The sequence below is a fragment of the Vigna unguiculata genome, chromosome 3, assembly GCF_004118075.2.
Source record: "Vigna unguiculata cultivar IT97K-499-35 chromosome 3, ASM411807v1, whole genome shotgun sequence".
NCBI classification, from domain to species: domain Eukaryota; kingdom Viridiplantae; phylum Streptophyta; class Magnoliopsida; order Fabales; family Fabaceae; genus Vigna; species Vigna unguiculata.
This window is the reverse complement of record NC_040281.1, coordinates 64,118,367-64,187,234: the sequence shown is the minus strand read 5'-3', so window position 1 is coordinate 64,187,234 and position 68,868 is coordinate 64,118,367. Positions and strand designations below refer to the sequence as shown.

Genomic DNA, 68,868 nt, shown 5'->3' with positions numbered 1-68,868 from the left:
AATTCCAAGAGATTCAACACATTTACCTCATCAACAACGCCAGTAGGGAATTTCCAGACTCCAGTTCCTTGAAAATGTCCAGTCTTTTCTTGAACCACTAGGACCTAAGATCATGAATAGTTCGGAAATGAAACATTTAACTAAATGCCAATAGATTTGATTTCAACTCAAGCATTAGGGTATGGAGATAGGATTTAGCACATCCAACATCCTGATCATGTGGTTGCACTACTTTGTGATCACGGAAATACCTCTTGTTTTTCATTTACAACAAATGATCCGACACCCACGCGATGTGTGGCATTTGCTGGAATAGTATCTGGAGAATCAGGAATCCAATATACAAGCATTAAATATTTTCGTTCTGCATGGTGATACCAAAATCCTTCCTGCACAGAAAGTGTGCCACATTAATACAAAAAAGTTGGTGAATAATATTGAATTCATTTTTTCATCAACTATTAACCAAACCTCAGAAGTGTAACAATCATTAACGAGATAAGAAAAAGAGATACCTGAACTAGAGCTTCAACTAGACTGGCCAGATAAATAGGCAATTTTATCCAAACACCCTTCTTGCCCTACAAGAAAGTGTCAAGTCAATGACTCAAATAAATAAAGATGGTGAAAGATTCTAGATTCCCAGTAGAAGTAGTCAAGATAAACTGTATACCCGATACTAACCAATATTTTTCATATTCTGAATCGTCCCTATTGTGAGTTTGAGTCAATCAAGTTGCACATTATGACAAATACATTTAGTTTTATGAAAATTGAAGCTAATTTCAAACACAATGGACTTTATGAAAACTTCATTGCTTATGGATAAAGTCAATTAAGGCCGACGCAGATTGAAATGAAGGTTGTTTATGCAGATAACTTCATTGTTGTATAGAGAGGGTCAGCAGAAGTAATGATATTTTTGGGTGAATTCAAGTATTACCAGAATGAAAGAGAATATACACATGCATAATCAACGACAGTTAATGAAAAAGAAGAAACTAGTCTATATGAGCAATGAAAGATAAGAAGGCCAGTGATGCAATCACCTAGAACTCAATTTTAGTGCTTGTTTTGTTTCCCTCTTTGCATACAACTGGAGTACATATAATACGTATATATACATGCAATTTTTAAAATGGAAAAAGCCTTGTGCCTGGTTTGCAGATGTCCCAGTATGTATCCGACCAATGAATAAAATCAGCAGGAAGATATCGTTAACTATGAAGAACCCGTATGAGAGACTACCAGCTGTTTCCAGTGTGAAATTGAAGCTCTGAGGATAGACAAAAAGGTTGCAGAATCCATAGGCTTGTCCATTTCCACAATAACACCATCATACTCATCATTGGTCCATGTTAGCAGTTCAATCTTTGGAACTTGATCTTCTGCAGTCATCTGTGCTTCTGTAAGGGATGAATCTATCGAGGTTGACATGGATGGAACAGGAACAAGGGTTGCCGCTCTCTGATGTTAACTGCCAAGGGAATAAAACTATTAAGCTTGAATTCCCTATAAAAAGGGAACACCACCCAGAGTGAAAACAAAGGGTCAGTCTCCGCAGCCCATTTTCCTGATTGAACGGAAAACATTGAAACCAATTTTCAGTAGTCTGTCACACTTATATAGAAGCATGAATTATTTGTTTCAACTTTCAACTCAATTTCAAAAAGACCAAGGTTTTAGAAAACGGTTTACCACCCAAATGCTACACATTAGAAAAAATGTCAAGGGTTTTTCAATATCTGCAACATCAATTTTGGCTACATTAACTGGTATTGTTCTCGAGTTCCCAGACTGCAATTTAAAACTTTGGGAAGACTATAAAGATGCTTCTATCAATAATTAAAAAAGAGGGTTTTCTTTTTTACTTGACAAGGGATGTGACAAATAAACTGATTGACATGTGGGTTCTTGTTGTGGAAAGACACAGACCCGAAAAAGGGGTTAAAATGACTGTTAACTAAAGTAGGTAAAATTGCGAAACAAAAGTGAAGACTTGCACAAAGGGCAGAACAGAAGTGTTGATATAAAGCTGAGAAAGGCTGAAAACAATAAAAAATTGATCGGAAAAGCAAAAGAATTTGCATTTGATTTCGTGCTCGACGTGACAGGGTATAGAAGGAACATCAACAATGAAGAAATGATTCAACAAGTACACTTATACGAGAAACCCAACAGACAAAAGAAATTCAGAAATGCAAATAGTTTGAGGTTGTTTTGTTAATACCGTTGAATGTTCGGTCAGAGGAGATTGTTTTGGCTTGCCCTGCTATGCTAACAATCCATGTCAATAACCTGAATGAGTCTCAATTAGACTAACCAAAAATGTGAAAGTATGAGATATGATTAAGAGAAAGCCCACACCCACCACGCAATTTTTGAATTGAAAACACAACACACGTGCTGCAAATATATTCCTGGTTTACTTTACTTCCTTCTCTCATCGAAACACATTTTTTAATATATTTGTGATTTTACCATAGTAGGTTACATTATTTTCGAGTGACGGAAGTGATAATTGAATATTAGTATTTAAATTAAAATTCTTTTAAAACTTAATTCCAAAATATATTGATTTTTTAAATTTATAAATCATTTTTCAGATTTTTTTTATTTAAAAATTAAACTATAAAATTTAAAATAATTATAATTTATTTTCTCAACTTCTAAATTTCTTTTAATAAGCATACAAATAAAAATCAACTCATGTGTAATCACATATTTAAAACAAGTTATATCATAAAATAGATACCATTGTAAAATTAAATTATGACAATTCTTGATATCTTTCTTTAAGATTTATATACCTCGCATATCTTTATTCATGTGTAGGCACAAACTTTAAACAATCTTTTTTTAAAAAATTTGGTGTATGTTTGGAATTTTATTGCACAAGGTTGGTCTTTTTGAATGCAACGCAAACATAAAAGCATGTATGTTTTTCCTTTGATTGTAACAGCCGTTTAAGATATTTTTACATTCCATGAAACATAAATGTTATTTACCAAATAAATGGGTTTAGTTTTCAAGAGATTGTAACTCATGTTTCAGCTCTCGAATGGCAAAACGAATACACACTTACATACCTCCCAAGTCTTGACTCATGTACTTACTATTGAAAGAATGTTGAAATTCTAATGATGAAAAAAAATAATAGAAAAAAATTATAAATATAGAAGATGGAATATTTGTCGCCAAGATTGAAGTTAATTGTTATTGTATAGCGTTTGTAAGTACTATTCATGTTCAAAAGATATTATCAATCTTTAATTCTCAAATAAATGTAAAATAAATGTTAGCCCACTAAGAAATTTACATATTATTGACAAACGTAATCAGTCAATAATAGCAAAAATTTGTTGGTAAATCATGTTTATCAACGAATTCCTTACAATTAAAAATTTGTCAGTAAAGTGATTATCGATAAACTTTGCTAATAGATAAAGAAATTTGTATGTAATTACATACGACCATGAATTTGTCTATAAGTACTCGTCGCTAAATATTTGTTGGTAATTACCGACAAATTTAAGTTGTTGGTGAAATATACAACTAAGTCTTTTTCTTCCTTTTCTCTTTCCTTTATTTTGTCATCCTCTTCCTCCTATCCTCCTCGCCATCGTTGTGCCACCACCGTCACCACCACCAACTCCAACTCATCCTCTTATTTGTCTTCCTTTTTTATCTTTTTCTTCTTCCACTTCCTCCTCCTCCACCTCTTTCTTTAACTTTGGCAACCACCATCACTATCGTCCTCTACCTCTATGTCATTATTGGATCACTAACATTCATCCACATCATTGTCACACCTCCTCGTCACTGGCATGCCTCCTCGTCACCGGCACGACTCTATGTCAACGCCCACCCTTTGCAGTGTCACCACTGGGTCATCGTCGAGTCACTTCCACCTCCTCTGTCTCATCTTCCTCTTTTTGTTCTCTTTTCATTCTCTTCTCTTGTTCCATTGTTCTCCTTTCTTCTTCTCTTGTTCTCTTTTTCTTCTCACCGATATTCCCTTTATATACAAAAAAAAAAAAATTATTTGATTGAGCAAAAAAATTGTCACCCAAACTTGTGACAAATTTACCAACAAAATAAGACTCTTTGTAGTTGTAATGATAATTTACCAACAAATATATACATCGGTAATAAGAATTGAAATTTATCAACAAACTATGCAAACATCTTTAATTGTTAGTAATTGTAGTGATAAATTATTGACAAAAATATAATTTATCGACGGATAATGTCAATGGCTTTAACCGTTAGTAACTATAATGATAAGTTACCAACAAAAATATTAGTTGGTAAATTAATTTGTGAAATTTATTGAAAAAAGTTGTCAATACATTTAAGTTTACCAGCATATTGATTATCGTCGATAATAATCCATCGGTAATTAAGGAAATTCTTAAGTGTGTAGTGTAAATTTCTAAGTGTTTAAAGTGTGTTCATATTCCATTCATCATTTATGTAACAATCCTTTTCAAGAAGTTGTTATTTTAAATACTTTATTTCTTTGTTTCCCCTTCATATTATATCAAAGATCTCAAATCTAAATATTATTCTCTTAAACCAAACATAAAAGTTGGAAAGATATTTTATTAACAATGTGTTTACTTTGATGGGTTTCCTGTTCACGAGCGAGGAGGAGTGAGTAGGAAGCTTGTTTGGCTCGACCAATTTGAAGGGAAATGCGAGTGTTGATTTGCGAGTAACACTCACCAAAATTCCTTCATACAAATGAGAATATTTTAAAAGAAAACCACGGAGGCCTGAACGAAATACTAGATATGCCCCTGTGATTTTAATGGACTATTCACGAGCGAAGTGATGGAGGAATTGGTAAGGAGAAAACAAACAAACATGAAGGTTGAGAATCAATTATGAGAACGAGATAATTGATTCTCTCACGTTTAATTGTTCAAAAATACAATAGGATAATTAATTATTCTCTTTCCTAACTGAAGCATAATCGACTTTGGGAGAAAAGACGAGTTGTGAAAAAAAATTGAACCTCTGTCACACGAAAATCGATTCTCTTATATTATAACATATATGAGGATCAATTTTGTCTCATCTAAAACACCAAGAATCGATTTTCTTCTCGTCCTCTATACCCAATAATCAATACTCTTCTCATATATAAGCTGAATCAATTCTCCTCACTCATGTTATAAATGAGAGTCGATTTTCAGGTGGGTTGTTCTTCTTGATAGTGGTTTGCACACGTTAATTCTCTTTGTTAATAAATAACTTTCCATACCAAGTTTAGTTGTTTACGAAAACAAAATCAAATGTCTAATCGTCATGTATGAGGCTTATAAAACTAAAAAAAAATATGGAATATGAAAAAAAAAAATCATCGAGTTGAGGTTTGTTGCCATAGCTCAAGTATAATCTTGTGTTGACTGTACCTTGCATGTTAACACATGGATTTCTTCCATTGCAAATGAGCCAAAATGCGCAATCCACACAAAATTCTAAATAATTTTCTTATTATTGTGAGAAGATTAGTAATAATTAGAAGAAAAAACTATCCGCTTATAATAATGTTAAAAATAATAATATTAAAAATTATACTAATATTATTATTAATTATTATAATGATAGTATTAATATTCATAATAATACTTTTAAATATTTATTGACATCTAATTATTACTTAACAAAATTTAATTATCTTTATTTCTACAAATCCCTTTTATTTTAAATAATTAATCATTTTTATTTTTTTTACTTTAAATAACAACTCACATTTCATTTTAATTAATTAACATTAATTATATTTAATTTAATTTTGTATGATCAAAGACAATATGATACTCTTTTATTTTTATCAATTAAAATATTTTTTAATTTATCAAACCTATGACATTACTAACCGACTTTATAAACTTTATCTCAAATTCCTTTGGTTCTAAGTCTTTTCCTTATTTGAATATAAATTTAGGGAAGTAAAATTAAGAGAAAAAATGAGGTGAAATTGTGGTTGTTTGAATTAATGGAGATATGATGAGAAACAAAGAGATTTGACGTGAGTTTATAAAAGTTAGAAAATTATGTGTTAAAATTAGTAAATTAAAAAATCATTTTAATTAATAAAAATACAAAATTATTATTATATATTCATTATTATTATTATGGGTTAAATATGTTTTTTCTCTTTCAACTTTTAATTAAAATTAGAATTTCTGAGAATTTTGAACCAATTTGATTTCTTAACTCTGTAAATATGTGTATTTAGTCATTTTAACCAAATTTTATTAAATTTTTCAACTAATATTAAAGTGAACATGTGTCAAACGAGGTAAACAAATTAAAATACTATGAAATATGTTTGAAATGTCAAATCCTCAAATAAACTTAACAAAATTTGGTTTAAAAGACTAAATCCACGTATTTATAAATATAAAAAATTAAATTGATTCAAGATTTTTAAGAGGGACCAATTCCAATTTTAAATAAAAATTAAAGAATAAAAAACATATTTAACCATATTATTATTTATTTTTAAAATTAAATTTATTTAAAGATAAAATTATTACACTTTACAAATGTCTTCTATATCAAAAAGAAAAAGTTAAAATAAAATAATTTTTTTCATTTCCACATTTATTTTCTCATTTTATTTACTCTTCAAAGTGTACATTGAGTGTATTTCACTCCATATAAATCATTAATTCAAATAATTCTACATTCACTTTCTCTTCTATCAAATTTACTCTTTCAAATCCACCTACAAAGCGTAACACACAGGTAACTGAGAAAGTATTGCCTTCATAAATCTATTAACTCTTCTCTACCTGTGCATGTTTCCTAAGAAAGCTATTATTAAACCATTGACCTTTAATGACTTTCCAGAAAACGAACACAGTGTGAAACATTTGTCATCATAACAAATAAAAAAACAGAGGAGGAAATATATTTTAATGACAAAGTAATGATAATAATTATATGAAATTATTTTTGAAAATGAAAAAGTTAAGTACTCATTAATTTTAATAATAAATATATTTTAATGTTAATTTTTCGAAACCATCAACAAAACCAGTTCACTTTTTACTTAGAACAAACATTACATTAATGCGATGTGGAGGGAAACAAAACCTACGGGTGTCGGTCTCGTCACTGTCTCCAATCCGAAAGGACCGTTCCTTATAACGGGATGTCTTATTGTCTGTGACCGGCTATTGCCTATTGCCGCGTTCCTCGTTTGCATCGCCTTCAACGACACGTTGTTCCAAACTCAGCACTATAAATCTCGACACTTGCCAAGTACTCCAACGCTATCTCTCAACCCAACCCTTTCATTCTCATTTTCATTTTTCAATCACTTCACTGTCACCATGGAAAATGGAGGCTTTCATGGCTACCGCAAGCTCCCCAACACCACCAACTCTGCTGGTAAACCATTCAAATATTTATGTGGAATAACACTACCAATATTTTTATTCTCTCTCTCTCTCTATTGCAGTCATTTTCATCTTTCTTTTCATTTCTAATCAATTTTTTAACTTCATATATGTATATGTGACTCCAGCAGTAGTATATATTAATATACTTCTGAAATATATCTATGTATATTTAATCTGCAGTAGCTGTCTTGGTGATTCTTCCATGCATGTAACCTATTTCTCTTTTCAGTCTTCACCTAATTTTCTTGCCAAATCCACTGACCCGTGATGCCATTTAGTGGATTCAGTTCTTTCATTAATTTCCAGCATTTAATTTCCTGATCTCTTTCTTTTTCGCAAAATCTGCGTATCCTATATATAGATATATGTGTGTGTGTGTGTCACTTTGAACTTAGAAGCTGCGCGGTTGATTTTTATTTTTATTTTTTTCTTCATCGGTTTCCCTAATCTGAGTGCGCGCCTGCGAGTGGTTTGGTTTCTGTAAAGCAACAAGGTGAAATGAAGATGATGACAATAGTGGGTTATGGCTTTACATTTTAGAATAGAACAAGTGGCACGCATGCATGCATGCAGTTTCTGACTTGCTTGTTACAAGTGGCATTCATGCATTCTGCAGTATCATATATCAGAATACAAGGATCTGTCTCTCACCACAACTCTTCTTTTTTACCCTCCTTCCCGGCCAAGACAATGCTGTGTTCGCCGGACAAATATATCTACATACATTATGCAGATTCCAATCCAACCATAAATATTTTTGAACAAGCCCTAACCCTTCTGTTTTTTGTTTTTTTTTTATAAATACATTATTTTGAACACTATAGTTTTCTCTCTAATGGTGTGAATGAACTGTTTTGATTTTTCTCCTTGAAAGAAAAGTTTGAAAGAAAAAACGAGTGTGGACCATCCTGGTGCGTTGCATGCAGATGCAGCCAGCCCCTTGTCTTTGAAATGCGTTTCACACTGACGAATGCATGAAAACAAAAATAAAGCCGTGAAAAAGAGGACCGTTTATTTGAATCCTCTGTCCCCTTTAATATTAATCTTATGACTTGAGAGCTGTTTTTTGTCCTTTTCCCCATATTCCTCTTCTCAAGAAAGCACAGTTTGAAGCTCTCAAGTGAGTCTCTCACTCCTTTTACTCCTTTTCGGTTTTCGGTCATATCACCTTCGTTAAAACCTGACGTGTATCCCCTAACTTTTTCTATCCACCACCGATTCATTTTCAGGTAGTTTTTTCGGTAACATAAAATGAACCAAAAACTATTATATATGCATAACCTTAACCTTCACGTATTCACAGGGTTGAAGCCGTCAGTGCCAGACATGAACGTGAGGCAGCAGGCATCAGGAGAGAACAGCAGCAACAACAACAACCACTCTGCTGATGAGACCAACGAATGCACCGTGAGGGAGCAAGACCGTTTCATGCCAATCGCAAATGTGATTAGGATCATGCGGAAGATTCTCCCCCCACATGCCAAGATCTCTGATGATGCCAAAGAGACAATTCAAGAGTGTGTGTCTGAGTACATCAGCTTCATCACCGGAGAGGCAAACGAGCGTTGCCAGAGGGAACAGCGCAAGACCATAACTGCTGAGGATGTGCTTTGGGCCATGAGCAAGCTTGGATTTGATGACTACATGGAACCACTGACCATGTACCTTCACAGGTATCGTGAGCTTGAGGGTGACCGAACCTCCATGAGAGGTGAATCGCTGGGGAAGAGGACCATTGAATACGCCCCTATGGGTGTTGGGGTTCCCACTGCTTTTGTGCCTCCACAGTTTCACCCCAATGGATACTATGGTGCTGCAATGGGGACTTACGTTGCGCCACCCAACGCTGCGTCCTCTCATCACCATGGAATGCCAAGTACTGAACCGAATTCTCGCTCCATGTGAATTAATGATGGTGACGAGTGTTGAGTAGTTCTGAGTATGAGTCAAGAGAAGAAGAAGAAGATGAAGACAACGACTTTAATTAACTAGCTTAACTCTCGGTAATTAAAGTACCGTTGGTAGTAAACTTTTATAATGGATGGGATTAAGGAGTTGTGATATTCCTAATCCTAATTATGTCTATGTTAATCTATGCAATAACTTCTCTTGTGTGTTGGATATTCTGATGTTTTTTAATGTGGTTTGTCTGTTGTTCCCTTAAAGTTGCCACTGTTTCAGCCACTAAAAATGAGATACTTGTTAGATAGTACTGTCATTAACGTATAACATGAATAAATAAATAAATAAATAAAACGATTTTTGAAAAAGAAAAAGCTCCCAGCGAGGATCGAACTCGCGACCTTTCGCTTACGAAGCGAACGCACTACCACTATGCTATGGAAGCATTGAACGAGGTGGTTTTGGAAAAGCTTTTAGAAATTCGATAACTATTTTCTATAAAAGATTGTTAAGTTAGAAAACATAAAATATGAGTGGGGGCATTGATTTTGGGTTGAAATAATTAATGTGAGTAATGTGTGAGATGGTTGAGTAGCGTGTGGTGTGACATTACTATTGTGTCAGGTGGTTGATGAGATTGAGCAGTGAGTTGACTTAGGAAATGAAATAAATTCTTGAAATTCGTTGGAGTCTCTTCTTTTGTAGCTAATTAATTAATTAATTAATGCGTGGAACCGAAGCAGCAGTTTAATGTCACTGATCTTGCAGTCAAACAGTACACAACATTTCTCTTCCCATTCTCTTAACGTGCAGCAGGGGAATTGCATCTTCCATTTACTGCATCTGCATGCATATAACTTTCAACCACACTTCTCCTGCATCCAATTTCATTCGCTAACATGCTTCATAACATTTAAGCTTTGGGGACATGGAGAAGATATGCATGCTCAAAAATACACAAACTCATGAAAAAAATTGTTTCAAAACATGAATCACCAAGGTTGGAATCTTTATCATGTTAAAATGGATCGATTGCATTCATATTCAAGAGTTTGGAAGACTTAAAACAAATTTAAAAAATGAAATCTTTTATTTTAAATTTATTTTTTAAGTTTTTTTATACAAAATTATTTATTAAATTATTATAATTAATTTTATTTAATATTTATTTTTCAATAGATAAAATAGATAATAAGGTTAATTTATTGGGTTAAATATGTTTTTGGTCTCTCAAGTTTCAGTGAATTTTGAAATTAGTCTTTCTTCAAAACTTTGTACCATTTAGTACTTCATCTTTAGAAATGCGTAGATTTAATCATTTTTATCAAATTTTATTAAATTTTTTTGACATTTTAAACACATTTTATGATAATATTTGAGTTAACATTGAAGCAAAAATGTATCAAACAATGTAAATAACTCAAATACTATCATGAAATTCGCTTCAAACGTCAGATAAACTAAACAAAATTTTGTTAAAAGGACTAAATTCATATATTTTTAAAGATGAAGGACTAAATTAGTCGAAAGTTTTGATGAGGAACTAATTCAAAATTTCGCTTAAACTTGAGGGACCAGAAACATATTTAACCCTAATTTATTTAATCTTTCTTATGACATGGTTAAGGATGACAACAGGTCGGATTAGACACGGATAGTGCTTACCCACAACAAAAAATTTGTCCGCTACCTATCCCGGCACCCGTGCGGGTACTGTTTAAAAAATATCCGCGAATATTTTAAAATCCGCGGATACTCGTGGATACCCATAAATATTTAAAAAATATATTTTATAAATATTTAACATTAAATTTAAATAAAATTACAAAAAAAATGTAAAACAAAATATAAATTAAATTAAATTTTAATTAAATTTAATTTAATCTAATAAAATATAAATTAAATTTTAATTATAATTCAATTTAACCTAATAAAATATAATTTTAATTTTTTACGGGTAACAGGTATCTGCGGGTATGGATAGTATGATATCCGCACCCGACCCGTTTATAAGCGGGTATTAAAATATCTACTACCCGCAGACAACAAATACCTGCGGGTACCAACTATTTGTCACGAATTTTATCGACGGGCACCCACGAGCATGAATATTTTTGCCATCCCTAGACATGACTGACCCACCTGTATTTTCTAATTCATTTTTCGTATAAATTTCTATGAATTTATTCATAGGTCATTTTTGTGATGCAATTAAAACCTCAATTTTTCTCTTTTTTTGAATTTTTGAATAGCGGGATTAAAATTTTCTAATTGATATGTTTATATATTTTTATATGAAATAAAATATTATAATATAAAAAACTAGTAAAGATAAGTATATAAAATAAATGTGTTAAAATAATAAAGTCTGGTTCTGGTTGTGAGAGAAGTAAAATCAATAGTAGATTTGTTGAATCTTAAAATTTAAAGTGTTTTACTTTTTTAAAGTCTCAACTTTTTCACAACCATGTAGAGTTTATTTTAAGATTAATCATTAATAAAAATAATTTTAAAAAAATATTACTGTTCTTCTCAACTTGATAATATTTTTTTTTCTTAAACTTAAATTATCTTTTTACAAAAATATCAAACTTTGAATTATACTCCGATTGATCTATTATCCACAAGAAGACTAAACCCTAATTCAATTAATAATTTTATAAAAATTTTACGGTTCTTCATCCAGATATATAAAAAAAACTTTAGAAACTTGTAAATAAAAATACCGAAATATTAATAATAGTTATATTAATAATAAAATATTTTTTTGAGATTTTCTTTTAAGCATAATTTTATAATCAATTTAATAAAAAATATATTAGTAAAAAAATAATCAAAAATGTTGTTTAAACATAATTTTATAATTAATTTAAGGGTTAAATATGTTTTTGGTTCCTCAAGTTTCAGTGAATTTTGAAATTAGTCCCTCTTCGAAACTTTGTATCAATTTAGTCCTTCATCTTTAGAAATGCATGGATTTAGTCATTCTTACCAAATTTTATTAAGTTTATTTGACACTTTAAACACATTTTATGATAATATTTGAGTTAACATTGAAGCAAAAATGTATCAAACTGTGTAAATAACTCAAATACTATCATGAAATGCGCTTCAAATGTCAGATAAACTTAACAAAATTTTGTTAAAATGACTAAATTCATACCGTTTTAAAAATGAAGGACTAAATTGGTCAAAAGTTTGGATAAGGGACTAATTCCAAATTTCGCTTAAAAACAATATATTGGTCAAAAGTTTGGATAAGGGACCATAGTTTACTTTGTACTGTTAGTCTAAAAACTTCTTTTATCTTCAACAGTTATTTCAAAAACTTCTCTTTTATACATATTTTATTTTTTTAATTTTACATCTAACAACTATTTTAAAAATTCATTATATATTCTTTGTTGAACTAAATTGAACCAAACCGAATCAAATTGAACCGAACCGAATCGATCCAGACCGAATTAAACCGCATCGAACCGAATGGAACCGAATTGAACCAAATCGAACCAGGCTGAACCGAATCGAACCAGACCGGGTCGAGCCGAACTGCACTGAACCAAACCGAACCATAATGAAACGAACTAACCCACACTAAACCGAACCAAAGTAAACCGAACCAAATCGAATTGAACTGAACCGAACTGGATCAAACTGAATCAGACCAAACCGGATTGGACCGAACCGAACCGAACTGCACTAAACCGAACAGAACCAGACTGGAGCAAACTGAACCGCACTGAACTGAACCGAAACGAATTGAACAGAACCAAACTACACTAGACTGAACCGACAGAACCGCATTGAACTAAACCTAACCGAACCAAATCAAACTGAACTAGACCAGATCAAACTAAACCGCATTAAATTGAACCAAACCCACTAAACCAAACCGAACCACACTAAACCGAACCTAACCACACTGAACTGAACCGAACCAGATTGAATCAAACAAAATTGAATCGAACCGAATCGAACCAAATTGAACCGAATTGAACCAAACTGAACATAAATACTTTACTTTTGCTGAATTTCAAAACACCTTCAAAAAAATAGGAGAAAATCTAAGGAAAAATTTTACACTTTCATAATTAATTAACATAGAACAAAGGAAATTCGTTTTGTAATGTGCGTAAAAAATGTCCCTCTTAAATAATTGAAACATAATATTTTTCCCCAAATTAAATATAGCAAGTGTATAAACAATAACATAAACAAACTGTATACTTTCAATAAAAACAAGACAAACTTAAAAATGTTTGTATTCACCTCTCACGGAAATAACTATTTTGTCACAGTGGAGAACATAGAGTTCCGAAATTGGTAAAAGCCTAAATATTTAAGAAAAATATTATAAGATAATGAAAAAATAATAATTTTTTTACTTTAATATTTAATTTTTATTATAAATAATTTAGTTTTTTTTTTACTTTAATATAATACAGATAATCATAGTTAAGTTTAGTTAGACTAATTTTTTTCATCTATAACAATATATAAAGAGGATATTTTCTTTTGTGTCCATATTTCGTTATTCTAATTTTACCTTTAATTATTATTTTTAAAACTAATTATTTTATAAATAGTTTACTTTTAACTGTTAGCCTAAAAACCTCTTCTGTCTTCAATAGTTGTTTTAAGAACTTCTCTTATGTACATATTTTATTTTTCTAATTTTATATTTAACAACTATTTTAAGAATTCATTATATATTCTTTATTGAACTGAACCGAACCGAACAACTTTGATCCAAACCGAACTGGACTAAACCGAATTGAACCGAACCGAACCGAATTGAACCGAGCTGAACTAAACCTAATCGAACCGAATTGAACAGAACTGAACTGAAATACTCTTTAGTTTTGCTGAATTTTATAACACCTTCAGAAAAGGAGGAGGAAATTTAAGGGAAATTTTTACACTTTCATAATTAATTAATATAGAGCAAAAGAAGAGTCGCTTTTGTAATGTGCGTAAAAATGTCTCACCCAAAAGTTTTTTAAACACCAACACCACAATCGTGAGTTTCCTCTTAAACAATTGAAACATAATGTTTTTCCTCAAATTAGATATAACAAGTGTATAAACAATAACATAAACAAATTGTATACTTTCAATAAAAAAACATTCAAATGACAAGCTTAAATTGGTTTGTATTCACCTTTCACACAAATAACTATTTTGTCAAAGTGGAGAACATAGAGTTCCGAAATTGGTAAAAGCCTAAATATTTAAGAAAAATATTATAAGACGATGAAAAAAAGTGAAATGGAAGTAGTGAAACAACGAGTATAAGAAAATGATAAAAATGTAAAAGACATGTAAGAGAATGATAAAATGTTAGTTAGAGTTAAGGTTCAAACAAAAACATGTCACTTGGGTGGGGTGTGAGGTGTTAGAATTGCAGGGAAGGTGGTAAGGTGGGATGACGAGAACAATGCAACATGACCTTATATAGTAGTGACAGAGATGAGAAACTCACGGTCATTGTCTCAATGGTGGTGATTGAATTAAAGAATGGAGTGTGCGCGGTGTTTATGATAAGAGACCATTGAATAAAAATGAGAAAATAAAATACATAATTCAATTAGTTAACAGTTAACCAATAGAAGTTCAGTTTTTTAAAAATAAATGATAAAACAATACTGTTTAATTTTATTATTTTTTTACTTTGATATTTAATTTTTATTATAAATAGTTTACTTTTTTTACTTTAATATTTATTTTTTTATAACTTATATTTTTTTATTTCACATATTTCCACAATTCAAATTGATATTGATTTAAAAGTATGAAAAAAAAATTCAAACACATGCATCAATTTTTTTTCTATTAAATTATAATTTTTGTAAATTAAAGTATGATTTGTGCCTTATATATTTAAATCTGTCAAGAAAATAATTTATATACACTGAAAAAAAATCTAAATATTACATTATTTTAAGGGAACATTGTGTATACATGGAGAAATATAATTAGTTTTGACCGACTTTTGTGTCCCATTCAATATATGAAGAAGATTGTCTTTTTTGTGTCCACTCTTTGTTTTCTAATTTTATCCTTAATTATTATTTGAAAATTTAATTATTTTATAATTAGTTTATCTTTAACCATTTTTTAAATCTCTTTTATTTTGACCGTTATTCGAAAAAACTTATTTTTAACAATTATTCTATTTAATAACTATTTTAAAATTTATTATGTGTATTTCAAAAGTAAATATCATTGATATTAACTCAAATTCTTATAAAAATAAAAAAATGCGAATACACAGGTGCTGCGGTTGCACATGTATTTTTGCTAGTTGTATACAAAATATATTATCTTTACTATCCTTACATTTATTTATATTTAAATATTACATATTTTATATGAAAATTATAGTATGGAATATGGATAAATAAAATTATGTTATGTGTAAAATTTATTTTTAAAATAGTAATGGACCAATGGTTTTAATAGTATATATATATATATATATATATTAAATAAAAAATTTATGTAATGTAATTTATACATTTTAATAAACTTAAAATTATAAATGTTGAGGTATTTAAAGTAGTTGAATCACTATATTAATAATTAAACGAATTGATTCTATTGTTGTTTTGAAATTAATAAATAAAATTATGTTATGTATATAAAATTTTAAAAAATAAGAAATGTATAAAACATCACAAATCCACAGTTGGTATTCCACATAAATAGTAAATATATGCAAGAACACGGTGCAAATAAATAAAATTAAATTCTTACACCACTAACTCATTAACATTCTACTTTAATCATCGGGTGATTGATTGGATTTTCCAAGAAAATTTATTTAAACCCATATCAAATACTAAAATAGACTTGCTTGTTGTACTAATTATAAAAACTTTAACTCATGGTCAAGGGTAATGCCATTAAAGCACTTGTTTTAAGCTTCAAAGATAAGAAGGTTCCAATATTTTTTTATTAAATTAATTATAAAATTATATTTTAAAAAAGTTGAGTTTTATGTAAAAAAATAATTCAAGTTTATAAAAAATAAATTTATTATCGAGTTTAGAAGAGTAGTATTTTTTAAATTATTTTTTTAATGATTAATCTTAAAATAAATAACTTTGCAAGTTTGTAAAAAAGAGTTGAAACTTAAAAACGAACAAAAGACTTTAGACTTCAAGATACTGCAAATCTACTACTACTATTACTAATACCGAGTTTATTTTCTTGACAACCAAAACATATTTTATTGTTTTAATTCATTCGTTTTATATATTTATCTTTAGTAGTGTTTTATATGTTATCATTTTTTATTTCATATAAAAATATATAAATATGCCAACTAGAACATTTGAATCAGTGTATTCAAAAATTCAAAAGAAAGGAAGAATTGAGACTTTAATTGCATAACAAAAATAAACTATGAACAAAAAAGAGAAAATGTTTTGTGTATTACAGTGTGTAGATATTTCATTTTTGAAATAAAAATGCTAAAATCTTGAAAAATCTTTAAAACATGATAATTCGTTAAATATTGATGGATTTGATTTAATTTCATAATTAAATATTTTAAGAAAAATTATAAGTTTGGAAAATGATAAATTATTTGACATTCTTAATTATATAAAAAGAATAAATTATTTTTCAAATGCACATATAACTCATAGAATAATGTTAACAATTTTAGTGCCAATTTTAGTTGAAAATAGTTTTTCAAAGCTAAAGATAATAAAAATTTATTTAAAATTAACAATGTCTCAATAAAGATTAAACAGATTAGTCCTACTATCTATCAAAAAAGAAATGTTAAATGAAATTAATTATAATAATTTTACAAACAAAAAATAACTCAAAAAATAAATTTTAAATAAAAGACCTATTTTTTACACTGTAAACCTTTCAAACTGTTGAGCCGTCATGCCTTAACAACCATGCAATTAACCATACAAAATTTGTAATAAAATTTCTTTGATCCTAAATTTCAAGTTCAATCCCTGATTTTTACATATGACAGTTTATAAATGAGAACAAAGGACACAATTTATAAATCTGTACGAAAAATTAAGTTTTTTATTTTAGCACTTTCAAATTTTTTTTTAATTTATTGTTTTTTTTTTGTTCGGTAAGCATATGACTAGCAATTGGTTGCCTTTCATGCATGTCAAAACAGCCAAAGCAAACCACAAAAACATAAACCAAAAGTGAGAATATTGGAACAACAATAGCATGGTTATTTCAACAGTAATTATAGTATATTTTTTATTGATGGGATGGAATAGATTTCACACACTAAATTCATATAAGTTTTTTTTAATTGATAGCGTAATGATTCAAGTTCATATAAATGGAAATAAATAAATAAATAACTATTAAAATTAGTTCAAAACTTTGGAATTAAATTATTATTTATCATATATAGTAATTTTATTTAAATTTAGTATCCATTTATAATTTTAAAAGGCAATTTAACAAGTGTCCACATGTGATACCGTGTTATATTAAGACATGTTTAATTTATTCTATATAAATATTAATTCTTGATTTATGGAAATAAACAATTTCATTAATTATTTTCCTTTTAAACTAACCAAAAGTCTATTTTGTATCTATTTCTTTGAAAGGCTGACACAAAAAACAAATGTGATATTTATAAGTATTTATAACCTAAAAAATTATAATTTATGTTTAGTAATTGCTCTCTGGCTGCGAGTGCAAGAAAAGGTTAAAAGAGTAAAACAATAAAGGAAAGATCCGAAAATATCCTAAAAAGATTGACGCCAACACAAAAGATATATTTATTATTTAGAGAAAAAAAAAAGCGACGGTGTTAAGTTAATTAATTAATTAATTAAGTTAATTAATTACAATTACTGCATGTGAAATAAAAAAGTTGAGTTGGGTGTTCGAAAATCAGAAGGCGAGTGAATGGGGTGTGGACAGAACAAAACATAAACATCGGAGCCAAAACCAAAACCAAAACCCTCTTTCTTTTCTCTTTCTCTCCTCTTCCCTCCAAGTCCATGAAAGAGCACTGAAACGACAGCGTTTAGTCAATAGAGGAATTATGGCTCAGAAGCCTCACCTGCAACTCAAGGAGCTGGGATCCAAGCTCGAGACTCTTCCTTCCTCCAAAGACGCTATCGTCAAGCTCTTGAAGGTTTGCATTTTTCCTTTCAATTCCCCAATTCTCTCTCTTCGCCACCTCTCAAAACCTCCATTAATTTTACCTTTTCCAATTCAGGACTTTCTTCTCTCTTATCTCTTCCTTATATCCGTTGCTTTCTGTTTCAAAATAATAGGAAACTACACTCACGATTTTTCTTATTTGGCGATTTCTTTTTAGGAAATAGGATTGGTTTTAGCTTCGACGCATTCAATTTGGCGGGCCTTTGTTCCGCCGAATTTACTGCTTTAATGTCTTATTTGATTGAGAAGAACAATTTGCAGATTTAATATGCTCGGTGGAGATATTTATGATGATTTGGATGAGAATCTTTCGAGTTAGGGTAATTTTGAATCCGTGCGCTAACATATGAGAAGTTGTTAACCAGGGCGTTTACTTTTCTTGTGCTGTAATTTATTCTTAACAAGTTGCCTATGTTTTGGATAGTGATGATACTGATAAGAACTAAATTGTCATTTACAATTCTTTCTTCCTATTTTGCAACATTCATGTTTATTTGCATTTGAGATTGAAGGAGTTGCTCACTCGAGTTCGATTACTAGATCAACTATAAAGTCTTTTAATAGAATAAAAATATGAAGAGAGGACGTATATCAGACTGTGATTTTTAATGATGGACTGGATTGTTAAGTTGCTCATATGGATGTAGTCTTGAGAAAGTAGGTTGTTATAAAGCTACCGGGCCTTTGGTTTTGGTAATTGCTAATCCCCCTTGGCCCTCAATATTTGTTCCACATGCAGCAAGCAACCCCATGTCTTGCTGAATTGGACCAGTCACCTTCAACGTCAACATTGGAGTCAATGAAGCCTTTTTTTAATGCAATTGTTAAGCCAGAACTGCTGAAGCACCAAGATAGGGATGTCAAGCTTCTAGTTGCAACATGTGTTTGTGAGATAACTCGGATCACTGCACCTGAAGCTCCCTACAGTGATGACATTCTAAAGGTTCCTTTCATGTACTTAGATTGTCTAATTATTGTTTGTCTTCTATTTTACTGCTAAAATGATTTCACTTTCTGTTTCAGCCACAAAAAAAGTTGGGAACACAATTAGCGATTATCCTTTTTCCTGATCTTTGTTGAACCTCCTTGCAGGATATCTTCCACTTGTTTGTGGGTACTTTTAGAGGTCTAAGTGATACCAACGGTGCGTCCTTTGGCCGGAGAGTTGTTATATTGGAGACTCTCGCCAAATATAGATCATGTGTTGTGATGTTGGATCTTGAATGCAATGATCTGGTGAATGAAATGTTCAGTATTTTCTTTGCAGTTGCCAGGTTTGTTTATCATAGTCTTTATTGAATTATGAGATGTGGGCCAATTTAAGGGCAACAAATGCAGGTTTACTCCTGCAAGTTTCTGCAATTCACTTCCAAGATTACAGAATAGATAATTTGTAGTATTTTATTTTTTTCTGGATCATTTTTTCTCTTTGCCAATCATAAAATAATGAGAAATGGAGTAAAGATAATTTGACAAATCATACATCTTTTTGTGTCCTTGGAATTTGAATCTTTGGTTAGGGAAGTGATGTCCTGCTATATAAACTGTCTACCTAGTTGGACAAGGCTTGATTGTTGTTGTTGTTGAAACTTTAAATGACTTAGCCATTTTATTGTATGTCAGTTTTTCTTTGTTTATCCGTCTTAGTATTGTTAACGATGCCTATATGTATATTTTTTTTTTTATGCTTAGAGATGATCATCCAGAAAGTGTTCTGTCTTCTATGCAAACTATAATGGTGGTTCTCTTAGAAGAGAGTGAGGATGTGCGTGAAGATCTTTTATCTATTCTGCTGTCTAAATTAGGCCGTGAAAAAAAAGTAAGTATTTCTTTCATAAATCAATTTCCTGTTAAAGGAAGATAGCTGATTCTCGTATTGCTCTAATATTATTAAAAAACTTGGTGATGTCAATATTTAATTCCAGGCTGTTAATATGGCTGCAAGGAGGCTTGCTATGAATGTCATACAGCAATGTGTAGGAAAACTTGAACCCAGCATTAAACAATTTTTGCTATCACTAATGTCTGGAGATAGCAAGCCGGTGAACAATCAAGTGGAATACCATGGAGTTATCTATGATCTATATTGCTGTGCTCCTCAGATCTTGTCTGGAGTTCTCCCCTATGTGACTGGAGAGCTACTGGTAAATAGTAATTTAGTTTTCTTTCCTGGCTGATGTTAAAGTGATAGAAACTGGTTCAAAGAATTGGGATTAACAAAAGAAAATAAGATTTTTATTCAACAGACTCCTCTGGATGACGGAAACCCATAGTACAAAGTAAACTTTTTGGCTGAAAATTATGGCGATTTTAGAGCCTAGTTTCTCTCCACAACACGAAAACCAACTAGCTGCCTTCTTTTCTGTCTCTCTATAACAGCCTAATTAATTAACTTATTACTATAACAGGATGACCATCATTATGAAATTTATAGATGTAAATTAGATCATTGATAATACATATTTATAATGTTCAAATAAAAAATTATCTAAAGGTAAAGCCATTCATCATTGATACCTGAAACTCATAATGTTAAACCTATCATAGAAATAGAAATAAGTAACCAGAGTCAGTTAATATAAAAGAATGAAAATAACATAGCAAGAAACTCCTTTCTCATGTGAGCAGAACGGAGCAAAGGACATAAACAGAATAGTAATCACAGAACAGTGAGCAGGAGTGCTTTAGTTGTGAGTTAGTTGGAAATGCACCCACTGTAAACAGAGGAGAGATCTGTGAGAGAAGTGTGTGATTTAGCTTCTTTAGAAGGGTTTCACACTGTCTAATGATAAAAAGGGAGATCAATTTTGACATTATCCCTAAAAGTTTGATAGACAGCCTTCAATTTTGACATTATCCCATGTCACGACTAATGGTGTGACAGATGTAGAGTCAATGCTGTCAAAATTGAGGTCCTACCTAAGATCAAGAGGGAGTTGGAAAATTGGAGGAAGTAGGGTTGGTATTTCTAACATGGATTGTGTTATCATTGAAAATACAGAATTATACTTGAAGATACATTACATATATACTAAACAAACACACAACATTAATAACTTATGAATCACAAAATTTAGCTACACTTAAATTGAAGTTTCATACACATATCACCGATAAATCATAAGGACATAAAACAGAGAACAGAGTGATAGAGATGTGATAACCTCTATAGTTGAAATCAAAACTTGAGGAATAGATGCAATCGGCTGAAATCAGAACCAAGGAAGAGATCAGAATTCAGTTACAGAAGGCCAAAATCAGCAAACAAGGCATAGATGCAGATGACCAGGGACCAGAATGCAGTCACAGATTGCTGAACTCAGCTCACAAGGCAGAGGTGCATGGCCAAAGTCAGAATTCAGAATGTGCAAAGAGAAGCCAGAGAGTAGGGAGATCCCCAATGTCAGTATTTGCAAAAAGGAGGCTTTGAGTAGTAAGAAGGAACAAGGAGAGGAGGGGGTGGGAGGATTTGAGAATGCGGTGAGTGAGAGGCCACAAGGGTAGGACGTGAATGAAGGATTCATAAAATTGGGCTGGGTCATGTGAAAGCTGGTTTGACAGCCACTTTGTGAAAATTAAACACTGGCTTATTGCTGCTTCCAGCCACATTATGACATGATGCCGTCACAGCAGCTGTGTTATATTAACAAATATACTGACAATGCCCAGCTAACTGTGCCCATCCTTATTAGTCCTGCCGTACTCCTTCCTAGTTGGGGACTGGATGCTAACATGGACTGCCCATGTCTTTTTGAACAGTGCCATTTATTTCTGATATAGTAGCCTTGTTGCTATGTTAATAAACAAAAATTTTTGGGATTAATTTATGCGTTATATGTTGTGAAGGTTCTGAGTTTTGTAAAGTATGAAGTTGTACTGTTAAAGTCATAGTTATTTTTATTTCTCGTATATTTTGTCAATGGCTTTAGCAAAATTGTTGGGATTCTCACTTGTAATTTGGAATTTGTAGTCTGACCAGCTGGAAACCCGTTTGAAAGCTATGAACTTGGTTGGCGACATAATTTCTCTTCCTGGATCTTCCATTTCTGAAGCATTTCAGCCCATATTTTCAGAATTTTTGAAGAGGTTGACTGATAGAGTTGTTGATGTCCGCATGTCTGTCCTTGAGCATGTAAAGAAATGTCTGCTGTTGAATCCTTTCAGAGCTGAAGCTCCTCTAATAATATGTGAGTGCATCAAATACATGTTCATACATTCAGTCTTTTATTTGTTTCCTTTTATTGTTGTCCTATATCTGCTGATTTTAATTGAATCAATCTTAGCTGCCCTTTGTGAACGGCTGCTGGACTTTGATGAAAATGTTCGAAAACAAGTTGTGGCTGTTATCTGTGATGTGACATGTCATGCCCTAAATGCGGTTCCACTTGAAACTGTGAAACTTGTTTCAGAACGGCTCCGTGATAAATCTGTATGTATACTCTTAAATGTTTTTTTTTTTTGTTTCTACATCACAATTAACTGTTTGATTATTTTAACTACAGTATCCAATTCATCATTTACCTTTGCATTTGCAGCTACTTGTTAAAAAGTATACAATGGAAAGATTAGCTGAAGTGTATAGAGTTGTTTGTGAAAAGAGCAGTGATACTGTCAATCCTAATGAATACAACTGGATTCCTGGGAGGATTCTTAGATGTTTCTATGACAAAGATTTCCGGTGAAATACTAGTGCTATATTCTTTACCGCCTTAGCACTTATTTGGACTGCATTCCATCATTATCATCATCATCATCATCATCATCTTATTCTTTAGTACAGTTTTTTGTGTTAACAATAAAGTAATGACTGGCCCCTTTCCTTGAAACTTTATTTTAGAAGCCTAATGGAAACACTTTGTTTAGCAAATTGATTTGAACTATTTTTTTTTTCTATTAAAATGAATTATTTATATTAAATAAAGTAAAATATTTGTTTAATCCAACTAATGCTATGTAACAAGGTTTGATTACCTCAGACTCTAGTAGAATATTGAGTAGTCACTTGAGATGAGTGCCCATCAATTATTACACAATACGATATGTCTATTTTAGTATTATTTATGGATCCATTTTTTTCTACGTAAGTAAATTTTTATTTTGAATAAGCTGAGAGAATAGGTAACATTTTGAATAATCATCAACCACAAATATCTATATTTTAAGGTCAGATATATGTTTGAAATGTATTTTAGTACTATGAGTGTAAGAATTGGTCAATCCTTAGAAGAGTATGACCCCCATTTTAGTAGTAGTGATTTATGAAAATCAAACTTCTATAATGGTTTGGCTATGCATGATTGGATAGTGTAGAAAAACGGATAGAACAGTGGATTAAAATGAATCTTTAGTATATATTCTGTATTTTCATATTGATTATAATATGGATTTTGTTTTATTTAGTTTTTTTTATTTTCAGTAAAAAGTTTATGCCTTTCAAGAAAAAAAGATCTCGTGATTCTTAAAATCTGTGCTGTACTACTAGGAGGGCACAAGTGTCTTTGGCTATCTATTTGTGTTACATAAGGCCAGTGATTTCCTCGCTGTAGTTTGTTGTGTTGGTTTTTTTTGTCAATACTCTACTGCATAACTTTTTAAAGTGCAAAATCGGTTTCTTTGTGTTTTTTGTAGTGTTAGAGTTCTAATCACGGATGTTTCTCTTTTTCATATTCTTTTGCAGATCTGATATAATTGAGTCTGTTCTGTGTGGATCACTGTTTCCTGTAGAATTTTCAGTCAGTGTTATTGCTAAACATTGGATTGGAGTTTTCTCTGGATTTGATAGAGTGGAGGTAAAAGCTCTTGAGAAAATACTGGAGCAGAAACAACGGTAAGCTTGATTTATTTCTGTGATGAGCAGATGGCTTATAAAACTTCAGTGTCTCAACATCAGTGAGCAATACAAGTTTTCCCTTTTAACTATACCTGTTTGGTACAGGTTACAGCAAGAGATGCAGAAGTATCTGTCTTTGAGGCAGTTGAGTCAGGTATTTGATATTGGAGATTGGAATGATATTATCAAACGAAATCTTTCAAGGAAAAGGAATTGATTCTCATTTAAATGCAGGATAAAGATATTCCCGAGGTGCAAAAGAAGATTCTTTTCTGTTTCAGAGTAATGTCTCGTTCGTTTGCTGACCCTGTAAAAGCTGAAGAGAGTTTCCTAATTCTGGATCAATTAAAAGATGCTAATATCTGGAAGATTTTGACAAATCTTGTTGATCCAAATACTAGCCTCCATCAAGCTCGTGCCCACCGGGTAAAATAACCAATAGCCGATAGATATGTTGGCGGTATTTATTTGGGAAACCATGGTTTCAAATTGTGTGCATTAGTCTTCAAAAATACGAGAACTAATCCTTTGATATATATCACTTACCTACTCCCCCTGAATTCAGGTCACAATTTTCTCCATGTATATGTCTGATTTTTTTCTGGCCCTGTCAATAGTTGCTACCATAGATTGTACTGCCAATAGACTATGCCCTTTATGTGTTTTTACCTTTTTTGGCTGTGAATCTGATTAATTGTTCATTTAACCTGCCTGTGGATTCGACTTTTACTAGCCCTTGTCAACATAGTAATCTAGTGTTAACCTTATTATGTAATGCATTCTCTATTTAGTCTAATCTTCTGCACAACCAATATAATTGCTCTTTTAGCATCTACTAAACTACACTTCAACACAAAACAGTTTAACGAGGTTCAGAAGTTGATGTTGATATGTCATTTGTTTGTCTATGTGTCTTTTCTCCTTAAGCCATTATGAACATGTGTTATATGTGCCAATAACAGCAAACTGCATACGTTCAGTGCCATAATTCCAAACAGTATTTACTTTTAGGAGGAGGTCTATGATGTGGAGCAATATTACAAGTTTCAACATTTAAAATATAATCTCATTCTTATAACTCTGACAAAATTGTCTTATTTTTATTTTCCTGAAAGAAAGAAAGAAGCTGTACCTTGTAGTTTGTTCTTTACTGATTTTAGCTTTTTTTTTTGTTTGCAGGATGATTTGCTTAAAATACTTGGAGAAAAACATCGACTCTATGAGTTTTTGAATACCTTCTCTGTGAAATGCTCTTATTTGCTTTTTAACAAGGAGCATGTAAAAACAATTCTCCTAGAAACAACAGCTCAAAAATCTGCAGAAAATGCTCAGCATACACAATCTTGCATGAATATATTGGTGGTAAGAATATGCCATTTGGCTTTGTTCTTTTTGCACTGTTATTTAACATTTAACATTTGTCTATGAATTATAAGCAAATACTTCACAGCTTTTGCTTGTAATGACTGCAAAGCAAAGTAAGAATTTGTCTTTGCTGGATGCTGGTTGATTCTAATTAGTGAGCTAAAAGTATTGTGTCTGTCAAGTGCCAACTTATTCTACGAGCTTAAGTTGTTTGGGAAGGCCGAGGAATTGTGAACAATTTTCAAGTGGAAAAAACTCAAATCTGCATCTTCAGTGGAGGTGAAATTTAACTGAATTTTAGAATGGAGGTGTTATGAATTGAACTCTTGGCCTTGGAGAGGCATTGGTATGATTCAATCAATCAGTTCATCCTAATTGTTTGAGCTGATAAAAGAGAGCCCGAGAATGGTTTTCATAAGTGTCACATGAGTTAGGATGGTTTTCATTTTTCAATATCATATGCAATAATTTAATGGTATTTAACTCTGCTGTGAAGCAGCTGTATGGCCCAAGTCACTTTGGACATGATAATTAAGAATTACTAGAGCAATATTTTTATCTTCTTGGTATACTTCAAATTGCAGATAATTGCTCGCTTCAGTCCATTGCTCCTTCGTGGAAGTGAGGAGGAGCTGGTGAATTTACTGAAAGATAATGATGATACAATCAAGGAAGGTGTTCTAAATGCTGTGGCTAAGGCTGGTGCTACTATTCGTGAACAACTTGCAGTCACATCAAGGTACTACTGTTGTCACTGTTAGCATTTAAATGCATTTCCTTGATAGTTTTCTTACCATCTCCTTGTTCCATGCAGTTCTGTAGATCTTATATTGGAGAAACTATGTTTAGAAGGCAGTCGGAGGCAGGCAAAGTATGCTGTCCATGCACTGGCTGCAATTACAAAGGATGATGGCCTGAAGTCTCTCTCTGTTCTATACAAGGTTTCATTTAGTTTATTCATTTTATTACTCTGATTTTCGTTAGAGGTGAGCCTTGGCATGACGGTAATGTTGGTGCCTTGTGTGGACTGGTGGTCTCAAGTTCAAATACTGGAGACATCCTCTCTGCTTTCAGTGATAAGACTGGATACATCTACCCTATCCAAGCCCACAAGATGGAAGCCTTGTTCAATTTGTTGCCTTCATTCTGATTCTTCTGGTTGCCTTATGTGCAGAAACTTGTAGATATGCTGGAAGATAAAACACATCTGCCTGCAGTACTTCAGTCTCTGGGGTGTATTGCACAGACAGCAATGTCTGTCTATGTAACCAGAGAGAAGGAAATTGAAGAATTTATACTAAAGAAGATTCTGAAAAGTGATAGTGTAATGTTTCAAATCTCTTTATAATGGTGTGCTTGTTTATGGAATAAGCATGATTGTTGATTTTCATCTAAATGTGTTTTTCTGTTTCAGCAAGAAGATAACCCGAAAACATCTTGGGATGGTGAAAGCGATCTTTGTAAGCTGAAGGTTAGTATGATGAACTGTCAACTCTGTTTAAAATACTTTAGGTTATTGTTTTTGTTCTGTGATTTGATACATAAGAATATGCTTATAAGCTGGCTTCATTTTTGGAATCTTGTTCTCTCTATTTCTCACTGATCTTTCTTGTTTTTCTTTCTTCACTGCAGATATATGGCATTAAAACATTTGTAAAGAGCTACTTGCCAGTCAAAGATGCTCATGTTCGTCCAGATATTGACAGGATTCTTGATATACTCAGGAATATTTTACTATATGGTGAAGTATCAAAGGATCTAAAATCAAGGTATATATATCAGCTTCAGATTATACTTTTTATAGATTAAATAAATTTTTAAATTAGACAATGGGTTTAAATACTATGTACTCATTTATGCTTACTTGCAGTTCAGTTGATAAGGCCCATTTGAAGCTAGCTTCTGCAAAAGCAGTTCTTCGGTTGTCAAGACTTTGGGATCACAAGATACCTGTTGATCTTTTCCACTTAACTTTAAGGGTGTCCGAGGTGGGCTGAGTCTTCTGTTTGCCAAATTTCTTCTAGACTATTAATTTGTTTTCATTGCATTATTATCAAGATAAAAGGCTACTTCTGTGCATATTTAAAGGGGGTTATTAATTTGTTAAAATTTTCAATTAAATGGGGGGAATAACTGCTTATCATGGTCATCTTTTCGAGTTTTGTAGGATAGTTTCCCTCAAGTTAGGAAGATACTATTGGGTAAAATTCACCATTATATCAAAGACCGCCTTTTGGATGCCAAATATGCATGTGCTTTCTTATTGAACATATTTGGATCCAAACCAAACAAGTTTGCAGAGGTAAGTTGCTGATTCATTGTCTTTTTCAAAATTGAAAATTTTCTTTGCTTTAACTTCAATTTTGAGTTTTTGTTATTACCTCTTTGTGTTAATTCAGGATAAACAGAACCTGGCCGACATTATTCAAATGCACCACCAGTTGAAGGCACGACAACTTTCTTCACAATCAGATGCAAATTCCTTGGCCACTTACCCTGAGTACATTCTTCCGTACCTAGTTCATACACTTGCTCACAATTCATGTCCTGATGTTGATGATTGCAAGGAGTTTGGAGCATATGATGATATATACCGGTATCAGTTCTTACCCACACTAGACATGGTTTTCTGGATGCAGTATTTGAGTACTCTTTTAATAGTTTATGAAAGGAGATAATAGAATCTTCTCTAGGCAGCAGTTCTTCTAGCTTCCTTTTGGTGTTTGGTTAATGGTCCTTTTAGGAGTTTGTCTTTTGCATATCTGTGGAGAGATTTATGTGATGTGCATATTTATTTCTTTGTTTTTTTTTTCTTCTGTGTGATTTCTTTCATTCTTGCGCTTTTGTTGTCCTCTTACATTTGTGTATTCCTCTTAATAACTTCGTTGTTTACTAAAAATGGTTGTGAAAAGATTTAAAAGAGAGATCTAGAAAAGAAGGGATAGAGGAAATTTGGTTTACTTTTGGTAATTCATAAATGTTAGTGCTATTTCTAATTATTTTATGACATATTAATGTATGAAATGTTAGTATTTGACTTAAATTTGAAAGATATGAAGAATACCGCATGGTCATTATGTTGCGGCCTTCTAAAAAGTTTGCCTTTATGCCTATACCAAATTGCATTGCATTATTTCACATACTGTGGTAAGCTTATAGGTTGATGCCTACTTGTGTCTCTTTGACAGATTTTTATATTTTTCGTATGTGCTTATGATTCTGATGTGAAATATGAACGACAAATGCAACTGGGCTTATTGCCTACAAATTTATCAGACATCAAAATGTGATAGGTTGAAATGCTCATTGTTTCTGAATTTATATGTTATGAATTTTCAGGCAGTTTCACTTAATACTTTCGATGCTACTGCAAAGAGATGAAGATGTCAAGTCAGAAGTAACTACTGACAAAGAGAAGGAAATTATATCTACTATCACTTGTATCTTTCTGAGTATCAAGCATTCTGAAGATGTAGTTGACACATCAAAGTCAAAGGTTGAAATTAAATTATCTTTTCCATTATATGTTCAAAATTGCTAAAGTCAAAGTGACTAGAGACTGAACTCTTACATCTTTTATCAATGGATGTCCAGAATTCTCATGCATTATGTGACCTCGGTTTAACAATAACCAGACGCTTAGTGCAGAAGGATGTTGATTTGCTAGGATTGTCACATTTGGTTTCTCTACCTCCAATGCTATACAAAGCATCCGAGAAGGAAGGAGATGACACTGGGGTATGCTCCTTATTTTTGGTCAAATTTTGTAGTTCCTTCCAATATGCTATTTATTCTTGTTCATAATGTGCAAAGGGCCATCCAACTAAGACAGTTTTGTAGCAGCGGAGTTGCTCGCATCATATTAACGTCATATACTGATTTTTAATTTTATTAAATCGTTTTAAAATGTATGTACTGAAGTTGTAGACTTGATACTTTAACTCAACATTTGGTTTTTAATTAATAAAGTTTGCATGATGCTTGAGTTCTGCTGCATACATTGGGTGATTTTGTGACAGGGAAACATTGCCTACCAATCAAACATCATGTTATTGATGGGTGTGATTAGGGTTGTTTTGTGTAGGTTCTTTCCTTAACAGGCAATGAAGTTGGGTTCATTCATGAATATTTATTTACACTTTAATGACACTACCTCTTCTTCGAGTAAAATCTATACTGAGTAACCTAAAAGCAAATATCAATTAGCCAAGTTGTCTTTTCATTGAATAAAAGTATTATTATTTTTAACATTTATAATAGATCTTGGAATACTTTTAATAAAAATATAGTGCTAATTAATGCCTTTGAAATATTGTCAGGTAACTGAAGTTAAAAGCTGGTTGGCTGATGAAAATGCCTTGGCTCACTTTGAATCTCTTGAACTAGATATGGTATGTGAAATTCAGTGTGAAAGTGACGTGACAATTATCATTGTTTATAAATCTTGAAACATGATTTCTTTTGTGTCAGGTTCATTCCCAATCAGCGGAGAATGAAGCTTCAAAGGATGATGAAAAGGACGGAAATGAGATGCCTCTGCGAAAGATGTTAAAGCACATAAAATCCAAGGGAACCAGTGGCAAAAAGGGGAAAAGGAATAAGTCTGTGCCAGCTGAAACAAAAAAGGCAGAAAGTGATTTTGACACTGTAAATATGGCCAGACAAATTAATGGGGATAACTTAGGGACCTCTTCTAATGTGGAAGCAAGTAATGGCCACGGACATTCTTTGAGTAAGAAGGCCCTGAAGGATCTAGATTCTGCAGCAGGTAAAAAAAGACAAGCTAAAGAAACAACACCTGTTCCAGTGCCAAAACGTAGGCGGTCTTCATCTACTCATGGAAAATTGACATTATCAACTAGTATATCAAAGACATCCCGAAGAGTTTCAGGAGAAGAATCCCCTCAACCCAAACTTTTACTGGATGAAGAAGTTAACCCTGATGCAGATGGCAAAGCTATCCAGAAAAAAATGGTCAAAGGCAGTGAAAAAGATTTGTTATTATCCTCATTAAAACAAAAGGTTAACGTTTCTGATGGCTATCATAATGATGAGTTGAACAAACCTGATGAGCATGACATGATGGTACAATCTTACTGTCAAGTATATTTATGCTGGTGTGAGATCTAATAGATTAATGCTGTACACTTCTGCTTATTATTCTTTGACCTCTGTTACAGAGTCTTGATCGTGTACAACTAAGTGATAAGACTGTTAGTAACATTAACAAGTCTTCCACGGGGTCCACTAAAAAGGGGAAAAGAAAAAGTATTGCAGGAATGGCTAAGGTAAGCTCTATTACTAGCCTTCTTCTTAATCATATGTGTGGATCTTTTACGCTTTCCCCCAAACCCCCTTTCCCTACCCACCTTATCTATTTTATAATTTGTGGTCATGCAAATATCTTGGAATACACAGTTTGATAATTTGAGTTTATTTACCATATGCAGTGCACAACAAAGGGAGGTGAAATTGATATCGAAGATCTAATCGGTTGCAAAATTAAAGTTTGGTGGCCTATGGATAAGAAGTAAGTGCTAATGATAAATTTTATAGGGACCAGTTACCGAATAAAAAATAAATTACTTTTGGCCATTAGGAAGCACATGAAGAATATTCAAAGCTTTATTTGAATAAACTTCTCTACAAGCACTTACATCAAAGGAGAATAGGAATGAAAAATGAAATAATCTTCTTCCATAAGTTACAATTAGAGTATGCATAAATTAGTTTGTAGAATTTATTTTATTTAGCTTCTCTAGAAGTTGAATTTTAAGTTAATTTTCACTTACGGGAGAAACTTATTTCAGTTTTTAATTCTTATTTTCTTCTATAATGTATTTGTGGGCAATTTTAGCTAAATAGGGCCTTGGTTTTGAGTTGTTTTAGCACATTTTTTAATATAAATTGCTTGCAAATTCAGGTGCTTCTACTGGATACTGCTTTCTTATATTTCTTAGTCTTCATTCTGAATCTGTTTGCATTAACTTATGTGACATTTTTCTGGCTCTTCACGTCCTCTAAAATTATTTTACTCATTTTCTTCACATAATCTCTATTTGTTCTCATGTTGGCGCCTTTGATGTTCTGTAGATTTTATGGAGGCACCATTAAGTCCTATGATCCTTTGAAAAGGAAGCATGTGGTAAGCTGATGCTGAACTTGCCCTTAGGATTTGGTACACTGTTTTTCTCCCGGCTGTATGTTAACTATTACTTACAATCATGAAACAATGTTACTCTGTCATGTCATGTGGAAGATATTATATGAAGATGGAGATGTAGAAATACTCCGATTGGAAAAGGAGCGCTGGGAGCTTGTTGACAAGGGCCGCAAATCTACTAAGGTATCTGGTTTTTCTTTACTTCGCTCTTCCTTTCTTTGAAGTATTTATTTATTTTCTATTTCCAGTAAAATATATTAGTCACCATTAAATAAGTCTAAATAACTGATGTATTTCTTTTTTAAATTTCTGGCCAGAAGATAAAGCTCTCCTCACTTGAAGCGTAAGTATCCGCTTGGCATATTGATTTTTATTTAGTTGGTTTTCCAAAATACATAGTCATAAAATGGTTATTAAATTTTAAAATTAAGATAATAAAGTTAATTGAATACATGTTGTCTACTTTAAGGGAATTGTTAAAATTTGTATATACTACCTAGCTTATTACATGGTCTTATAGACCTGTACCCTGTGGTCTCCATTTTATGCACTCATTTTTGTGATACTTTCATACTTTGTAGTTCTGGGCAAAAGCACAAAGGTTCAAGTGGCTCATCACGTAAAAAAGCGAAAAAAATGTAAGTGGAACCAGAGATCCTTATTGCACATTTTTTTTTTAAACTTGTGTTAGGCATCACTATTGCACATATGTGATTTTGTTATATGTTCTATTTATTACAATTTGTATGCTTGTTTCATTCTTTTTATCGGCTTGTATACTTTTTCCTTGTAGAATCAACGGTAATCAGCCTTCTAGCAAACCTGTAAACCGTGCATCAAAAAATAATTTGCATCATGAGGATGCCAAAGAGACTTCGGAGATGTCAAATCCTAAAGAAACGGCAGCCCCTAAAGCCAATGAAATGTACTCAGGTAAATATATCTTAAAAGACATTATATAGCTGAACGTTAAATTTACTTTGGAAATGAATATTATACGTAAAATATATCAACTGCGGTGACTTTGGTTCCTCACTGTGTTAAGACCATGGTGGTCTCAAGTATGTATCACATGAATCATGATCTCCAAGTGAATCCCACAATTCTAGCAGAGTGGTGCTAACATGCCGTGTGGATTTCATTGGAAACACAAGCGATATGCCACGACAATGTTGTTGAGTCTCCAATGACGTTGTGAAGTAGGTGATGCAGGCAATCGTAGCTGCCATATCGTTGTAGGTTTGAACTGCATCCTAGGCTTGCATCCTCGTCAAGGGTATTTCCATGAGTTTGCAAATGTTGAATCCAGCTAGTGGGTAAGAGATAGAAGTCAGTGATTAAGGTTTTAGGAACAAAAACAAGATAAGGAAAGAAAACCAGGTCAGGCGTGGACCTTAGGTATGGGTCTTGCCTTCAAACATGGTTGTCTTCCTCCACCCCCATACTTTCTCGTGACACTCCCATAATTTAAAAAATGACCAGTGTCCTTGTTTATATTTTTTTGTATTATTTTCCGGAATAGGCTTCAAGAAAGCACAATTGTATTCTGGATAATGCAATCTGTCCGGAAAAAGTGCACCCTCCATAATTTCTGAAACATCCTTTTTCTTTAAATTCCAGATTAGGTCTGCGATGGAAGCAATCACAATACCCATCCCTAGAGAAAAAATTCATCCATCTCCATACCCAAATCTAACGAGTATAAGTTTTTGTTCCATTCTCATCACTACATGGTAACGGGTATATCCATACCCATTCTTTTACTGTTTTAATATCAATTAATTATTTTTTATAAAATAATAAAAAAAACAGTAAAGGAAAGATAATATTATTAAATATTCAAATTTTAAAAGGAATGTTGTTCTTTAATATCAAATATTTAGAAATAAATTATATTATAATTATATACATTTCAAATTAGAATACCAAATAAGATTTCATGATAACCAAAACATTTATTAAATTTGTAAACATTAATTAAACCTAGTTGGTAAAATTTAAAAGTATTTAAAAAAATACATAAAAGGAAAATAAATATTCAAATTATAAATTATTTTAAATGTCTATTTACTTTAAGTTTAATAATTTAAATGGAAATGAGGATTCGACATGAGGGTGATGGGACGGATATGTACATCCCTATTTTCATACCTAATCGAAAAAGTTGGATATTACCCGTTAATATGGGATTTCTGTCAAAACGGGGACGATTTCGAACAATATCCACGGGATGGGTTTATTTGCCATTTCTACTAATGCATTGTAGGTTTGAACTGTGTCGTAGGCTTGCATCCTTGTCAAGGATGTTCCGATGAGTTTGCAAACATTGAATCCAGTCAGTGGGTGAGGGATAGAAGACATCACTAAGGGTTTAGGAACAAAGAAAAGATAAGGAAAGAAAGCCGCGTTTTGGGTATGGGTCTTTGCTGCCTTCAAACTGGATTTAAAGAAAAAGACAATAGTGTCCTTTTTTTCTATTATTTTCCGGATTAGACTTTCCATAAAGCAACAAATTGTGTTTCGGATAGAACAATCTCTAGTTATAATGCTACCTGTGGTTATGGGATTAACAGCTACGGATTGAACTTTCTGGAAAAAGTGCTCCCCTGCCACATTCTGGAACATGTTTTTCTTATTCCAAATTAAATAATCCAGAATAAACATATTTTGTTATTCTACAAGAAACATGTTTCTTTAATTCTGGATTAGGTCATCCGGAATAAATTATGGGGTAATTTTTATAAACTCATGTGTTTATTTATTTTGTGTATTATAAATAGTTAATTGGGCTGCAACTTTAACTTAAAGGGCCAACAAACAGTTTAGAGTCTGTTTTTTTTGGAAGGATAGCCTAGACGTAAAATTATGTCAATATATATTTGTTTTCATATTTCGTGTTACCTTGTGTTAAAATGATTCTAAAGATATGTTTTTAGTTATTGATCACGAATCTTATTTTTCACGTTTCAAAAATAGCCTTTAGGATGCATACTTCCTATCGCGATTCAACTAGCTTGGTTACGACTTGTGCTTCATTTTTTTTTTCATCATTTTCTTAAGAGAAATTTTTTTTCAAGGTGATTCAGAAGAGGAATTGACTGGAGGGTTTGAGGAAATCACGAGAAAGGAGAAGTCTATCAAAGGTACAAAATCAGGTTCCAGAGGAAAAAGGCTACGGAAAGAGAAGAATTTTCGCTATACCGAAGAATCGAATGAAGAGAGGCAGGATTATAATGAGATGGTTTCTGAAGATAGAGAGAGTGTCCCACAAGATAGTTCCGAAGAGAGAGAATTGGATAAATCAAATGGAGCCTTGAGGGAAAATATTAATGGAGAAGAATTAGATTCTGAAAGGCGTGAAGATGATAGCGATGCTGGAAGTAGTCCTAGAGAAATGGCTAGATCACATATAGAGCCTTCAAAGAGTCGTTATGATGATGAGCATGACACAAAAGCAGAGATTTCTGATGACGTGCCTCTGGTAAATAACTCTGCTATTGCAGCACTCATGTTATTTTAGTGTTTTCTAAGCTCATAATTTGATGTTGATTGATGCAGAGTAAATGGAAGCGTAGGATGGGTAAGAAAAGCTCGAGGAAAGAACAATGAGCAGTTTAGCTGTTGCGATTTTTGTCTGTGAAGATTGCAGCGGAGTTGATGCTGTTGTACAAGTACAGGTTTTTAGCTTGAATGATGACTGCACTGCCAAATTGGAGATCTTTTAGTTATTAACATTAATAAATATGCTTAGCAAGTCTTGTAGCCACCCTGTAGAGCATAAAATAACAGCAGTCATCCCCATGTTTATAAAGAAAAAATGGTGACACTTTTGGTTTCTTTAGGGCTATGTTTCTGCTAAATTACCTTCAATTATTAGTTTAGGGGATAGGATTATGAATATGATTTATCTAGGTGCCGTTCATCCTTCCAACACAATTGATATAATTGATTCGGTCAATCAACAATGTGTACAGCTATACTTGGGGATAATTGCATCTGTATCTTTAGGACTTCAGCATATTTGTACTTCGCCACATACAATTGAAAAAGGTGACCTTATCATTCTCTCCTTAATTTATATATTAAACCAGTTGCACCAAACTGAACGACGAGTACATGGAGTTAAAGCAAATCAACCAGTGTATCAGATTAGATACCATCTTTAATGAGGAGAATTGAGTAAATTATCCCAGGCCTGTAATAGATGCAATCAAACCATTTTTAATTTAGTACAATTTTTTATTTTATAATGATTAATTTTGGCATGTTTTTGGTGAGTAAGTTGTGAGATTTAAAGTGGAGAGACCAATGAAAATCATGGAACATTCTTCACGTAATATTGAGCATTCTGCTCTCGCCGAGTTTTAACCTTACAAATGAGGTGCAAACGTGTACGATCAATTTAACATATCTTACTTTAACTTTTCTTCTTAATTAAAATGTTATTCGATGGCTAAAATTAATGGAAGGAAATATATAAAAAATATAAAGAGGATTCCATTATTGGATTGATGTGGTCAAGTACATGGGTAGGAAGAGTAAGATGCTTAAATCGGTTTGTAGACATAATGTTTTGGTTTTACCAACCTCATAATAGCTGGTCTGAAAATTAAACTCTTTCAAACAAGAATGGTCACAGTGAGGGTCTTTCCTGTTCATTCACAAGTTTCTTTTTCTTTTTTGAAGTAAAGTTTTAGTAATAAATTAGTTTGAGTGGGTGAAATTATAAATAGAAGACCAAAATTTCAAACATTTGTAAACTTTGTTCATTATTAAAGAAAGATTTCTGAATACGAATGGTAAAAAGCAACAAGAAAGGAAATTTGTCAGATACAGCGAGCATTCATTTGTTCAAACCACCATCAAGTCTGGTCAACGGTCAATCCTACGACAACAATTGACCGGCACCTGGCGTTTCGTATTGTTGTGGCTTTGTATTTACCTGCAGCAGTGGGTGGACGAGGACATTCCTCTGGCATTAAATTTGAGTGAGACGAACACCAACAATCTCGAACTTTCTTTCGTATAGTTTTAGTTTACGCTATTGTTGGGTATGTGGGCATGCTAATTTAGTTCAATTTGTTGCTTCTCTGTATTCTCTATCTCAGTTCACTGCATGCTTTTTGTTGTTGTGGCGGAGTTGATTAATAGATATTTGTCACTTTTTTAGGAGTAAATGGATGAACAATTGAGGTTGCTAAAAGTCATTGTTGTGCAAGGGAAAAGATTAGTGATCCGGGATTTCAAGAGCAGTGACCCTTATGTTGTTGTCAAGCTGGGGAATCAGGTAACTTGGATATACATTTCAATTTTACCTTATGTCTACTTTTCATATCAAAAGCCTTACACGTTAGAACACTGTAAATGATTCATTATCATGAATCAGACAGCAAAGACCAGGGTCATCCATTGTTCCTTGAATCCTGTTTGGAATGAAGAGCTGAGTTTCACTCTGACCGAACCTTTTGGACTTCTGAATTTGGTGAGTTTCCTCATTCACTTTGAGATTTGAAAATCCAAAAAAAAATGTGAGATTTAAAATTCAGTTCTCTTCAGTTGATTGAAAGGAAGAAAAATCTTGAGATGACCTAAAAAGAGAAGTAAAAGAGTATAGAATTAAGGGTTTATTGATTTGCAGCTTGTAATGTGGTGGGCAGTGGTAAGAGACCTGGATAGTTTGCACTGGATCTATTGTTCAAACTTCTTGTGTGAGGTTACTGATTATGTCTTAGTTACTGATGTTGTGTGAGTGCTGGTTTTTGCACAGGAAGTGTTTGACAAAGATTTTCTGAAGGCTGATGACAAGATGGGGAATAGTTATCTGAATCTTCAACCATTGATGTCTGCATCAAGACTAAGAGATATTTTAAAGGTGTCCTCTGCCTCTGGTGAGACAACATTGAGGAAGGTGACACCTGACACTGAAAATTGTCTTGCTCGTGAAAGCAGTATCAGTTGTGTTAATGGTGAAGTGGTACAAAATGTTTGGTTAAGGCTTCGTGGGGTTGAGTCTGGGGAGCTACAATTGACCATCAAGTTGATCACTTCCTCAAATTAATGTATATTGCAACTTTTTTTACTCTTTTGATCAACTCTTCATATTCAAATTAAATTGCTTGCATTCCATTGCAGCATAGTTTAGTTTTGAAGCTGCATATTCAAATGAAATTGTTTGCATTCCCTTGTATTGGATCACAGATTAGTGGATGAAAAGCTAGTTACTTCACCCTTCTTATATTAGCCATGAACAACACCTCTTTCACATTTCTGATTTTGGTGATTTGTACTTAATGGAACAGAAATGTAAATTTAACAAGTTTATAAGTCAAATAATTTACGTACAGAAGTAAAATCTTGGAAAAATTCTATTGTTATTATGAGATATGATGGTTGGACCAATGTGAATGTGTTTATCTTTTACAAATTTATATATTATACATTTGTTTCTTTGACCTAGAAAAAAATTCTTTCACACTGTGATTTAACAACCTTTATAAGAGAAAAGTAGTCTGAACAAAAATTAATTATTGTATTTCTAAAAAAAATAAAAATAATGAAGAACAATGTGAAATGATGTAAAAAATAATAATTCTAGAATGAAAACAACATTATCCTTTGACTTATTAAAATTATAAATATTTCTTTTCAACAAAAAAACTATTTATAACACAAGTTTAACTGTGATTTTCTTTTTTCATTTCAATTGTGGAAATTTATCCCATACATAAATATGTTTACAAAATTAAATTAATTTAGAAATTATGAAATTATTTGAAAGTGATTATTCAGTTGATCAAAGTTTACTTTAGTTAGTAGAAATCTTATACAAAACTCATTTAAAGTTTCATAATAATGTAACATAAGTTTTGACCACGTGTGACTTAACATTGAATTCAAATCCATTTTTAAAATTAATATTATAAATAAATTGTCAATTTTAGTGTTGATATATCCAACTTAATGAATGTAGGTCTAAACATTATTTGGGAGCAGAGTGGGTTAAGGGTCTATTCGTGAATACTATGGTTGCGGGTCAAATAGGAAATACTCTTTTGTCCATCTTTTATTTGATAGCATTAAGATATTTTTTGTTGTAATTTTTATTTAAATGATAAAATTATTTTTGTAAATTTTATTCATATTTTTTATAATTTAAAAGATTAATTGTTATAATAAAATATTATTTATTCTAAATTTGTAAATGTAATATAAATTTAAATGTTAAAAATTTACATCAATTAAAAATAAAATAAATTTACAACAATATAATAAAATATTATTTTATTAATATTAATATTAAGTCTTAAAATTAAAATTTTTATCACGTTATATGATCATATTTTAATAGATTTTTTTTCAATAGTTATATATATTGAAGTTAAAATTATAATTAACATTTTTGCATGTTTTAAGACTTGACTTTTCAGATTAACTTTATTTAATAAATTTGTTCATATTTTGATTCTTTTCGGTCCAATTTCAACTTTTTATTTATCATATTTTGACTTTTTTCAAACCCAAATAAATAAGACCAATAAAATAAGTAGACAAATTAATCCATGGTTTTTAGTGAATAACGGACTATCCGATTGAGCCTAATTTATTTGAACAAATGCAACACTCACGGGTTTTTAATTTTATATTTCACAATTCATTTCACTTATCTATTTAATTAGTTATGCTATTTTATCATAAAATAAAAACTATAAGTGTTACCTTATGAAAATTACTTTTAAATGTTAACAGATAACTAACTTATGAAAAAATAGCCATGTTAATAATATCTACGAATATTAAAATTAGATTTTAATACTAAAATTTAACGACTTCTAATTGTTTCATTTAAAATGTTTTCTTTTAAAACATTAATTCAACATATGATGAAAATTAAAATTTAAGGTAAAATTTATTGAATCTCTGAACTCAGTCAAGCTTTTTATTCAACCTCTCTCAATCTTCACACACTTTCTAGAAACACGATTATTCATTTTTTTTTTATTTTAACTAAAAAAATACAAATAAGATAATAATATTTTGATAAAGTAATTTTTTAAGTAAAAAGAATACTATTTTATTACTTTGTTTTGATTAAAAGATAAAAATTTATTTATTTAATTCTACTTATAAAACTTTATTAAGTTTGTAAGAAAAATTTGTCAACAAATAATTTTTCATACAAATGTTTTTATTTAAGTTTATCTTTTGAGATAACGTGTTTGTTGCTATTAAAACGTATTAAAAATATAAAGTGATACAATGGTTAATGTAGATGTAATTTTTATTGTTTTTATTATCTATATAGATGATTAATTTATATTGTTTTTATTAAAAATATGTTACATAATAATGACGATTTTATTATTTGTGACGAGGATCACCTTTTGATCATTGTAAGTGATAATGTGAAGGTATTGAATAACATGATAATCTTATTATAGTAAAGATATAATGGGTCCTGAATTATCACTGATTTAATTGTTAAATATATTTTTAATAAAATATTACCAATTATTTTACATTAAATGTAATTTATTATTTACCATAATCTTACATTCCACATAACATGTAAGAAAAAGTAACCAAAATGACATACATAGTAAAATAATAATCACATAACCTAATAATTAATGAAAAAATTAAACAATAATTATTTAATTAAAAGGTGTGAGAATATAGGCACTAAAAAATTAAAACTAAATCAATAAGAATTTATTTAAAAATATCAAATTTATGAGTATTTGAAATTTAATTATATCTTTTATTTCTTTTATTGATGATAAAATGCATGCAATAAAATTATTTTTTCTTTAATAATATATTATATTTATTTTACAAATTCATAAAGATAACCATACAAAAATAGTAGAACTTTAAGATAATATTGATTTATTGAAACATATAATTAAGTAAGCATATTCATATTAAGTTAATATCATTTAAATAATCCAAGCGCACCATACCCTAATCCTAATCCTAAAATGTAGATAGATAGAGATAGGTGGCGAGGATGAGGATGCATGGGAAGTGGGCCCTCTGTTAGGACCTAAATTTTCCAGCAAAACCAGAACTTGTTTTTTCGTTTCTTGTTTCTTAGTTGGAAAATGATTGATGCGCATTCTGTTCATCAACACTTCATATAGAAATTTTTGGATTTATGAGATATAGGATGTGATAAGAGGAGATCAGAAAGAAAAGAAAAGAAAGTGTTTAATAGGTATAAATGAAATAGTGGTAAATGTGTATGATTATGGCTGTTAATTTACTTACTTCACAATACTCTGTTGTCACTGTTATGTGAGTTGCGTATTCCATTGTGATCCGTACTTTCACCTCTTTCTCTTTGTATTTTGTTATATAAAACTAACTGCGTCATCATTTTTCTTATCATATAATTAATTTTTTTTTTTTTGTTCAGATCAAAAGGCTATCTTTCCTGTTTCTTCCACAATTTCGACGCTGCCCATGTCTTCTGTAAAATCCCGAGGTTTTTTTAGCTGCAACTTTGAAGCTTGTTTTCAATCATCATTTATCAATTCACGGCTTCTCTTAAAATCACAACTTGCGTGCTTCTTTTTATGTCCTCGGCATACTGATTTTATGTATTCATCATGTAGTGTGACGATGGACAACCTTTGATGGAAACAGAATTGATAAGAATGCATTTAACTTTGGTCATCTGTGTGAATTTGTTGGTACAGATGTTTGTATTGTTGGCGTTGCTCGGACGCCAATGGGCGGTTTGCTTGGCTCCCTATCGTCTCTTTCTGCTACAGAGTTAGGCTCAATTGTTATTAAGAGTAAATCACCATGCCATTTTCCTTTACTTTACCCCTTTTTCAATTCTTGGTCACTACCCTTGCCACTTTCAATTAATAGGAGGAGAAGTCAGCAAATATATATGCAAGTTCTTGCTCCTACTCCTGTGTTATGTTTTAAGTTGATATACGAATATGCAGATGCTCTCAAGAGAGCAAATGTTGATCCATCGCTTGTGCAAGAGGTGTTCTTTGGGAATGTTCTTAGTGCAAATTTAGGGCAGGCTCCTGCAAGACAGGCTGCATTAGGTGCAGGAATACCTACATCTGTAGTCTGCACCACTATTAACAAGGTGTGCGCATCGGGGATGAAAGGTATGGTTTCTTGTTGGTTCATTTGGAAGGGTATTCCACCTTAAATATAGGATTTTTTTTTTTCATGTGGATTACGGTGAAATCATGGTCTCGTCTTTTTCATTGCAGCTACCATGCTTGCAGCACTGACCATACAACAGGGTCTCAACGATATTGTTGTGTCTGGTGGTATGGAAAGCATGTCAAATTCACCTAAGTACCTTGCAGCAGCCAGGTTTCCTTTCTTTAATCAAATGTTGATAAAGTTGAGGTTATTATCATATAAAAGATGATAATTTTGAAATCTGATGAAATCAGCTCGTATGATGGAAGAATAGTTTTACTTTAGCTTCCTTGAAATCAATATTCTTGTGTTGTGGTGCTTCATTAAATAGTCTATGCCACCTAACTTTAGTTTCTTAAGTGCTTAAACATTGGATGAAGTCGGACCACCATTACAGTTTTTTGGATAGTTATTGACGCTGTGTCTCCATATTCTGCATATGTTTGTCTAAACAGGAAAGGATCTCGGTATGGACACGATACTGTCATTGATGGTATGGTCAAAGATGGCCTTTGGGATGTCTATAATGACTTTGGCATGGGAGCCTGTGCCGAACTATGTGCAGATCAACATGTCATAACAAGAGATGAGCAGGTAATGTTTCTAGTTAAACAACCTATCAAAATTTTGTAATGCATTTCATTCTTGTTGATGGCTTCAATGTCCTTTAAATTCTTCAATTACCGTACTTAATCGTGACATCTGTTCCATGAAGGTGGGAGGGGCCCATGTTCCTTCGCACCTCTGTCCTCCTTTTGATTGTTCTAGGAAAACAAGAATCCTGTAGTTCTGATCTTTTCTAATTTTGATTTGAAAATTGTACCTTCTTTTCCCATAACATTATTGCTCCTCATTGAACATTTTTGTGGAGCTGAAGCCTGAAAATGTTTTATTTTCCAGGACTCTTATGCTATTCAAAGCTTTGAGAGAGGAATATCTGCACAGAAGGCTGGTCATTTTGCCTGGGAGATAGTTCCGGTGTCATAAGAATTCCTGCCTATATCTAAATCAGTTGATAACTTATGTAGTGATGTTGGTTTGATTTTTCAATTAATTATTTTTGTACATTCAGGTTGAGGTTTCCAGTGGAAGAGGCAAGCCTTCCACGCTTGTTGATACAGATGAAGGTTTGGGAAAGGTAAATAGACTAATTTACGAATATGTTAAGTAATCGAAATGGATCATGTGGTCAGTGGTGCATATTGGGAGATTTTTGGGTTTAAGTTGTTATTCTGTGTGAGTGGGACTGGGTATGCGTATGCCAATAGTAAATGGACCTGAATTACTAATTACAATTTTTATAAGGTTCTCCTATCACATTTTTTGGCTACTGCTGTGCTCGAATAGAGATACAGAAATTGGTTAGGAGATAGATTGAATCTGTATACACAAGCTTTTGTATTTCTTTTGTTCTCTAGTTGAAGACAGGGAGTGTTTGTTTATTGGTCTTAGTGTCAACCACTGATTTAGCATTCCATTACTGCCATAGTTCTTGTCATGTTGAATACAAAACGTTAATACATACAAATAACTTTTGTCATTTTGAAAGTTTGTAACCGAAATCTTACATGAAATTTTCATTCTTCATTTGTATTATAGAGGAAATTCCTACATTTTCTCAATATTTGTGTTTGTTTTGTCAGTTTGATGCTGCAAAATTAAGGAAGCTTCGACCGAGCTTTAAACAGGTTGGGGGTTCTGTGACTGCTGGCAATGCTTCTATCATAAGGTTCCTCCCTTCCCATGTGCTCCTTGATACCTGAATTCTAAGAGGGTTGTTCATGCCCCTTCTTTCATTGCAAGAAGATTGCTACAAAATTGATATCTGTGTCATACTAAAAAATGAACAATGATATTTTGATTATTAAATTTTGATAACTTTCTCTTATAACATGAGGTGTCATCTTCTAAGTGGTTTTTGAATATCGAGAATGAGAGAAAGAAAGAATGAAAAACCACTTAAAAAATGACACCTAAGATTGTAAGAAAAAGTTGTTAAAATTTAGTAGTCAAAAAATCATTTTTTCCTAAAAAATTGGTACCGTAATCATAAGGTTCTAAAACTGCATAGTCTGTTGATAATAGATTGGTTTGTTGATTTTTCCAGTGATGGTGCTGCTGCATTAGTGCTAGTGAGTGGAGAGAAGGCACGTGAGCTTGGATTGCACGTAATTGCAAAGATAAAAGGATATGGGGATGCAGCTAAGGTGCTGTAACAAGTTAGTGTTAACCTGCTTTGGTCTTGATTAATCTGAGCATATTTAGGGTTAAAGAATGAGTGTTTTTGCAGGAACCCGAACTATTTACAACTGCTCCTGCCCTCGCAATACCAAAAGCCATATCAAATGCTGGTCTTGAGGCTTCTCAAATAGATTATTATGAAATAAATGAAGCTTTTTCTGTAAGGAATATGGCACATATTTTACTCATTGAAATGAACATGCCAATGATACCTTAACTTCTGATATGCAGGTGGTGGCTCTTGTAAATCAGAAGCTTCTTGGTCTTAATCCTGTGAGTGTTCAAGTGCCTCAGTTCCTTGGCTCTTTTTATTTAATAAAATCATTTTGTGACCATCTTGCTGCTTCTTCATTTTTATTCCTCCATCCTGTCATAGAACAATGGCTTAATAATAGATAATTCATGTACTTCCTATCAAATGCAGGAAAAAGTTAATGCACATGGTGGAGCTGTATCATTGGGTCATCCCTTGGGTTGCAGTGGAGCTCGAATCTTAGTCACATTATTAGGGGTAAATTGTGACCTTGGTTACTTATAATTTTCTTTCACCCTTGTCACCTGTTATCAAACAAAGATAAGAGTAGAAGAACTAAGAACTTAAACTTAATTTTATATCACTCATTTGTATTTCAGGTATTGAGGCAGAAGAGAGGGAAGTATGGTGTTGCCGCCATCTGCAATGGGGGAGGAGGAGCATCTGCTCTTGTCCTTGAGCTCATGTAAGCATTTTCAATTTGGTTAGCCATAGTTCAGTTCTCTGATACTTTACAGTGTAGTTATCAGATTCTTTTCTGGGGATGTCTACCTTATCTCATTGAAGCTTAAAATGTTCTAACCAAATATTTTTTTGAGGTTTCTCCAATTTTGCAGGCCAGTTGCTGTGGGACGTTCTTTATTATGACAACGATCTCCTTGCATCTTATTACTTTGCAACACCAATACAACTATTTTCTCTTGAAAATTACAAAATATGTAATAAGTTTGGTCAATGGAAGAAACGGTTTCAGTGTAACTGTTTGCAGTTATCATGTTAATTTTAATAAAAAAATAATTTTAAGGTGGTGTTCAGTTAATGCATCCTCATGATTATGACTACAGATATCTTTCCGATCTATAACTATATATATATATATATATATATATATATATATATATATATATATATGTAATTATATATATATATATATATATATATATATATATAAAAGTAAGTATACAAAAAGAGTATTTTCTATTTTCTATTCATAATTATTTATTTATTTTTAATTTATTTTTTAAAATCTAATTATTATTTTTTAAAATTAACAGTTATCTTTATATATTTACTACAAAACTATTCTATCATGTTTTTATTCATTTATTAATATATTTTTATTTCACTTTATTTTTAATAAATATAAATTTATTTTATATATTAATTTAATGATATTATAATATCGATATTTATTAATATAACAGAATATATATATATATATATATATATATATATATATTTAAGTACACAATAATTTAAATAAAAACAATACAACTCTCAGCTTTATTGATATGATGGCTTCGTCATTTAAATGTTTGTAAAATCTTCATTAATAGTTTTAAGGGCTTTTATAGAGTTACGTAAGTTTTCAGTTTTTTTGTTTTTTAAATGTAAATTTCAAAATAAAATATGTTTGGCCAACATTCTGTTGATTTTTTTTTAATTTCATTTTATTTATTTTTATCTTTAAAGAAAGATAGTTTTAGTTTTAATTATAGAAATAAATTATTCAATATTTTTATCTTTTTTGTAACATACAATAATTGTTAGCATTTTTATTACCATTTACTATATCTTTACGGTTTGAAAATTAGTTTAAAAGTTTATTGGTGAAATCATGAATTAATTAATATTAATAAAATAATACCAATAATTAAAGTATGGATAAAATAAAATTATATTAAAAGTTATAATTTTCTAAATCAAAGTAGAAGTAGGGATGACAAACTGTATTAATCTTTGTTAACAATTCTTGTATTGATCGAATACAGTTTTTTATGTGTTTCCCTTTTAAATTCCTAAATATCTTTAGTTTATTAGATAAAAAAAACTTGTATTAACTTTTATTTGATCCTGTAAATTATTTTTAGAGTGTAATTGATCATTTTTATTTTTTGATGTAATTATTTGACCTTGTGTACAATTGTTATTTGAGACACTATATAATTATAAATTTTTGACATTGAAAAAAAATTGAATTGAATTATATGTTTCTCTTGTTGTGGTTTTATTTTTTATAAAGTTATTTAATTAACATTTATAAGAGTAAATGAATAAATACTTTTACCAAATGAAATAAGATGAGATGAAAATAAGATAAACTACTAACAAAACTTTGACGTCTTCAACCACGACCAAACCTTCCTTTAACAGAAGGATCTATTTGAGCAAAATTTCCAAAAATATTAAAATGATTTAAAGAAATTATACGAAATAATTTTCACAAATCAATTTATACAAGTTAATTTGATTTTAATTTTTTCTTAAAGAGAAAAACTGGTGCAAAAATACTATATAAGTGGTTGATAACATTTACTACTGTTGAAGAAAATCCTAGAATGTGAGATACATACAGAGGCAGCAATAACTAACTAACGAACATCTAAGAAAACATGATCGAATAATGTTACAGAGGAAAAAGTCCTTTTTGTATGTTTGGTTGGTAATTCGAATGGTGTATGCTGTGAGCCCCACCAGAAACTTCTCTGTCTCTACCTAAAATAGCGAAACTGATTCTAAATCCAGCAGATTTAACCGACCATTATCCCGGATGTTGTTTTCAAAGGGCCACACTTTTTGAAATGGAAAAAGTTGGACTCAGGGAACCTTTGGTTTCATTAGGGTTCTTCTGAGTTCCAACACCTTTCCTTTCAAACATTATTGTTATATGACTTCTACCTGATCCACTCATAAACACACAGGGGCTCCTCTTGCTTCATCTTTCTTTCTGTCACGTAACAAAAATTCCTCCCCGTTTTTGTATCAGAAAAAAGATATAATTTTTATTCGGTTTAGCATACAAATTCGATCTCATTGCAATCTGTGTTGCAGAAACGATCTAAAGAAAATGACTGGCGTCAAGAAGGTGAATTCTCCAAGGGGAGAGGTTGGAGAAATCGACACACGGGCACCATTCCAATCTGTGAAAGCTGCTGTTAGTTTATTCGGTGAGGTAGCCATTCCAAGGGACAGATTTTCTATCAAGAGAAGATCATCGGAGGTATGCATCCAATCCAACGTTAATTTTTTATATCTTCGATCGTAGGAAAATAAGATGTCAATGGAATTGCATTGCATTGCATGAGACATGTTTGCATGTTTGTCGGAGAAAATGGTTTTCATGTTTTTTGTTGAAAATTTGCAGAATGTGTTTGAAAAGGAGACGCAGCTTATCTTGGCCCAGAAGGAACTAGACAAGGTGAAGAAACATGTGGATAATGCTGAAGCCGTGAAAGCCAAAGCACTTTCTGATCTTGAGAGCGCCAAGGAGATACTTCAGATTTTGACAACCAGGCTTGCCTACGTAAGAGAATCCAAGCAATCTGCAATGGAAGCTGCTGAAGCCGTGAAAAGCCAGACCAAGCGATTTGAGAAGACGCTATCTCTAAAAGCCGTGGGATATGAAGCCTGGAAAAGAGAACTAGATCATGCAAGAAAGGAGTACATCACCACTATAAATGAATTGGATTCTTCCAAGCAAGAACTCACAAAGATAAAGCAGGATTTTGATGCGGTTATGGGGGCAAAGCTGGCAGCGTTGCAAGCAGCAGGAGAGGCTCAACGTTCGGCAAAATTAAACTCAGAAAGAATCAGTGAACTCTCGAATGAAATTGCGACCATGAAAGCGTCGATTGAACAATTGAAATTGGCGGCTGAACAATCCCATGAAGAAAGGGAAGCCCAACTTATGAGTTACTACACAAATGCGAAGGAAGAAGTACAAAAGAATTTGGAGTCCTTGAAGAAAGAATATGATCCAGAACTTGTGGAAAATCTAGATGCCAAACTTGCTGAAACGAGTGCTGAGATTGAGGCTCTTCAAGAACATATTAAGAAGCTGCATGCTGCTAAGATGGACTCTGTGAGGCTTCTGACTTCAGAGCTCAAAGAAGCCACAAAGACACTCCAGGACATTGCCGAAGAAAAGAACTCCCTTAACAAACTGGTGTTTTTCCTCAGAATGGAATTGAAGCAAGTGAGGAGTGAACAAGATGGAGTGAAGGAGAAGGAACATGCAGCGGGAGTTCTCGCTGCAAACCTCACTGATGAACTGCAAGGGAGAATGGGAGAGGCAAAACCTGCACCAAGCACTGTAGAGGAGTTAGAAGCTGATATCTTCTATGTACAGAGTAAGAAAATTCAGAAGCTACAATCGGAGACGGAAGGTGCAAGAAGAGAAGCTGAAGAGATGAGGAGAAAAGCTCAAGAGCTGAAGGTAGAAGCTGAAAAGTCCCGGGCAGTGGCTGAAGAAGCAGAGCAAAGACTTGAGCTAGTTCTGGTGGAGGCTAGAGAGGCAAAAGCTGCACAACAAAGAGCCGTTAAGGAGATCAAGATTTTATCTGAAGTTAGTAAAGTTCCGAGCTCAAAATTCAGTGGTAAGATCAAGATTCCAAATGAAGAGTTTGAGGCAATGAGAACAAAGGCCAAGGAGTGTGAGGCTTTGGTTGAAAAGAAAGAGGAAAATGCGATGGAAGAGCTTCACCAAATCTATGCAAGAAAGAATGAAGTGGACAGAAAGGTGGAAACTAATGTAAAAGCCATTGAAGACACAAAGGCTGCTACAGAGGCGGCCCTGTGGAGTGCAGAGTTGGCAGAATCATCTAAGGTGGCAATTGAGACTGAACTGAAGAGATCGCGTCAACAACAACAACAACAACAAAAAGTTGTATCCGATGATGCTTCTCAGAAATTGGAGCATTCTTTAACACCAGTCTCTTTGACCACAGAATAGAAGTCAAAATCTTGGACAAGTAGATGGGAAAGGAAGTAACTTCGTTATTGTGTTGCCTTTCTAGTTATATCTCGGAAGATGGGCCATCACTTATGTATTATCAACTATTCAGTACGCCGGAAACTGCGTAGATGTCTCCATCTTCCGAAGAGAAATTGGATGTGCAAATGCAATTTCTTACTGTTTTATTTTTCTGGTCCTTAGGGCCCTTAATAAACAGCTTTGTGGCTCCTATACATTCCAAGGAAAAACTAAGAAGCTTTTCTTTATGCATAATAATGCAAAGCTGGACAACGTTTTGAAGTGCGGGACATAAATCATACGGTGTTTCACTTATGCCGCTCAATAATGCTTTGATTATGAATTAGTATTGTATATTTGAGCTGGGAAAGAAAAATAAAATAAAAAATATGAAGGCCATAAATTTAAAAGAAACATGAGGATAAAATATTACATCTGATATTGATCTCTTGTACTATGACACGATGTAAAGCTGGGATTAGCATTTAATCAACTACCACTTAATTTCTCTAAACATACGTAAACAATGCTAAGTAGGCCGATTCCTGATAGAAGTAATTCTGATGTGGAGTACTTCTACATTTGTTGTACAGGCAAAAGATCTCTGATTTAGAGGTCTCAACAGTAATCTAAAAGAAAGTATTGACGTATTAGACACCATTGCCGTTCTCAAACATGTGTAACTCTGACTCTATATTCTTGGCAATCTCTACTTCATCATCAGGAGGTTCTGGAAAATCCACATGAAACGAGCCGTGTTTGATGGGTTCAACAGCTTCACGGAGTCTGGCTTGCTGCTTGATGTGGTTGTAGAGCTCTTGATGGAAGGGATGATCCAAAGAATAGCAATTTTCACTTCCAGTTTCTGAATGTCTGGATGATCCGGAGCCTTCTCTTCTGCAAAAATGAGGTAGCGACGAGTAATCCATGACCTGCACACCAAATTTAATTAGTTTTAAATTCATTAATACAAAGTAAAAAGAGTAAGCCTTCAAATTTCAAAATCACGAACATAATAAAAGTGGTTACTCATAAAGAAAATGATTTTTATTAAATCCATCAATTGAAGTATAACAGATATTATGCAAATAATGCTTGTAAATTTAAATCAAAGCGTAGATCGTGTTAAAAAATCTTACTATAAAATATTATTTCTTAGAGAGATTGATTTATATAAAGACAGACAAATTGAGACTAATACAGAATTCTTCCCTAATTTTCTGCTATGACTTCCAATTCTGCATGTGCAATGAATTTATTTCTATATTTTTTAATTGCTGTTGGTGTTTCAAGAGATTGGAAGGAAGTTTGAAATATGTAAGGAGGGTAGGGGTTTTCTGCAATGAAAAGTGCATGCATGTGGTAGAAAGAAATGCCAGAATTTCAAAAATAAGTTTATGGCACAGCAAAAATATGCCTACATGGCATATCTGCGCTGTTCTGCTAATGTTCTTTGTAGATGGGTCTCTTGTCTGATAAACAACCACCTGGGTTTTTTTCCTAATGCATTTTTTCTGTCCGTAATTGTGTATTACATTTGATTAGTGTTACCTTTAAAAAGAAAAGCCATTGTCTACTTTTGCAACTCTCCCTCTTATTAAATTAGTTGTTCTAGAATATATGCTAGCTACCACGATTGCTATAATGATAATTGGCCTTTTTTTTTCTTCATCATGGCATAATTTAAGTTGATGGGCATATGCACTCCAGCAATCTTGTTCAAAGAAATGAGGACTGAACCAAACAAAAGAACTTACATTCAACAGCTCATCTCGACCACAACCAGGTAAAACCTGTACTTTTCTTCTTGTCCTCTCTTGTAAAAGTGGTTTCACAACCTGCTAATGCTGAGTGTTTAAACATCATGCTGAGGTCTCAATACGAACTCAACAGAAACTGCTATATTAAATAAATATGTCATACAATATCTTTATTTTATGGCAGAAAATCTCACCTTCCAACAAGCTGAAAATATGTATGGAGCATTTGTAATGTAATAAGTATTTGTCTTCTCAGGGTAATTCAGGTCATCAATGGAGGATATAATAGTTAACAACTGCATCAGTAGGAGCAAGTTAATGATATAGAATATATATGAAGCAGATGGGAAAGAACTGAACATCTTCCGCTTTTAAGTTTGGTTTCATGAATTAATCATAGGAATGACAATGCTTCTGGATCAAATAGCACAATGAATTAAAAAGTACCTTAATCTGATTCAAGGCTGATAACTTCAGACCGGTCATGTCCAAAACCTTTATACAAGTGGTAATAGTCCGCTTATGCTTCTTTGATGCAGAAGGCTACAGATATATAGGTGTCAAAATAAATGAACAAAAACGTTCAATCGATGAAGAAGACTCTAAAGGCTAATACTCACCAATATTATACGGTCACGATATTCATTAATTTGAATGTGAGACTGCACGTAATAATGGACCTGCAATCATAAAAACAAACAAAAATGTAAGAAGGATGTCAGAGTACATAGCTTTAAGAAAAAGAGACAGATGGTGATCCAAAGAGACAACATTCCTTTTTCCTTTTTTTCCAATAATTAAACTTACAGATGCTTTGTCAAATGTGCTAAGCCCAGCACCGATTGCAAAGACAGGCAGACCCTGGAAGGATGACAGAACAAGAAGAATAGACTTAAAAATATAAAAAGATAAAAAGGAAAAAAAGCATCTAAGCGCTATCATTCTAAGCAATATAATTAAAAATGCAGTTGCATTTCCTGATAAACAAATTCTTATCATGCACAACTACAATGAAATGGAATGAGGAGAATACTATGTCTGAGAATGAGCACCTCTTTGGAGTAACCAGACAAACCTATGAGCTGTGAATCACGCACTGCTCTATATAAATCAGCAGGAACAATTGGTTTCTGAAAAACAGATCACCAAACAGACATATTTGATAAGATACAATATGTTGCCATTATTTTTAAAATAACAAATCTCAAAAGGTGCAACTCTCTTAGATTATAGACAAGAACCAAACATAAAAAAATGTATTGACAAAGAAATCTTGCAAAGGATGGGTATAATAAAAACTCACAGATAATATATGGTCAATCTCATTTTGCACTCTCCAATTTAAACAGTCAACCAACTGAAACATAATACAGACGTCAGTTACATTACGTTGCAACAGTGAAATATTCGCGAGCAAAATCCAACAAAAAAGGCCACTTTACCATTTTATAGGCCTTAGAAGGATCCCAGTCCCTTGCTTTAAGAAACCGCATTAAAGTTTCGGTGACATATCCTTGATGAACATTCTGCCAATTGAAGCCGAAGGAGAAAAAAGATATCAGTTTTAGGGAAACAGAATGCGACATAAATTAAGTATTTAGAGTTTAGGGAAGAACATTTATTAACTTTTGTAGTTAACTACTCTTAACTGATTACCAAAAACTCCATAGTTTTCATCAAGCCTCATATAAACGGTCGAACAATTATCTTTAGTGATTAAATTTAGTAGCATTCCCAGAAACAGAAAGAACTTATCACCACGATTGTGCTGAGATGCTAGTTTACAAAATAGGTGAAAGCGTGAAACTCAAGAAAGATTATACAGTTCAAGCAATTTGATAAAAAGAAATAAAATCAGATCTCCATGGGAGACACTACGTGTAAAAATCCCGAAACATTAGAAGTGCGGAGTCCATAAAATGAGTCAAAGGTTCAGAAACAGAAGTCAGGAGAAAGTTGAAGGTTATTTCAACGGCCACAGTACCAAAAAAGGCCATTGAAACGTGAGAGGAACACATTGGAGGTTCCCGACAAGGCATCCCAAGCCATAACCCTACCTACCCTCACATACACGAACCAAATAATAGAAGAATAGAAGGGAATTGACGCAGATCAAAGCGGTGAAATGCAGGAGAGAGATTGAAACGTGTTTGAGACGAGATGTAATGAGATCAACGAAAATGCTAACCTGAAACGTTCCTCGCAAAGGCTCCTCAACTACCATTGTTGGAAATTCAAAACAAGAAACAAAAAAAAAGTGAGAAAAAACAGTAAAAAGAGAAAAGATTAAGAGTACAGAGAGAGAAAGAAAGAGAGAGAGACCTTGTTCAATGAATGCCTGGAACTGCTTAATGGCATCCTGGGAACCAACCCCCATTTCTTGGTGTTGTTGTTCTGCAACTCTGAACTTCACTTTTCTTTCTTTCTTTCTAGTTTTACTACAATACAACAGAATACACACACACCTTCAAGCAAAAGGAAGATGAAGAAAGAGAAGGTTCAACCATATAAATATTCAACAAAGAAGACGAAGAACTAAGAGTATTCAACAAAGACGGGCCTATCATCAAGAAGTTCTTCCCAACTACAAAAAATTCCACTCCCTCCTTCTAAATTTTCTTTCTCTTATTTATTATTTATATTAAATTAAATTCCATCGGTTTTTATTTTTTATTAGCATATCAGATAGCAAAACAATATTATTTGGTAAAAGAAAAGGAGTGCTTTATTATAAATTAAAATGAAAAAGGTAAAAATGGAAGCTTCACAGTTCAGGATTTGATGAGAATTTGAAAGAGGAGATACCAAACTTACACTTTTCAAACAGTAAAACTATTTATTATTTTTTTATGCCATTTGTCTGTTTTTGGTAAAACGTTTTTATATTAGTTAGTTAGTTATAATAATAACTCTTCTGTGATTATTGACGAGTCAATGCAACGCGATCTGTTTCCAACCGTCAGATTTTAATCTCAGTATTTCAATATTATGATTAACATTTAACTTTTTGATCCAACATGAAACTGATTATTATTTAACCTTTTAAATCTTAACCTCCTTTATTTAATAATAGCAACAGATTAGGTTGGGTAAGATAACTACCTGCTTTATTTGAAATAATTCATCTCATTTATTTATTAACCATCTATCTACACAAGATTCTTTTATATTTAAGAACAACATGATATTCACAAGTATTTTTATACTTTATTTTTTAAAATTTAAACAGTATTTAAAAACAAATCTTTAAAATATATATATATTTGATTGTTAGTTATGAACTTATTGTCATTTACTTTTTTTCTGATGTTGAAGTCTTTTAAAGTATTATTTTTATATTGAATTTAAAGATTTAAGACGTCATTTTCAGGAGATAAAAAATAGCAGAAAAATTGGATGGTTGGTGGACATGGCTCCAACAATGGGTAGTAAAGAAGAAGCGATTGCATGACGAGGCCCCAACAACTGCTTCAGTGCACGATTGTGAAGTTAACAACACACACAAGGTGCGAAAAAGAAAACAAAAGAAAAAGGGTTATAGAAAGCATGCCCCTAAAAAAGAAAAAAAGTTATTAGATAGCTCTACACCATAACACTGCCTTTATTTTTACGGAAAACTCTCTTTTTTGGTCGCCAAAGATAATGCTTTCTTTATAAATCATCTTTCATGTAAAGATAAATAAAAATCAAACACATTGGTTTTTCTCTATCTCTTTCTTACAGGTGGAAAAGATTTATCAAAGAACACAATATCAATAAAAATTTTAATTTAATCATATAAAGTATTGATATCATTCTTGATCTAAAATTTAAAAATAATAAATTTATGAATCTTTACTTTAAATAATATTATTTTTCTCATTTATATTCTATGTGAAATTTCATTTTATGTGAAACTTCAGAATCTCAAACTAAAGAACACGCACAATATTCTAATCTTTAGGAAAATGATTTTTTAATTATTAAATTTTAACAATTTTCTTTCATAATTTTATGTGTCATTTTTTAAATAAATTTTTATTTTTTAATTTCTCATTTTCAATATTTCAAAATCAATTAAAAAATATCATTACAAATTATAAAAATTTAGTACTCAAGATACGATCTTTCTATATCGTTATCATCGCCGGGTCTTTTTCAAGTTGTGGCTACCTATGGCTCTACCACACGATAACGTGGTCAGCTTTTGTACTATTTTAATGATGTTCAAAGAAATGCTTGCCATTTATTACCAATTACAAATTTAATAATATAGCTCCACGTTTTATAGAATTACTTGATATTATTAATATGTTGAATGAGGTCGTGTTATATACGATGTGTTGAAACAGCAGTGCCATGACGACTGAGTCAGAGAAAAAGGAAGTCAAATAACAGAGGATTTGGACACATGTAAATTATATTCGGTGTAAATTAATATAGGTAATTTTTAACCGAACAACATTTTATTTTCATGTTGTTTTTTTATTTTCTTGTTATTTTAATTTTGTTGGTGTAAGGTACAATACAAGGAGTACGACCATAGACTTTTTAGTGTGGAATTAGTTGAGAGTGTTATTATTTTGTAATGGAAAGGAATGATAGAAGGAAATAGGTGTGGATGAGAATTTAGAATGAACGATGGAGGAATTTGAATGCATTACGTTTTGACTTTTCATAGCTTTTTCCAATTAGTTATGCACAACTTGATTCATCATTCAACAAACTGATGCAAGAAAAACTATACAGCAAAACCCATGTCATGTAACATGCCTCTATAGAAAATTACACATGAGAAGATGCAAAATATTTTATTTTATACCAACTATTACTTTCATTTATAGTTTTATATAGAATATACTTTTTAGGTTAAAATATTCCTTTAATCCACGTTTTTTTCAAAAATCTCAAATAGGTTCTAAGATTTTTTTAATTTCAATTAGGTCCATATTTTAACAATTAGGTTCATTCTGTTAATATGGTATTAATAGTGTTAAGGATGTGTCATGTTCATTTTTTTGAATTTTTTTTAAACTTTTTTAATTTAAAAAAAAAATTAAATTTCTTAACTTTTTTTTGAAAATCATTCATGCCACATGTCACGTCAATATTGTGCTACGTGTCAAGTCAGTAAGGTGACACGTGTCAAGTCATTGTCTAAATCTCAAATTGGTCCATATATTTGTTATTTTAATTACATTTCAGTCCATTTAAAAAAATTAAATATATTTATTTTAACATTTTACAAATTTTTAAAAAAATTGTATATTTAAATTTATAAAATTGTTATTTTTAAATCAACTCTAACATTTGTATATAAATTATTTAAAACAATTTTGTAACAAGTTAAAATAAATATTTTAAAATTTTAAAACAAAATATAAGTAAAGTTTAATGTAAAATATAAATTTAAATAAACTTAATATTATTAAAATGTTTAATAAAAATGTCATTATAAAATTTATATAAAAGTTAAATTTGGTATCAATTTGGAGATGATGAAATTAAAAATTTTAAAAAAAATGGACTGAAATATAATCAAACTAACAAATATATGGACCAAATTAAGATTCAGACCATGACTTGACACCTGTCACCTTATTGACTTGGCATGTGGCACAATATTGATGTGACATATAGCATGAATAATTTTCTATAAAAAATTAAGAAAATTAAAAAAAAAAGGAACTGACACATGGTACAACATTAACACATTTAACACCATATTAACGGAATGAACATAATTGTTACACATTTAAAAAAATATGAACCTAATTGAGACTAAAAAATATCTTATGACCTATTTAAAATTTTTGAACCAAAATATGAATCAACGAAGATTTTAACTTACTTTTTGTTCAGCAACCTCAATTGCAACTGCACATTAATTTGATTAAAATTTTTCTTTTTTAGTGTACAATTAACACTATAGTAATTAAATTATATTCATATTTAGTATGTTTTAAATAGATGTTACTTATGAACTTGATCAGTTAAAACTAAAAATTAATTAATGATCGCACAACAACTTTGAAAATTTATGTAAATAGATCACTGCAAGAGTTTCATCGTTGTCCAAAGTGAAATATTTAAGGTACAGTAACTAATGACATTAGAATAAAAGATAAAAGCAATGTGAAATGCTGAAGGGATATTGGCGCAGTGTTTAGGAGATATATAATTTTCTAATATTTTTTAATTTATATAATTACTTTCATCTTTGATTTTTTTATCTATATTTTCGATGGTCAATCCATTCCTAAACCGTATATTACATTTTATTGTCTTATATATTAAAATTTTAGTAATTTAATATTCTTCTACCGTCTTCTTATTTGTTTAGTTTAATTATTTAAATACGATCTATGTTGTAAAGAAAAAGAATGCATAAATTTAAGTGTAAAGGCAATGTTTTAGGGTTTTCAATAAAAGCGGAAAAAATAAATAACATAAACGATAAAACCAACAAATCATAATCTATAACAATAAAAGAATTTCTTTGTGTCCACATTATTTTAATAATTATTTTAAAAATTATATATTTATTGTTGATCTTAACTTTCTTGAAAATTAAAAAATATAAATATACAATTACTGTCACGTCTTTGTGTTCGTAGTATTATAAATGCAAACTGAAGATAGAACGATGGATGGGTCGTCAACCCATTGGTAATTTATTTATCTTTAAGTAATTATGATATATGATGTATTAGTTATTATTAATATTTTATTGAAACAAAATGAATGAAGATAGTTTATTTTATCTATGAGGAGATTTATGATGAGATGTTTGAGAATTAAAATTAGCTTGAAAATTTATAGGTGTGATATATATTATTGGTTTTCTGCACTCATTTATAACAGCAAAAAAGAGGTTATAAAAGTAGTAGTTGATCCACCAACCCCACTGTATATATGTTAGACTATTAACTCATCCATTTTTTGCAAGCTAATCTTTTTTTTTAGTTGTGAAACGAAGATAATTATGCATTCTCATGTTTTAATTATATATATGTATTTATATTTTTAAAATAAAAAAAATAGAAAAGTTTAAATAAGAAATTAAAATACGTACAGTAAGACCAATTTTTATTTTAAATAAATGAACTCAACTTTAATAATTAAGGTCCCATAGTCCACTGGCGGAGCCACATAAGAGCGTGCAGGGCCACGGTCTCCCAACTTTTTAAATTTTTTGTTCAAGTTTTATGTATTTAAAAAAATTTAAATTATATATTTTTAATTTTTTTTAAATTATGTGTATATTTTAAATTAGATAGTAATATACTAAAAATTAATAAAAAATAAATTAGGTATTTTTTTTATAAAGTAAATCATTTAATTTTAATAAATAGTACAATATAAAATTAAATATAATAAAGAAAAAAATTGTTAAGATCATTTTTTATTTTTTTTCACATTATTTTTTATGTTTTTTTATATGTTGTATTCCTTTCTTACTTTTACCTTATTTCTTTTGTTATTGAAAAGAAAAATTAAACAGAAACTCATTATTTTTGTCCTCATCTTTTTCATATCTTCTCTTATTCTTAAAGGAAAAAAAATTTCTCTTGTCTCACTCGTGCAATATTTGTTTAATATTTAGCCCTATTTTTTTTTGTCTCATTACCCTTTTGTATATTCATTTTTTATGAAAAGAGAATAGCAAATAATGTATTATGTGATTTTTTATAGAGGATTTTTAAGTGTAACTTGATTATCATAATTACTTTTAGTAATTATATCTCTCAATTTTTGATTAAATTATAATAAATTATTTTTTTAGTCTTAAATTTGTTTTATGGACAGGTATATTGATAAAAAGAATTAAAGAATAAATTTATTTTTTTAAAATTGATAAAAAAGAAGTGAAGATGAGAACAAAATCTTGTGATGACTTTTGAATCGATATATGCATATTAGTAAAATGGAAAATCAATATTTTGCAGATAATATGGTTATTTACATTGAAAAAAAAAAGCTAAAAAATGTAGTTATGATTCAATTATTTGATAAGTTCAAGAATATGAAAAAACAAATGATGACAATATTATTTAGATATATGTATTTTCTGTTATAATTATAGCTATATTAAATTATGTATTAATTTTTCCTGAATTAGTGACAAAAATCTTAAATATATAAGTTGAGTATATTATTTTGGCTCCCCCAGAAATTTTGGCCAAGATCCGCCACTGCTATAGTTAGTCCACCTTAGTACTCCAGAATCCTTCCTAGTCACTCACTCTCATTCAGTCTCATTTTTTCAAAAACAGTTTTCCCTCTCACTTATAGTTCTGAAGCAAAAGCTTTGCTAGGACTAGGGATGGCAACGGGGCGGGGCGGGTACGGATATCATGATCCCATCCCCATCCCCATAATAAAAATTCATCCTCATCCCCATCCCCAAACCCAACGGGTATACAACTTTTGACCCATCCCCATCCCCACCGGGTAACGGGTATTTTCTTATACCCATACCCATACCCATTTTTTTATTGTTCCATATATCAATTAAATATTTTTTATAAAAAAATTTAAAAATCACACCAACGGAATCATGATACTATCAAAATATTCAATATTAAAATAACATACTCTTTTTGATTTTCATGATGTCAAATATTAAGAAAAATATTATAATAGTATAAATCTCAAATTAAAGTATCAAATAACTAAATAAAATTCAAATAATTATATAAAAGCTAAAAAATTACACATTACTAAAATTTTATAATAACCAAAATATTTATTAATTTTACAAATGATCAGTGGTTTCATTTGCATTCGATCCACCTACACATAGAAAAAAAATGAAAAATTAGATATGATATAATAATTGAAATTGAAAATTTTAATTACTAGAATATAATGTACCTTCTTCATCAGATTCATTATCATAAAGGTGTAAAGATAATTAAATGTGTGACCCAAATTTGAGAATATCCATTTGAACATAACATAAAGGAAAAAAAATGTATAATTAAGATTATGATAAAAGGAAAAGTACCTTGAAAATCTGCTTAAACCTTAAAGAACAAGCCAAACAATTAAAAGAGAGTAAAAAAGTGTATAACCAAAGTAACAAAAAGAAGAGCTACAAAATAAGAGTCAAACATTTTCATGAAAATAAATAAATAAATAAAGATAATCAAATGTGTAACCTAAAAATTATTTCATAGAATGAAATTGAGGAACACCTATTTGAACATAACCATGTACAGAGAGTAAAAATTATGTAATAAGAAGAAGAAAAATTACCTTCAAAATTAAATCTTGAAAAACAAACCAGACAATTGAGAGAGTAAACAAAGTGTATAACAAAAAACAAAGAGAATGAGAAATATGTTATATATATATATATATATATATATATTATATTATATTATATTATATTATATTATATATTATATTACTATGTATATATATTATATGTGTGGATATCTTATGTTTATATATATATATATAATTATTTATATATATTATATTATATTATATATTATATTATTATTACTATGTATATATATTATATGTGTGGATATCTTATGTTTATATATATATATATATATATATATAATATATATATATATATATATATATATATATATATTTATAGATATATATTTATTTTAAGTATATATTATATTATATTATATAATAATATAAATATAATAATATATATTATATTATTATGTATATATATTATATGTATATGCGTAGATATTTTATGCTTTTATATATATATATATATATATATATATATATATATATATATATATATATATATATATATATATTTCTTTTAAATTTTTATAAATTTGTAATGTTATAAATTTGTTTATAAAAGATCTCACTAGTTAAATGATTAATTTGTTTTATACGTATATATTATATATATTATATTATATTATTATGTATATATATTATATGTATATTATATTATATTATATTATATTACATGTATATGTGTAAATATATATATATATATATATATATATATAAGTATATTTTATTTATATGTATATATACTATATTATATTATATTATATTATATTTTATGTGTAAATATATTATTTATTTATATATATTTTTTAGATTATTTAATAAATTATAAATAGTTTAGTAATTTAAGCGGGGACGGGTATTTGGGCGGGTATATATATATCCCCATCCCCATCCCCATCCCCAGTTGAAAATTTCGGGTATTACCCATACCCATACCCATACTCAGTCAAAGCGGGGATTCTCCGTCAAAACGGGGACGGGTTCGAGTGATACCCACGGACACGGGTTTATTTGCCATCTCTAGCTAGGACATAAGCTTCTTCCTCCCCAAACTAGCAGAACGTGCTTCTTCCATGTAAGTTAAGTTCGACCTTTCGTTTTTTTCCTTTTCCAGCTCAGCTGCCTTGGTTCTGTCTTGGGTTTGTTTCTAGAGACTTATTCTCGCCCTTATGTTCGTACTTTACAACTCTTTAGTTCGTCTTGTGAGTTGTGGTGCTCTTCTTGGAGTGTATGTGTTGATTGGCTAGCATCTATCCAAGTAAGAGAAGCTAGAGTTTTCACGTTTTCTTGAAGTATCTTGTATGTTTTGGCTCTGTTTTATGTTTAAGATGCATGTCTGATGACTGTGATTGTATAAGAATGAGGTTGGTTGTGATTTGTGTTGATTTTCTGGTTTGCATGCGTGAGTAGGAGAGATCCTGTTGTTTTCGTCCAAGCGAGTCACCCTCGACGAGCTTTTGCTTTGAGCAATGAGTAATCTCGCTTAAGCGAGAATTCGCAAAAACCTACAATGCTCCCTGTTTGCAATCTCGAAGCGAGAACTTTTAGTTTGAACGAGAGGCTCCTGTCGCCTGAGCGAGAGCTCTCTAACTTGAGCTAGATTGACAGTAGAATTACCTTAATTACTTGGTTGGTCCCATGATTTATTTGTAACGAAGATGATCAAATTGAATCCTTTTAAATACAAACACATTGCATAAAATGTTGGCATCATACTTCATGCTTTTAATTTGTATTTTTTTTCTCTAAAAATTATAATATGTCACGTGTCAGATTATTGTCGTGTCACGTGATAATTTACAATCATGACATGTGGCAGTGATAAAACTTGTTTTCAATTTAGTCCTCTATTTTTAATTTTTGGTTCAATTTAGTAACCTTATTATTTAAAATGATTTAATTTTGTCTTTTTCAACTTGAGACCAAATTAGTAAATAAACTTAATTACAACTTATATATACATGTTACAATAATTTTTTTTAATATATACATCAAATCACTTCACCTAAATACTCAAATTATTTTATTTTTTACATTTTTACCTTTATAATTTTTTACACTTGTAAAAAAATAAAATAATTTGAATATTTAGGTGTGGTGATTTGAATATGGGTACCAAATTGAACTAAACCAAAAAATTAGGAGACTAAATCAGTAATTACACCTTATATAATTATATATTTTATAATTTCTTAATTATGAAATTATATATTTTGTAATTTTTATTTTTTAGTCTTTTTATTTTATTAATTTGTATTTTATAATTTAATAATTACATATTTCATATATTTTATAATTTTGTATTTTTGTATTTTTTTTAATTTTTTAATTTTAATTAAATTTAAAAATATTTTTTTGTTAAATATAGTAAATATTTGAAAAAGAGTTCGTCATTGCGATCTCTTTCAAAAAATATATTATATTATGTGATGACATTCAAGGGAGTGATAATACAAAACAATTGTCACATTACAAAATTAACATCAACATTTTATTTTTGGGACTCTATTGAAAAGTTTTTAAATTTTAAGACCTCGAGTGAGACACAATTTTTTTTTTTCATTTTCTTCAAATTACAAATCAAATGATGTATTCATTAATAACAAATAAGCACTTTGAAGTTTGAATTGTAGTAATTTTTAATTGTATCCTTAGTATGATGCCCCATTTTTATAATGAAGAAGGCAATGCTTTCAGCATGATTCTCTTATAATTTTTCATTAATATAAAATTATTTTCTATTATTATAATTATTATTATTACTACCATGTTATTAGTATTATTATTTTATTTTTATTTTAGTGTTATGTTAAAAATTTATATGTTTATTTTGTTTTTTACACTATTATATTTTATAATCTACTCATCAACATTTATATAAAGTACACGTAACACACCTTAATACAAACTGTGTCACTTGTAAAATGTTCCGTTAATGATTTAAACGACGTTACAGAAAAAGGACCAAATAAAACACGAATTGCGAGAATGAAGACCATTTTAAACATTCAGTAAAAATGAAGACCATTTTAAACATTCTGCCAAAATGAGGATCATCCGCAACAAATAACGAAAAACGAAAATGAGGACCAAAAATGTGTTTAAGCCTTAAATAAATATTGATTTAAAAGGATAAAATAATAACACAGTAATTTTATTTTAAAAATTAATGAAATTTAAATTAACAATCATTTAAACGGTAAAAGTAAAAATGTAATTGTTTTAATTTAAAATAACATTTATTTACAACCTAAAAGAAAATGTGTGCATAAAATAAATTCCTTGTACAAATATTAATTATAACAACAACAATCCTTACTTTTATAAATTTAGTATGTTGGGTACAAATCACCTACCTAATCTATCTCTTCGTTTCTATAAAGATTCTGGTGCACAGTCTAAAACATAAACATATACTAACATCCCTTCAAACCTACAATGTTATTGTTAAATTGTTAAATGCATGGAAATAGTTTGTCTTGCATATATAACATATGTTTCCATGGGATTTGTTTAGGTTTAAGATAGATTTATTTAAACAAAAACAAAACATAAGCAATCTCTTTCATACTGGAATAAAACTGTCATATATTATTTTTGTACGCTGTTTATTACCTTAACAATTGAACCATGTGATAATTATTACTCTTGTTCCAAACCCAACCACTGACTTGTCCTTCAATTATTATATATTATTAACACATGGGGATGTTAAATTACACGATCCCAGTAAAGGTGTGTGGTTGATGGAGATGGAGTACCCAGAAAACTACTGCTACAGAAGCAGCAGCAGCGTGTGTGAGATAGAGGAGGAAGAGGACCACAAACCCACTCTTCAGAAGAAAGAAGAAGAAGACAAAGAAGAACAAGACTGTGTTTACGTTGCAGTGGGTAAGAGCAACACAAGCATGCACGCTCTCTCATGGACACTTAACAACATGGTTACTCAATCTACCACCATTTATCTCATTCATGTGTTTCCTCAGATCAAACACATTCCAAATCCACGTAAGTCCCATCTCTCTCTTTATTGCTTTCTCCGTCTATTTTATAGCCCTCTCAATGTTTTTGTTTGTGTGAATGTGATTGTGATGACAGTGGGAATAGGAATGGTTCCAAGGAATGAAGTGAGTGTTGAGCAGGTGGAGAGTTATGTTGAGCAAGAAAGAAGCAAAAGGAGAGAGCTCCTTCAGAAGTTCCTACAATCATGCTCTTCTTCCAAGGTACTATAATTCTATAATTAAATCCAATGGAACCAAATCCTGATTCAAAATTCCAATGAAAACAAGAGACAAATGAACAAATTCTCCAGAACAGGTTAAGGTAGACACCATCCTGATTGAAAGTGACACAGTTGCAAAGCCTATCCTCGACCTCATTCCGATTCTTCAGATAAAAACTCTAGTCATTGGAGCCAACAAATTCCATCTAAGGTACACCACTAATTATTAAACCATATGCATGCTAATTATTGGTTAATATTTCAGCATTATTTGATTTGGACCAACAGAAAATCAAAATCAAGGAAAGGGAATAACAGTGTTGCTGATGAGATACTGCGGAATTCACCAGAAAGTTGCAAGGTGAGAATTATATGTGAAGGGAAGGAAGTAAATGAGCAGATGATGATTTCACCCCCTAACCATACTTCCATGACTACCCAAAACAAAGAAGATAATCATGATTCAGTTTCATGCATTTGTTTCATACCCAAGTTCAAATGATTACCCTGTTTCATTACTTTGAATCATTCAATTACTTTGTAGTTCATTCTGTGATCCCAGTTTGTGAGAAGATGAACGGAAATTTCTATTATTGTTAAAATATTGTTTAGTGTCACGTATATGATAGCGAATGAATCCACATAATATGAAACAAGCATTTGATTTGACTTTATTTGAGGTTCTTGGTTACCTCACCACAAAAGGCATATTCCTTCATGCTTCTCACCTGTGTATTTAACACAACATACGCATGAATATACACGACTTTAATAGTCAACTCTAATAATTTAGAAACGACCAAGTCAACATTGACGAATTCATCTCAAACAACTTCAGAAATTTCCGCACAGATGTGTTTATTAGGTTCTCACGTTTTGGAATCCTGAAAATGGGTCCATAATGTGATGTTTGAGATCAACTTTTGGTTGATTTCATTGCTTATAAGTTTTGCTAAGCTAATCACGTCACATTGAAGAAGGTTTATAATATGCTAAGTTAATATAAACACTAGTGGAAGCCAATAATATGAAATTGCTGGAAGATGAAGTAGAAAGCTCTCTTCACAAAATGTGTTCAAGAAATTAATAAGACCCTTGTAATAGGTGTGCAACTGCAAACCCAACTTCTCTTTTTGGTGCATAAACGTTAAAAGAGAAAAAGACAAAGATGTAAAGATAAAATTAAACGATAATATAATAGTATTGATTATCCAATACGTGAATAATATATACAAGATAAGTACTAGCAAGGACAAGAGAAATAACAAAAAACAAATAAAGAAATAGAGAAATATTGCTAAAAATATACTGGTAAGACTATCTAGAAGACATTAAACTGATTAAGCTGAAGAAGAAAGGGATACCAATCATTGAGCTTTCTTAAGGAGGAGATGGGAATTAATTTCCTAATGCTTTGCTCATTGAATACTAAAGTCTGTGTTCGATTGAGTTGATATATTGTATGCATGGATTTGGTGAGATTGATTTGCAGGTGTGGATTTTGTTCTTATGCATTGAGTTGAGTTGATTTGAAAGAAGAGATTTATGATATACCTTGTAATATCTTGAGAATATTTGTGGGTATTTATATTTTTGTCCATGGCATTGATATGTATTTATTAAAATGGGAGGAAACCAATTAGGTAACTGATTCTTTTATATATATATATATATATATATATATATATATATATATATATATATATATATAATATTAATCATAATAATAATTAAAAAAATAATTTTTATTATAATCAATTAAATGATTTACAAATTGACTCTCAAATTCTCTCACTTTCATTTTCAATTTTTTCAAAAGAAAAAATACAAATTTTATCTCCAAATCTGTTCAAATTCATCCTCTCACTCTAATTCAAATATATCATCTCAAAGGAATACTTCCACAATTTGTTCACATAGAGGATTTTACTATTTAAGGAGAGTGGTTTGTGAGTGACCCTTTTGTTTACTTTCACATATTTATTATTGAATAGTAGCCATGATTTTTGAAATAAGTATTTGTACTATGACGAGGAGATTTTAGGATAACATCTTCTTTTAAATTAACTTTAGTCTAACAATTCTTTATTTTATATTACTTTTAACCACAAGACCAAATGCGTAATCTTTTAATTTTATCGATCTATTATAACTTCTTTTATTCATCACATCCATCAATTTTTTCACAAACTTTCACAAATTTTCTCACCTTCACCTCTAATTTCCTCAGAGTAAACAACACTACATTCCCTCTTTATCCCCTCACATCCTTACATTTACTCTCTCCCAAATTCATCCTCGAATGTGAACAAAGCATAAATGTTAGTTTGAACATGGACTTCTTAGATCAAATAGTAAAGGGATGAGTTATTGTAACTCACATGTAGTGAAGGTTCGTGTTCTATACTCGACTTTGAAAGAAGATCTAGATACCTCGTGTTGTTTCTTAGTTTTTTAAGAAACCAAAGAATTGCCAATGAAGATGCAATATCTCGTAACTAATCAACAATCGATGCAAGTATCACTACAAGAAAATCCTTAAATAGCAATCAATTTTAGAGGCTAATTTATAAACTAAAAATTATTAGTCTCTAAAATGGTTATTATTATGAATAAAAATTATAATTAGTAACTAATTAGACTCTAAACTGGCCACTAACATTAACTACCAAGGTTTTTGCTATCAAAGAATTAGTATCTAAATTGGTCATTGATATATTAATAGGGATAGGTCATTACAATGTTAAAGCAAAACCAATTGACACCAAAGTCAATGATTATATACTACTCTAGAGATATAGAAAGTTAATAACTATAAAATTATTATTTGTGTCAATAATTTTATCACACACTCGATTGGTACTTTAAATTTATATCAAAGGTATGTAAGAGAATGGATAATATAACACGGTGCATCCAATCTTTATGGAGACAAGAAAACAACATTGGAGTAGTTAGGTGGTTTGCACCATAACATACTAGATTTATAAAAATAAGGATTTAAAATTCTTCGTATTTTTAATTGACATGTCTTATCTTTGTATTATACCTTTAACTTAATTTTGTTTAGAATATCATCAACTTTACTAAAATCAATGTATTATCATTGGGATATTTATGATGACTAGTGTTTTTTTATTGGTGTTAATATGATTTATTTATTTTATTTTATTAATTAAAATTGTTGTTGTAATTAATATTTGTACTTATATATAGAGGGATTTATATTGTGTACACATTTTCTTTTAGGTTGTAAATAAACGTTATTTTAAATAAAAATAATTACATTTCTATTTTTATCCATTAAATGACTATTAATTTAAATTTAATTATTTTTAAAATTAAAATAACTATTTTATTATTTTATCATTTTAAATCAATATTTATTTAAATTTAATTGTTTTTTAAAATTAAAATAATTATTTATAATTTATACTTCCATACAATTGATACTATTATGTAAAGAATATTCTCTTTCATGGTCTACACATTTTTTTATGTAAGAGAAATTAAAATAATTTCTTTTATTCATGAAAAAAATGCATTCAACAAGAGTACATTTTTCCAATTTTATCCATACATAAGGAAAAGAGAAGAAAAGTGGGAGGAAACTTAAAAAGAATTACAGGTGAGTTCGAAGATAATGATAGTCCATACTTGGCAAGACTATCTGCTACAGAGTTGGTTTCTCTAAACACTTGATTCCAACTAATGTAATCCACCTTTGCACCCATCTGAATTATTGAAGAGACTAAAGCATAAAGTGGATGTCTTTGTTGAAGGACTCCCCGGTTAATAAGTTGTACAGCCGTTAGAGAATCACTCTCAACAACAATATTATTGTATCCCATTGATATAGCTATTTCCATTCCTAACTTAATGGCAAATAGTTCGGCCTCTGCTGCTGAGTCGACCCTTAAAACACTAGAGAAGGCAAAAAGAAATTCACCCTCTGAATCTCTAATAACACCTCCTGCAGCCGCTTTTTTTCCATCATACGTGTAAGCTCCATCACAATTAACCTTTATAAAACCCTTTGGAGGTGGAATCCAACAAACTAATCTTGCAACACTTGAATTACCTCTCTGAAAACAAAAATTATTTATAAAAGTTGATGAGTAAATTATAAAATATAATAGTGTAAAAAATAAATAAACATACAAATTTTTATCATATCACTAAAAATAAAAATAAAATAGTAGTAATAATTATTATTATAATAATAGAAAATAATTTTATATTAATGAAAAATGATAAGAGAAGCATGTTTCAAACCAATGTTTTCTTCACGAAAAAAATGGGGCAACACATGGAGGACACAATTAAAAATTACCACAATTTAAACTTCAA

The 68,868-nt window shown here is 30.9% G+C and overlaps 8 protein-coding genes and 1 non-coding gene across 21 annotated transcripts in view; 6 read left to right on the top strand and 3 right to left on the bottom strand.

The window, feature by feature from the left end:
- LOC114175916 (nudix hydrolase 2-like) overlaps positions 1–2,390 on the bottom strand; it is a 3,790-nt gene extending 1,400 nt beyond the window's left edge. Inside the window, exons 1-5 of one of the 3 annotated variants that reach the window (XM_028060760.1) lie at positions 2,231–2,390; positions 1,249–1,573; positions 516–581; positions 252–389; positions 27–104 (exon numbers count right to left, since the gene is read on the bottom strand). In XM_028060760.1, coding sequence (XP_027916561.1) covers positions 27–104; positions 252–389; positions 516–581; positions 1,249–1,437 — 471 coding nt within the window. In that variant the 5' untranslated portion in view covers positions 1,438–1,573; positions 2,231–2,390. Of the gene's footprint in view, positions 1–26; positions 105–251; positions 390–515; positions 582–1,156; positions 1,191–1,248; positions 1,574–2,230 lie in introns of those variants that run through there. The other 2 variants (XM_028060761.1, XM_028060762.1) reach the window with 2 other exon arrangements.
- Positions 2,391–7,275: 4,885 nt separating this feature from the next.
- Positions 7,276–9,560, top strand: LOC114177147 (nuclear transcription factor Y subunit B-1-like). Of its 2 annotated transcripts, none has more exons than XM_028062401.1 (2): positions 7,276–7,410; positions 8,725–9,560. In XM_028062401.1, the coding sequence occupies exons 1-2, from the start codon at positions 7,353–7,355 to the stop codon at positions 9,324–9,326; spliced, it is 660 nt and encodes a 219-aa protein (XP_027918202.1). In that variant the 5' UTR covers positions 7,276–7,352; the 3' UTR covers positions 9,327–9,560. The 2 variants fall into 2 exon arrangements, with proteins under 2 accessions (XP_027918202.1, XP_027918203.1); XM_028062402.1 differs by lacking the exon at positions 7,276–7,410 and adding an exon at positions 8,451–8,650.
- A 136-nt stretch (positions 9,561–9,696) lies between these two features.
- TRNAT-CGU lies at positions 9,697–9,768 on the bottom strand. Its single transcript has one exon. It is a non-coding gene; the product is annotated as a tRNA-Thr (tRNA).
- Positions 9,769–18,218: 8,450 nt separating this feature from the next.
- Positions 18,219–35,953, top strand: LOC114178677 (sister chromatid cohesion protein PDS5 homolog A-like). 4 transcript variants are annotated; one of them, XM_028064723.1, is made up of 33 exons: positions 18,219–18,465; positions 19,234–19,437; positions 19,587–19,768; positions 20,187–20,313; positions 20,420–20,638; positions 22,465–22,681; positions 22,778–22,923; positions 23,030–23,172; positions 24,172–24,321; positions 24,430–24,478; positions 24,559–24,750; positions 25,504–25,686; positions 26,274–26,428; positions 26,504–26,630; positions 26,864–27,013; positions 27,104–27,160; positions 27,322–27,458; positions 27,560–27,677; positions 27,857–27,991; positions 28,089–28,285; positions 29,029–29,185; positions 29,284–29,427; positions 30,009–30,080; positions 30,160–30,774; positions 30,870–30,977; positions 31,140–31,219; positions 31,783–31,834; positions 31,949–32,035; positions 32,173–32,195; positions 32,434–32,490; positions 32,646–32,785; positions 34,939–35,333; positions 35,411–35,953. In XM_028064723.1, exons 1-33 carry the CDS (start codon positions 18,373–18,375, stop codon positions 35,459–35,461), a joined length of 4,962 nt encoding a protein of 1,653 aa, XP_027920524.1. In that variant the 5' UTR covers positions 18,219–18,372; the 3' UTR covers positions 35,462–35,953. The 4 variants fall into 4 exon arrangements, with proteins under 4 accessions (XP_027920524.1, XP_027920522.1, XP_027920523.1 ...); XM_028064721.1 differs by having other exon boundaries at positions 34,930–35,333; XM_028064722.1 differs by having other exon boundaries at positions 32,170–32,195.
- A 468-nt stretch (positions 35,954–36,421) lies between these two features.
- On the top strand, positions 36,422–38,195 carry LOC114178678 (protein C2-DOMAIN ABA-RELATED 11-like). Of its 2 annotated transcripts, none has more exons than XM_028064725.1 (4): positions 36,422–36,840; positions 37,023–37,139; positions 37,239–37,334; positions 37,620–38,195. In XM_028064725.1, exons 2-4 carry the CDS (start codon positions 37,029–37,031, stop codon positions 37,908–37,910), a joined length of 498 nt encoding a protein of 165 aa, XP_027920526.1. In that variant the 5' UTR covers positions 36,422–36,840; positions 37,023–37,028; the 3' UTR covers positions 37,911–38,195. The 2 variants fall into 2 exon arrangements, with proteins under 2 accessions (XP_027920526.1, XP_027920525.1); XM_028064724.1 differs by having other exon boundaries at positions 36,464–36,903.
- Positions 38,196–40,848: 2,653 nt separating this feature from the next.
- On the top strand, positions 40,849–45,339 carry LOC114175812 (acetyl-CoA acetyltransferase, cytosolic 1-like). 4 transcript variants are annotated; one of them, XM_028060622.1, is made up of 15 exons: positions 40,849–41,066; positions 41,268–41,336; positions 41,551–41,649; positions 41,809–41,982; positions 42,091–42,196; positions 42,481–42,619; positions 42,926–43,003; positions 43,098–43,163; positions 43,669–43,754; positions 44,133–44,232; positions 44,316–44,426; positions 44,498–44,539; positions 44,691–44,777; positions 44,900–44,985; positions 45,137–45,339. In XM_028060622.1, exons 2-15 carry the CDS (start codon positions 41,315–41,317, stop codon positions 45,165–45,167), a joined length of 1,227 nt encoding a protein of 408 aa, XP_027916423.1. In that variant the 5' UTR covers positions 40,849–41,066; positions 41,268–41,314; the 3' UTR covers positions 45,168–45,339. The 4 variants fall into 4 exon arrangements, with proteins under 4 accessions (XP_027916423.1, XP_027916425.1, XP_027916424.1 ...); XM_028060624.1 differs by lacking the exon at positions 40,849–41,066 and adding an exon at positions 41,114–41,146; XM_028060623.1 differs by lacking the exon at positions 40,849–41,066 and adding an exon at positions 41,154–41,172.
- Positions 45,340–46,920: 1,581 nt separating this feature from the next.
- On the top strand, positions 46,921–49,524 carry LOC114175811 (WEB family protein At1g12150-like). Of its 2 annotated transcripts, XM_028060620.1 has the most exons (3): positions 46,921–47,254; positions 47,352–47,520; positions 47,665–49,524. In XM_028060620.1, the coding sequence occupies exons 2-3, from the start codon at positions 47,368–47,370 to the stop codon at positions 49,249–49,251; spliced, it is 1,740 nt and encodes a 579-aa protein (XP_027916421.1). In that variant the 5' UTR covers positions 46,921–47,254; positions 47,352–47,367; the 3' UTR covers positions 49,252–49,524. The 2 variants fall into 2 exon arrangements, with proteins under 2 accessions (XP_027916421.1, XP_027916422.1); XM_028060621.1 differs by having other exon boundaries at positions 46,921–47,520.
- A 151-nt stretch (positions 49,525–49,675) lies between these two features.
- Positions 49,676–53,645, bottom strand: LOC114175814 (phosphatidylinositol/phosphatidylcholine transfer protein SFH2-like). Its single transcript, XM_028060626.1, has 11 exons — positions 53,355–53,645; positions 53,221–53,249; positions 52,475–52,558; positions 52,336–52,389; positions 52,085–52,162; positions 51,840–51,893; positions 51,653–51,712; positions 51,480–51,575; positions 51,227–51,328; positions 51,030–51,110; positions 49,676–50,204 (listed from the first exon to the last, which is right to left on the bottom strand). Exons 1-11 carry the CDS (start codon positions 53,407–53,409, stop codon positions 49,923–49,925), a joined length of 975 nt encoding a protein of 324 aa, XP_027916427.1. The 5' UTR covers positions 53,410–53,645; the 3' UTR covers positions 49,676–49,922.
- A 10,289-nt stretch (positions 53,646–63,934) lies between these two features.
- LOC114179138 (U-box domain-containing protein 35-like) lies at positions 63,935–65,120 on the top strand. 2 transcript variants are annotated; one of them, XM_028065366.1, is made up of 4 exons: positions 63,937–64,304; positions 64,395–64,519; positions 64,614–64,729; positions 64,807–65,120. In XM_028065366.1, the coding sequence occupies exons 1-4, from the start codon at positions 64,043–64,045 to the stop codon at positions 65,018–65,020; spliced, it is 717 nt and encodes a 238-aa protein (XP_027921167.1). In that variant the 5' UTR covers positions 63,937–64,042; the 3' UTR covers positions 65,021–65,120. The 2 variants fall into 2 exon arrangements, with proteins under 2 accessions (XP_027921168.1, XP_027921167.1); XM_028065367.1 differs by lacking the exon at positions 64,614–64,729 and having other exon boundaries at positions 63,935–64,304; positions 64,784–65,120.
- The last annotated feature ends 3,748 nt before the right edge of the window (positions 65,121–68,868 follow it).

What these genes read in the sequence shown, in the direction of transcription:
- LOC114175811 (XM_028060620.1), top strand. Translation starts at nt 47,368, where the DNA reads ATGACTGGCGTCAAGAAGGTGAATTCTCCAAGGGGAGAGGTTGGAGAA. An exon ending in TCAAGAGAAGATCATCGGAG is followed by an intron (nt 47,521 to 47,664) that starts GTATGCATCCAA and finishes GAAAATTTGCAG; the next exon opens with AATGTGTTTGAAAAGGAGAC.
- LOC114179138 (XM_028065366.1), top strand. Translation starts at nt 64,043, where the DNA reads ATGGAGATGGAGTACCCAGAAAACTACTGCTACAGAAGCAGCAGCAGC. An exon ending in CAAACACATTCCAAATCCAC is followed by an intron (nt 64,305 to 64,394) that starts GTAAGTCCCATC and finishes TTGTGATGACAG; the next exon opens with TGGGAATAGGAATGGTTCCA. An exon ending in AATCATGCTCTTCTTCCAAG is followed by an intron (nt 64,520 to 64,613) that starts GTACTATAATTC and finishes TCTCCAGAACAG; the next exon opens with GTTAAGGTAGACACCATCCT.
- LOC114175812 (XM_028060622.1), top strand. Translation starts at nt 41,315, where the DNA reads ATGTCTTCTGTAAAATCCCGAG. An exon ending in GTCTTCTGTAAAATCCCGAG is followed by an intron (nt 41,337 to 41,550) that starts GTTTTTTTAGCT and finishes TTGTTGGTACAG; the next exon opens with ATGTTTGTATTGTTGGCGTT. An exon ending in GGCAATGCTTCTATCATAAG is followed by an intron (nt 43,755 to 44,132) that starts GTTCCTCCCTTC and finishes TGATTTTTCCAG; the next exon opens with TGATGGTGCTGCTGCATTAG.
- LOC114178677 (XM_028064720.1), top strand. Translation starts at nt 18,373, where the DNA reads ATGGCTCAGAAGCCTCACCTGCAACTCAAGGAGCTGGGATCCAAGCTC. An exon ending in CTATCGTCAAGCTCTTGAAG is followed by an intron (nt 18,466 to 19,233) that starts GTTTGCATTTTT and finishes TTCCACATGCAG; the next exon opens with CAAGCAACCCCATGTCTTGC. An exon ending in TTTCTGATGACGTGCCTCTG is followed by an intron (nt 35,334 to 35,410) that starts GTAAATAACTCT and finishes TGATTGATGCAG; the next exon opens with AGTAAATGGAAGCGTAGGAT.
- LOC114178678 (XM_028064725.1), top strand. Translation starts at nt 37,029, where the DNA reads ATGGATGAACAATTGAGGTTGCTAAAAGTCATTGTTGTGCAAGGGAAA. An exon ending in TTGTCAAGCTGGGGAATCAG is followed by an intron (nt 37,140 to 37,238) that starts GTAACTTGGATA and finishes ATCATGAATCAG; the next exon opens with ACAGCAAAGACCAGGGTCAT. An exon ending in CTTTTGGACTTCTGAATTTG is followed by an intron (nt 37,335 to 37,619) that starts GTGAGTTTCCTC and finishes GTTTTTGCACAG; the next exon opens with GAAGTGTTTGACAAAGATTT.
- LOC114177147 (XM_028062401.1), top strand. Translation starts at nt 7,353, where the DNA reads ATGGAAAATGGAGGCTTTCATGGCTACCGCAAGCTCCCCAACACCACC. An exon ending in CAACACCACCAACTCTGCTG is followed by an intron (nt 7,411 to 8,724) that starts GTAAACCATTCA and finishes ACGTATTCACAG; the next exon opens with GGTTGAAGCCGTCAGTGCCA.
- LOC114175814 (XM_028060626.1), bottom strand. Translation starts at nt 53,409, where the DNA reads ATGGGGGTTGGTTCCCAGGATGCCATTAAGCAGTTCCAGGCATTCATT. An exon ending in AGATTGACCATATATTATCT is followed by an intron (nt 52,163 to 52,335) that starts GTGAGTTTTTAT and finishes TCTGTTTTTCAG; the next exon opens with AAACCAATTGTTCCTGCTGA. An exon ending in GTCGAGATGAGCTGTTGAAT is followed by an intron (nt 50,205 to 51,029) that starts GTAAGTTCTTTT and finishes TTTGGTGTGCAG; the next exon opens with GTCATGGATTACTCGTCGCT.